The 72,089-nt window shown below is 33.9% G+C and overlaps 4 protein-coding genes across 4 annotated transcripts; 3 read left to right on the top strand and 1 right to left on the bottom strand.

Moving 5' to 3' along the window:
- Nucleotides 1-22,308: 22,308 nt before the first annotated feature.
- On the bottom strand, nucleotides 22,309-24,850 carry LOC139845261 (protein STRICTOSIDINE SYNTHASE-LIKE 13). The gene is made up of 4 exons (XM_071835511.1): nucleotides 24,480-24,850; nucleotides 23,717-24,001; nucleotides 22,966-23,133; nucleotides 22,309-22,708 (listed from the first exon to the last, which is right to left on the bottom strand). The coding sequence occupies exons 1-4, from the start codon at nucleotides 24,848-24,850 to the stop codon at nucleotides 22,309-22,311; spliced, it is 1,224 nt and encodes a 407-aa protein (XP_071691612.1).
- A 4,798-nt stretch (nucleotides 24,851-29,648) lies between these two features.
- LOC139843344 (B-box zinc finger protein 24-like) lies at nucleotides 29,649-32,547 on the top strand. The gene is made up of 3 exons (XM_071833422.1): nucleotides 29,649-30,037; nucleotides 31,347-31,667; nucleotides 31,988-32,547. Exons 1-3 carry the CDS (start codon nucleotides 29,855-29,857, stop codon nucleotides 32,198-32,200), a joined length of 717 nt encoding a protein of 238 aa, XP_071689523.1. The 5' UTR covers nucleotides 29,649-29,854; the 3' UTR covers nucleotides 32,201-32,547.
- Nucleotides 32,548-49,533: 16,986 nt separating this feature from the next.
- On the top strand, nucleotides 49,534-52,182 carry LOC139841442 (uncharacterized). Its single transcript, XM_071831660.1, has 6 exons — nucleotides 49,534-49,708; nucleotides 49,831-49,922; nucleotides 50,043-50,095; nucleotides 50,280-51,300; nucleotides 51,385-51,619; nucleotides 51,800-52,182. Exons 1-6 carry the CDS (start codon nucleotides 49,534-49,536, stop codon nucleotides 52,180-52,182), a joined length of 1,959 nt encoding a protein of 652 aa, XP_071687761.1.
- A 22-nt stretch (nucleotides 52,183-52,204) lies between these two features.
- LOC139841441 (uncharacterized) lies at nucleotides 52,205-53,868 on the top strand. Its single transcript, XM_071831659.1, has 4 exons — nucleotides 52,205-52,315; nucleotides 52,597-52,871; nucleotides 53,199-53,341; nucleotides 53,441-53,868. The coding sequence occupies exons 1-4, from the start codon at nucleotides 52,205-52,207 to the stop codon at nucleotides 53,866-53,868; spliced, it is 957 nt and encodes a 318-aa protein (XP_071687760.1).
- The last annotated feature ends 18,221 nt before the right edge of the window (nucleotides 53,869-72,089 follow it).

Here is a 72,089-nt window from a genome sequence, read left to right as displayed (position 1 = left end):
ATTTACAACAGTTAAAGAGTACAATTCAGTTAGCCATCTATTTCAGTTTATTTTTTTTATATTATTCTGTCCTTGCTAAAATACTCTTGTCGACCATGAATTACTGTAAGCCAGCTAATATATCAGGTCATTGTCTATCTGTTGTGATGGTTAATTCGTACAAATAATATTCCATCTTCACAGTAAATTCCAAAATCTGTTAGGAGTCTTAGTCTGCTTTAGTTATATTATTTTTTTTTTTATTTTTCTTCTCTGTATGAAGTTCCTATCGACATATAACCCAGTTCAGTACTTATGATGCTACAAAAGAAACCCTTCAATTTATTTTCACTCTCAAACACCACCACAATATCACCTTAATCCTCTTTCATATTCAACGAAAACAATCACCACTTCTATGATTCACGAATTATTTTATTCTAATTGAAATCACCCCTTATGATCACCAAAAAACGTACTAAGGTATATTGTCCCTGCTTACTCGATACTTTGTTTTTCGACTACTACCACATGAGTTGTTGTTAGACGAAGACCCATAAACCATGAACCACCTTGATCACCATAAACAAATCGCCATTGCTGCAAACTTCTTTTTGTTTTGTACTTCTGTTCGGGTGAACCATAGACCAACCCAAAGACCAAACCCATTTGCAAACTACTTCCATTCTTTGGTTCCCTTCCTTCTCTCTCTTCGTCCCTCTCTCTTCTCTACAACTCACAACCGTTTCTGCCGCAACCGCTTACTTCTTTTGTTGTTTCAATCAAAGTAACGTTACATCTATTTTTTTCTCTTATTTCCTTTTCCTGCTGTTAACGTACGAACTATTTCTGCTACCATCCAGTTTTTGTTACGGTATTTAAGTGGTGAGAATAGAGAGTTCAATGATTTAACCAATGAGAATTGATGATGAAAGTGTCGGTGTTAATACAGAAAGAGGAAATAGAATATATAAAGCACTTTATTGAATATACATGGGAACAAACATAGTGGCCGACTAACTGTCCCAACTCCCACATACATTCTTATCCCTTCACTATTGTATTCATTTAATCATACTATTGAATCGTCACTTGGGCTGCGTTTTAGTCTCTAACGTGTTAGTTATTAAACGGGCTGTGATCCAAATGCACTTGGGCCGAAACTAACACCACACCATCTTCATTAACCCACAAGACCCACCTCGTTTTTCTGTTATTCCTTGTTGATTATTTGATCAAGGATACTACTACAACTTCCTTCGGTTCCTGTGCGGCGATAATGGTGATGTTATATAATGAAGCCTGTAAAATGATTATAATAAAATAATTAATGATGATGAAGACTTCTTTCTGTTTCCCACTGCTACTACCTTCTATTTCGATCAAGCATAGATAATGATGATCGTGTTCTGTGATGATTGATAAAGACGATGAATACGATTATGGTGATAGTCGAGGTGAATAATGATGATATAGAAGATGATAATAGATGATGAGTACGATTAGGATATTTGATAAAGAATGATTATGATTATGATTATAATAATCATAATGTTTGATGATGATGATAATAACTGAGTATGACGATGATGAAGTTATATAATGATGGGAATGATTTACAAGATGAAAATAAAGGATGATGAGGAAGATGGAAGCTGTTAGAATACGGGTTACATATTTATACAAGGGCATTTAAAACAGAAAAATTGAATTGGCTAATTGGTGAGGAGAGTTTGTGGGTTAATAGGAGGTCGCGGGTTCGAGTCCCGGCTCGGGCGTTTTATTGTTATTTTTAGCCTTTGAAGGTAGTTCCTATTATCAATTCATTATTATTGTTATGATCAAGATTATTATTATTATTATTATGGTTATTACTATTAATTATTGATATTTTTACTAGTATTATAATTATTATTAGTATTATACTAATTATTATTATCACCATAGTTATAAGTATTATGACTATTATGATTATTATTATTATTAATATTAATGTTAATATTAGTTATTATTATTATTATCATTATTACTAATATAATTATCGTCACTAGTATTATTATTATGTAATATTATTAATGTATTATCATTTTCATTATTATTAAGTAATATTAATATTATCAAACGTACGATTTTAGTATTATTATAAATATTATGATTATGATTAATATTGGTAACATTATTATAAAAATGATACAATTTATTAGTACTTTCATAAATAATAGTATTATTATCATTTTATATTTAGTAGAGCTATTATATTTAACATAAGTATATTATTAATGTTATTATCATTATTTTTATCTTTACTAATATTAACTTAGTATAATAAAAACTACTGTTTTGATAAACAAATGAAACATATATATATACATAAATATATTTAACACATACGACATAACAAAGTATTTATATATATATATATATATATATATATATATAAAACGAATATATGAGACATAAATATATAATTAACATAAAAATGACATAATTAAGAAATTATATATATAAACTTATTCGGTTACGATTATGAATATTGATAAATATACAAATGATATAGGTTCGTGAATCCGAGGCCAACCATATACTTGTTCAATGTCGTCATATGTATTTTTACTACAAAATACATTAGGTGAGTTTTATTTGCCCTTTTTTTTTTACTCTTTATGTTTTTGGGCTGAGAATACATGCAAATGCTTTATTAACTGTTTTACAATATTTATATGCGTGAGTTTTCATTAATCCCTTTTTAAATGCTTTTGCAATATATATTTTTGGGACTGAGAATACATGCGCTGCTTTTATAAATGCTTTACAAAATAGACACAAGTAATCGAAACTACATTCTATGGTTGGATTATCCAATCGAATATGCCCTTTTTATTAAGTCTGGTAATCTAAGAATTAGGGAACAGACACCCTAATTGACGCGAACTCTAAAGATAGATCTATCGGGCCCAACAAGCCCCATCCAAAGTACCGGATGCTTTAGTACTTCGAAATTTATATCATGTCCGAAGGAGGATCCCGGAATGATGGGGATATTCTTATATACTTATTGTGAATGTCGGTTACCAGGTGTTCAATCCATATGAATGATATTTTGTCTCTATGCATGGGACGTTTATTTATGAGAACTGGAAATGAAAATCTTGTGGTCTATTAAAATGATGGAAATGATTATTTATGTTAAACTAATGAACTCACCAACCTTTTGGTTGACACTTGAAAGCATGTTTATTCTCAGGTACGAAAGAAATCTTCCGCCGTGCATTTGATCATTTTAAAGATATTACTTGGAGTCATTCATGACATATTTCAAAAGACGTTGCATTCGAGTCGTTGAGTTTATCAAGATCATTATTAAGTCAATTATAGTTGGATATATTATGAAATGGTATGCATGTCTGTCAACTTTAGATGTAATGAAAGATTGTCTTTTCAAAACGAATGCAATGTTTGTAAAATGTATCATATAGAGGTCAAGTACCTCGCGATGTTATCAACTATTGTGAATCGTTTATAATCGATATGGACTTCGTCCGGATGGATTAGGACGGGTCCTTTCACACCTGACGTTGCGTTGTCCAACTCCAATTACTAACACCGAGCCTCCAAAGACTTGACCCATACGGGGTCTACTCCTGGTGTCACACGCCAACCGACTACACGCAGTCACACAAATCTAAAGAATGTTACGGCTCAACGCTCATGACTTCTGGCGACACTGAGGCTTACACCTTTCTAGCTTCGTCATAACCATTAAACCTGTTACCTACACACATAAAGATAGTTAACCTCCATGACACTACTCGCACACGAACGGGGTTAACGGGAATGCCTCTCGGACGGCATACCGCGTGCACTCCCAAATTCATAGAAGAAAAGAGTGGCCGTCAAGAGCGCACAACACTTGCCCCATAAACACCAAACCGCCACCGAAATCGAACCGTCAATTAACATGTATACAAATACATCATAATATGTTATTATCGTTAAACGTACCACCATACTCTGGTTACGGCCTAATTGGTTTCACCATAAAGCGCAACACAACAATTGGGACTACGCCCTACACGGTCTCATCACTATACGCTCGGTTAAGCTCTCGCGGCTACACCAAATCAAAACACAACAATATCGATAAGACGTTTACACGTCACGTACTCTTACATGGTGATATAACACCCAGTGCATACTAAACCAATAACACGCACACACAAGCAACTAGTTGTTAACTCACATACGAGCAACAATACACACACAATCTACAAAGCCTACGGGTCTCACTCGAACGAGCTTAACGACCCCAAAACCACAACGCAATAAGCCTAGACAACAGAAGACTCAAGCAACAGAGTCAAGGCACAACACGCCGACCTACCCAACCAATCTCCTCATCGATCATAGTCCACGATCTCTCGTGAATTCATTTCACCATAAAACCGCCGCTCACTTTCTTCCGTTGGCATCAATTAAACAACAACCTAACGCTAACATAACTCGTACCTCGTATATCAAGAACACCGCTACCCGTAGGGTAGACCTTTCCAACCAGTGGGTTCACTCGACCCGTTGCACCCGAAATTTACGACCAACGACACACCTATTCTTACCTTTCGGAAAGAGAGTGAACAAAGTTATCATAACAATTGCGTTACTCACATCCTTGCCATCAAACAACGTCCTTGACTTGTTCCCGTCAAGTCCGTGTGCGCATCCCCGAAAATCTTGCACATCCATCTCGTTAAGGAGATGAAATTTACCAGTCTAGTATCTCACGATTCGTACATCACCTCACACTGTTCCATTAGTCCGATGCTACCAATCTCATGACTAATTGACTTCAGTCATATCCAACCTATGAACCTTACGGTTCTCCAACTTGCGACACCAAAACGAACATGCGTTATTAACTAACTCTAAAGCCCAATTTTATAGGTTGGTAAAACCAAACACCTCACTCCACCCTAGGAATGCTTAGAAACTTAAGTCCCTCATCCGTCAACCCAAATATCAATATAGGGTAATTCCATTAGGAATGCTACCCCTAACAATATCCCGTATTTACACGAATGCGTTCACCCCCAAGTCGCATTCTCATGAGTCAATGACTCAAGCGCTACCCTAGTGCACTATCGTTAATAGCACCAACATACCGAATCTTCACCAAGTTCACTTTAGCCTAATTAGATCCCGAAGCAAAGTTTAAGTCTCTAATACATACACGAATCCATCGGCAAACAACAAACAATAATAAGGCATATTTGTACCAAGGACGAAAATACCTGAAACACCATCTTTGGACCCTTGCGCTTCACTGATCATCAGATAGTCACGCTCTAACCTTCTAACTTGATCAACAAATGATTCGCAACACTCTGACTTTTGGTGTCCCTTCTTTTGGCAAATAAAGCACTTGATCGCGCTTAAAGGTACACTCGTGCAATCCCGTGCCCAATGACCTCGTCCTCCACACCTAAAGCACGTAGGCCCATAACCTCTCTTACTCTTCTTCTTCACTTTTTTAACACCCTCGGGCGTACTTCTCACCCTTTTACTAGGAGTACCTCTTGATTCTAACTTTCTCTTACCCAAAGAGTGATCAGTAAATTTTGAAGCATGAGATTCAATCCCCATAGTTGCTCCTTCGTCACTGTCACCTTGAGGTTTAGGAAACCTCTTTTCTAACTCTTCCTTCACGACCTTAGGCACTCGGTCTCGAACCATCTCGGTCACTATTCCCTCGAACGACTCTTGGAGGACTTGCTTAACCTTTTCAGCAAAAATCAAAATATAGCGTTTGAACTCCGCCTCAATCCTTAATGTTAACTCATCCTTCCCCTCATGAATAGGCGCATCCGTTCTGATTCCATCTTCCGTCTTCATTCTAAAGAACGCACATCAATTTAGCAACGAACGAGTACAATCATACGTACAATCACGTCTCATCTTGCTCGGCAATCGTCTTACATCACTTGTCAAATACGATTTGTACCCGTAAAAATGGTAGCTAATCATTATTACGCGTACACGCCGTATCCACTCGTTAGTACCACAACCGCTTCGCTTGATGATATGACCCAACACAACACACAATATATTAATAACATCCGCATATGAATATAAACGTTAGTCCACCCATAACTAGGACACTAACCGAGTCCCCGTTCCGACCCGTAATCCTACAAGTCCTGCATAACGCACACACAAAAAGTCTAAGTCTAGGCGCCTATCTAAAGTCACCTAAATCCCTTAGACCATGCTCTGATACCACTTGTAACAACCCAAACCAACCCACGACCAAACCACGTGAAAATACAAAATAAATTTTTTTTTGATGTACAGTGAAGTGGCGCGGCGCGCCATTCAGGCCTGTCCGGAAAGTTTCAAATGCGAAAAAGATCGACTAGTTCCCGAAATTTTTAGACGACACGCTTTTAACCACACATTTAAATATGTAAAACTATCACGATTCAAACATAAAAATGATGTTTTACAAGCGGGGCCCACACGACCCAAAATACAAGTTTAATACAATTTATGAGTTTCGACCACCAAAAAGTTTAAGTACCAAACTACACTATGAGCATGGCGTTTGGGATTAAACTACCCACATCTCGGTCAAACTCCCAAAAGTCAACATATCCAAAAGCGTCCCCTAACGAGGCGGGATCTCTAATCCAAGGTAATGCCCTTACCCTTGTCCACAACCGAACCTATAAAAAGTAAACAACGAGAGGGTAAGCAAAGCTTAGTGAATGCAATAATTATATGAATACATATATAATTATACCTACTTGCATACACTTACACAATACCGCAAACATGCTAGCAAACACAATAGCTTATCGTCAAAATTACAAACTATCATTCTCCAATACCACGAGCTAGCATAACAACCGCATATAAATATAACTCGAACAATATAATATGCTTACAACACAAATAACCATGGTTAACCAATCGTACAAGGGAACGGCGCTCGCGAAAACGTCATTGGTGTTCATAACATCCGTTAGGGCACTTAACACCTCGCACCACTAACCCCTAGGGTGGCACCTTAACACCTCGGTACTTCACTCCGAGTGGCATCTTAACACCTCGATGCTTCACTCATATTTTACGGAGTGGTGTCTTAACACATCGACACTACACTCCTAGGTGGCATCTTAACACCTCGATGCTACACCCGAGTGGCATCTTAACACCTCGATGCTACACACTTCACGTGAAACGTGGTGTCTTAACACCTCGACACTACACATTTCACGCTACAACAAATAGATACATTATATACCTACGCATATAATTATTCCACTCAACTCAAAACTCTTGTGGAAAGTTACCCGAGCTTGCAAGACCTCAATGTAACGCACCTATCATATTATACATATTATCAAACGTAAACTCAAGTTGGTCAACCGATCCTTTCACTATTCCAAAGCCATTTTGACCCAAGGTGCAAATTTCAACCCATTTGAACCCTTAACCCTAATTTTGGGTCAACACACACCAAAACCCTAATCATTAACCAATATGGGTTTAAAACACTTTTAAATCACAAAGTTAACTCATTTTCACTCATGCAAGGCCACTTAGGTCATTAAAGACCCATTTGACCCATTTCAAGGTCAACACACCCATTTGGGTCATCCATACCCAATTAACACCCATTTACATATCATTAAAGTATTCTAGTACTTTAACTAACCAATTTAAGCTTATAAACATAGTTTAATACTTGAAAACCCTAATTAGTCATCTTTGAGTCTACAAGACCCAAATTTACCCAAAACCCCCAAATTTACTAGCAATTGGGTTTTGTGTGCATCACTAACCCAAACCCTAACCCTTAATACAATTAAAGTAAGAAATTGGGTTTTATAACTTACCAACACAATCACCACGTAGCTAGCGACTAGATGAACGGCTTTAAAACTCGCACTAAGACCCGATTCAACCTCCTTCTTCCTTTAATGGAGCTTTCTCACTCTAGAAATGCACTCTCTCTCAAGAATCGAATTGAAGATGATAAGGTGGTTGTGAAAGGAGTAAATGAGCTCCCAAAACTGATCTAAGGCATTTAATTCGGCCCTTAAGTGATTTTACCAAATTGCCCTCAAAATATCTAATTTAAAAAGAAGAGGAATCTGTCAGCCCGTAGTGGCGCGGCGAGCCATAGGGCCGCGCGACGCGCCAAATGCCCAGTTCAGCTTCTTTTGCTTTTTAATTATATACAAAAAAACCCCACACCTTCAATACTTATAAATACACATATGTACAAAGAAAAATACACGGGTCTTACAACTTTCTACCATAGAGTGCCTCAAACGGCCATCTCAATACTAGAATGATAACTGTTGTTGGAGGAAAATTCTGCTAACGGTAGGTGTCGATCCCAATTGTTTCTGAAATCAATAACACATGCTCGTAGCATGTCTTCAAGCGTTTGTATCGTTCTTTCACTATGCCCATCAGTTTGTGGATGATAGGCAGTACTCATGTCTAGACGAGTCCTCAATGCTTGTTGCAACGTCTGCCAGAACCTTGAAAAAAATCTAGCATCCCTATCAGAGATAATAGAGACGGGTATTCCATGTCTGGAGACAACCTCCTTCAAATACAATCGCACCAATTTCTCCATTTTGTCATCTTCTCTCATTGGCAGGAAGTGTGCTGACTTGGTGAGACGATCAACTATTACCCAAATAGTATCATAACCACTTGCAGTCCTTGGTAATTTAGTAATGAAATCCATGGTAATGTTTTCCCATTTCCATTCTTGGATTTCAGGTTGTTGTAGTAGACCTGATGGTTTCTGATGTTCAGCTTTGACCTTAGAACAAGTCAAATATTCTCCTACATATTTAGCAATATCGGCTTTCATACCCGGCCACCAAAAGTGTTTCTTGAGATCTTTATACATCTTCCCCGCTCCGGGATGTATTGAATATCTGGTTTTATGTGCTTCCTTAAGTACCATTTCTCTCACATCTCCAAAACTTGGTACCCAAATTCTATCAGCCCTATATCGGGTTCCGTCTTCCCAAATATTAAGATGTTGCTCTGATCCTTTGGGTATCTCATTCTTCAACTTTCCTTCTTTTACAACCCCCTGTTGCACCTCCTTTATTTGAGTAGTAAGGTTAGTACGAATAATTATATTCATAGCTTTTACCCGTATAGGTTCTATGTCCTTTCTACTCAAAGCGTCGGCAACCACATTCGCCTTCCCCGGGTGGTATCGAATCTCAAAATCATAATCATTCAACAGTTCAATCCACCTGCGTTGTCTCATATTCAGTTGCTTCTGATTAAATATATGTTGGAGACTTTTGTGGTCGGTATATATAATACTTTTGACCTCATATAAATAATGCCTCCAAGTCTTTAATGCAAAAACAACAGCACCCAATTTCAAATCATGAGTCGTATAATTTTGCTCGTGAATCTTCAATTGTCTAGATGCATAAGCAATCACCTTCGTTCGTTGCATTAATACACAACCGAGACCTTGCTTTGATGCGTCACAATAAATCACAAAATCATCATTCCCTTCAGGCAATGACAATATAGGTGTCGTAGTTAGCTTTTTCTTCAATAACTGAAACGCCTTCTCTTGTTCATCCTTACATTCAAATTTCTTCCCTTTATGCGTTAATGCAGTCAAGGGTTTTGCTATTTTGGAGAAATCTTGGATGAATCTTCTGTAGTAACCAGCCAATCCTAAAAATTGACGTATATGCTTCGGAGTTTTTGGGGTTTCCCACTTTTCAACGGTTTCGATCTTTGCCGAGTCTACCTGGATACCTTCTTTGTTTACTATGTGACCGAGGAATTGAACTTCTTCCAACCAAAATGCACACTTTGAAAACTTAGCGTACAGTTTTTCTTTCCTCAATACTTCTAGCACTTTTCTCAAATGTTCTTCGTGCTCTTGATCATTCTTTGAGTAAATAAGTATGTCATCGATGAAAACAATGACAAACTTGTCAAGATATGGCCCACACACTCGGTTCATAAGGTCCATGAACACAGCTGGTGCGTTAGTCAATCCAAACGGCATAACCATAAACTCGTAATGACCATAATGCGTCCTAAAAGCAGTTTTTGGAATATCATCCTCATTTACTCACATTTGATGATATCCAGAACGTAAATCGTAAACTGATGAGCCTTGTAGTTGATTAAATAAGTCCTCAATTCTCGGCAGTGGATAACGGTTTTTGATGGTAAGTTTATTCAACTCTCTGTAGTCAATACACAACCTAAATGTACCATCCTTCTTCTTGACAAACAAAACAGGAGCTCCCCATGGTGATGTGCTTGGTCGAATGAAACCACGTTCTAATAGTTCTTGCAGTTGGCTTTGCAGTTCTTTCATCTCGCTGGGTGCGAGTCTGTAAGGAGCATGAGCTATTGGTGCAGCTCCTGGTACAAGATCTATTTGAAATTCAACAGATCGATGTGGAGGTAGTCCCGGTAATTCTTTCGGAAATACATCAGGAAATTCTTTTGCGACGGGAACATCATTGATGCTCTTTTCTTCAGTTTGTACTTTCTCGACATGTACTAGAACAGCATAGCAACCTTTTCTTATTAGTTTTTGTGCCTTCAAATTACTAATAAGATGTAACTTCGTGTTGCCCTTTTCTTCGTACACCATTAAGGGTTCTCCTTCTTCTCGTACAATGCGAATTGCATTTTTGTAACATACGATCTCTACTTTCATCTCCTTCAGCCAGTCCATGCCAACTATTACATCAAAACTCCCTAACTCTACTGGTATCAAATCAATCTTAAATATTTCGCTACCCAGTTTAATTTCTCGATTCGGGCATATATAATCTGCTGAAATTAATTTACCGTTTGCTAATTCGAGTAAAAATTTACTATCCAACGGCGTCAATGGACAACTTAATTTAGCACAAAAATCTCTACTCTTATAGCTTCTATCCGCACCCGAATCAAATAAAACGTAAGCAGATTTATTGTCAATAAGAAACGTACCCGTAACAAGCACCGGGTCTTCCTGTGCCTCTGCCGCATTAATATTGAAAACTCTTCCGCGGCCTTGTCCATTCGTGTTCTCCTGGTTCAGGCAATTTCTAATAATGTGGCCCGGTTTTCCACATTTATAACAAACTACATTGGCATAACTTGCTCCGACACTACTTGCTCCGCCATTACTCGTTCCTACACCATTTGTTCCTTTCGTTCTGTTAACCCCTGGTCCGTAGACCTCACACTTCGCCGAGCTATGACCATTTCTTTTACACTTGTTGCAAAATTTGGTGCAGAACCCCGAGTGATACTTTTCACACCTTTGGCATAGCTGCTTCTGATTGTTGTTGTTGTTGCAGTTGTTATTGTTGTTGGGATGATTGTTGTTGTTGTTGTTGTTGTGCCGTTTATTGTAGTTGCGATTGATGTTGCGATTGTTGGGATAGTTGTTGTTGTATTGGTGACTCTTATCACCGTTTTCCTCCCACTTTCTTTTGACTAGCTTCACGTTGGCCTCTTCGGCCACCTGTTCTTGAATTCTTCCCTCAATCTGGTTTACTAGTTTGTGAGCCATTCTACATGCCTTTTGTATGGAGGCAGGATCGTGTGAACTTATATCTTCTTGGATTCTCTCTGGTAACCCTTTCACAAACGCGTCGATCTTCTCTTCCTCATCTTCGAACGCTCTCGGACACAATAGGCACAATTCTGTGAATTGTCTTTCGTACGAAGTAATATCGAATCCCTGTGTTCGTAACCCTCTAAGTTCTGACTTGAGCTTATTGACCTCGGTTCTGGGACGGTACTTCTCGTTCATCAAGTGCTTGAATGCTGACCACGGTAGCGCGTAAGTAGCATCTTGTCCCACTTGCTCTAGATAGGTATTCCACCATGTTAACGCAATACCTATGAAGGTATGCGTAGCGTACTTCACTTTGTCTCCTTCAGCACACTTACTTATGGCAAACACCGATTCAACTTTCTCGGTCCACCATTTCAATCCGATTGGTCCTTCGGTCCCATCAAATTCTGAAGGTTTACAGGCAGTGAATTCCTTGTAGGAGCATCCTACACGATTTCTTGCGCCGTTAGCTGTATTGCTAGATTCAGAGTTATTGTTGGTATGTAGCGCGGCCTGTACTGCGGCTATGTTTGAAGCAAGAAAGGCACGAAATTCCTCTTCGCTCATATTCAAGGTATGTCGAGTAGTCGGTGCCATTTCCTTCAAAATAGTCAAATGAAACAAGTTAATCATACAGAATATTAAGAGTGGTCAATAGTATCTCGTAGCATAATATGAACTCATTTATAAAAGCTTTTTCTTCATATTAGCATTTTATAAGTTTAAATTCAGGTACTACCTACCCGTTAAGTTCATACTTAGTAGCTAATATACAATTCAACTACTACAATTCCATATAAAAAATTGATTATAATAATATATCACATACAAATATTCTTCAAACTTACAACTTCGCTATATTACATATAAAATGAAATATAGTACACTCTGATACAGGACAGTTTTGAAGATGAATCTAGTTAATACGCGAGTTGTTCAGCAAAGGAAATAAAGACACGTAATTCATAAGTCCAGAAACAAGTCATGCATTCTGGTTTTACTAAGACGACTTCCCATCCTTGGTCTTGTGGAAAATAACCGTTATGACCATTGGCTAGGCAGAATGTTGTAATGTTGTCAAAAGGATGAGGGTTTCGTAATGTCCAACAGCCACGTAATAATCTAAAAACCTTGTTTCTCACCCCAACTACTGAATCCGTCACTTGTGGGAAAGTTTTATTTAAAAGCTGCAATCCGATGTTCTTTTTCTCACTTTGGTAAGAAGCGAACATCACTAACCCGTAAGCATAACATGCTTCTTTATGTTGCATGTTAGAAGCTCTTTCTAATTCACGAAATCCTATGTTGGGATATGTGGAGTCAAAATAGGTTCTTAACCCGTAGCGTAAAATTGCATTTGGGTTCCCTGCATTTAACGCTTTAAAGAAAACACGGCGTAACTTAAAGTCTCCCCAATGTGATATACCCCACCTATCAAAGGAAAGCCTTTTATAAACTAAGGCATTTCTGGAAAGTCTTTCAAATGTTTGACAAGTTAATTTCACCAAAACTAAATGTGCTGATGAATTCTGACCGACTCTAGACAAGATTTCCTCAATCATATCCTCTGGTAGGTCTTCTAAAATATTCGGTTGTCTACCCTTAACGTCCATTTTGTTTTTATACTGTAAAATAGACAAGGATTAGATTCATAATAACAAACAATACAAGCAATTTTTACATAGAACATAAAAGTACAAGCACACTACAATACATTTATTACACAACATGCTCACACCCCTCTAATCTGAATCACTGGTTTCTTCTTCTTCTTCGGACTTGGTTCTTTTTCCTAATCTTCTAGGGATATATGATGTTCCTTTAATACGAGTCGTCGTTTTCCACATTGGTTTAGAAAAACCTGGTGATTTAGAGGTTCCTGGGTTATTGTCACGATATTGAAAATACGGGTGTTGACGGTAAATATAAAGTTTATCGGGGTCGGAATCAGATTTCTCTATTTTGATGCCTTTTCCCTTATTATTTTCTTTTGCCTCATTAAATTGGGTCGGGGTAATTTCTATAACATCATCGGAATCCTCATCAGGATCCGATTCATCGAAAAATTGGTAATTTTCCCAATATTTTGCTTCCTTAGCGGAAACACCATTGACCATTATTAACTTTGGTCCATTGGTTGAGGATTTTCTTTTATTTGACCGGTTTTCTGTGGTTCCTACTATTCCCCCCCTCCGGAACCTCTTCTTCTTCCGGTTCCTCTTCTTCTGGTTCCTCTTCTTTCGGTTCCTCTTCTTCCGGTTCCGTTTCCTCTTCTTCCGGTTCTTCGGGAACTTGTGAATCTTGCCAATATATATTCGACTCTTCGTTATTATTAGATGAGTCAATGGGATTTGTGCTAGAGGTAGACATCTATCACACAATATCAAACATGTTAAGAGATTAATATATTACATAATATTTACATGTTAATAATATATAGTTTCCAACAAAAATGTTAAGCAATCATTTTTAAAGAAAACACGGTCGAATTCCAGACTCACTAATGCATCGTAACAAACTCGATAAGACACACTAATGCAAATTTTCTGGTTCTCTAAGACCAACGCTCGGATACAAACTGAAATGTCCCGTTCATATTGATTATAAACGTTCCATATTAATTGATTTCGTTGCGAGGTTTTGACCTCTATATGAGAGGTTTTTCAAAGACTGCATTCATTTTTAAAACAACCATAACCTTTATTTTATCAATAAAGGTTTTAAAAACATTACGTAGATTATCAAATAATGATAATCTAAAATATACTGTTTACACACGACCATTACATAATGGTTCACAATAGAAATAAATTACATCGACATATGTTTCTTGAATGCAGTTTTTACACAATATCATACAAACATGGACTCCAAATCTTGTCATTATTTTAGTATGCAACAGCGGAAGCTCTTAGTATTCACCTGAGAATAAACATGCTTTAAACGTCAACAAAAATGTTGGTGAGTTATAGGTTTAACCTATATATATCAAATCGTAACAATAGACCACAAGATTTCATATTTCAATACACATCCCATACATAGTGATAAAAATCATTCATATGGTGAACACCTGGTAACCGACATTAACAAGATGCATATATAAGAATATCCCCATCATTCCGGGACACCCTTCGGATATGATATAAATTTCGAAGTACTAAAGCATCCGGTACTTTGGATGGGGTTTGTTAGGCCCAATAGATCTATCTTTAGGATTCGTGTCAATTAGGGTGTCTGTTCCCTAATTCTTAGATTACCAGACTTAATAAAAAGGGGCATATTCGATTTTGATAATTCAACCATAGAATGTAGTTTTACGTACTTGTGTCTATTTTCTAAATCATTTATAAAACCTGCATGTATTCTCATCCCAAAAATATTAGATTTTAAAAGTGGGACTATAACTCACTTTCACAGATATTTCCTTCCTCGGAAATAAGATTTGGCCACGGATCGATTCACGAACCTATACAAATATGTACATATATATCAAAGTATGATCAAAATATAATTACAACCATTTTTATTATGTTTTAAAGATTTGAGTGTATTAAGTCAGCTATCCTCGTTAGTAACCTACAACTAGTTGTCCACAGTTAGATGTACAGAAATAAATCGATATATATATTATCTTAAATCAACCCACGACCCAGTGTATACACGTCTCCGGCTAGATCACAACTCAAAGTATATATATTTTTGGAATCAACCTCAACCCTGTATAGCTAACTCCAACATTACTGCATATAGAGTGTCTATGGTTGTTCCAAATAATATATATACATGGGTCGATATGATATGTCAAAACATTTGCATACGTGTCTATGGTATCCCAAGATTACATAATATATTAGAATACATGTATAATACAATATAAGTTAGCTAGTATATGATTTGTATAGATTTGTTAAACATTTCCCGTAGCTAAAAAGATCAAAAATATCCAATCTTGTTTTACCCATAACTTCTTCATTTTAAATCCGTTTTGAGTGAATCAAATTGCTATGGTTTCATATTGAGCTCTAATTTAAGAATCCAAACAGAAAAAGTATAGGTTTATAGTCGGAAATTTAAGTTGCATGTCAATTACTAAAGAGGTAGTCATTTCCGTCGAAAGAACGACATCTTGATGACCATTTTGAAAAACATACTTTCACTTTGAGTTTAACCATGATTTTTGGATATAGTTTCATGTTCATATGAAAAATCATTTTCCCAGAAGAACAACTGTTAAATCAAAGTTTATCATAGTTTTTAATTATCCAAACCAAAACAGCCCCCGGTTTCACTACGACGGCGTATATCCGATTTTATGGTGTTCATCGTGTTTCCAGGTTTTAAATCATTAAGTTAGAATATCATATAGATATAGAACATGTGTTTAGTTGATTTTAAAAGTCAAGTTAGAAGGATTAACTTTTGTTTGCGAACAAGTTTAGAATTAACTAAACTATGTTCTAGTGATTACAAGTTTAAAACTTCGAATAAGATAGCTTTATATGTATGAATCGAATGATGTTATGAACATCATTACTACCTCAAGTTTTCTGAATAAAACTACTGGAAATGAGAAAAATGGATCTATCTTCAAAGGATCCTTGGATGGCTTGAAAGTTCTTGAAGCAGAATCATGACACGAAAACAGTTCAAGTAAGATTTTCACTCGAAATAAGATTGTTATAGTTGTAGAAATTGAATCAAAGTTTGAATATGAATATTACCTTGAATTAGAAAGATAACCTACTGTAAATAACAAAGGTTCCATGATCTTATATGATTACTTGGAATGGATTAGAAAGCTTGAAAGTAGACTTGCAAACTTGGAAGTATTCTTGATTTTTATGAAACTATACTTATGGAATTTATGAAGAACACTTAGAACTTGAGGATGGAACTTGAGAGAGATCAATTAGATGAAGAAAATTGAAGAATGAAAGTGTTTGTAGGTGTTTTTGGTCGTTGGTATATGGATTAGATATAAAGGATATGTAATTTTGTTCTCATGTAAATAAGTCATGAATGATTACTAATATTTTTGTAATTTTATGAGATATTTCATGCTAGTTGCCAAATGATGGTTCCCACATGTGTTAGGTGACTCACATGGGCTACTAAGAGCTGATCATTGGAGTGTATATACCAATAGTACATACATCTAAAAGCTGTGTATTGTACGAGTACGAATACGGGTGCATACGAGTAGAATTGTTGATGAAACTGAACGAGGATGTAATTGTAAGCATTTTTGTTAAGTAGAAGTACTTTGATATGTGTCTTGAAGTCTTTCAAAAGTGTAAGAATACATATCAAAACACAACATGTATATACATTCTAATGAAGTCGTTAAGTCTTCGTTAGTCGTTACATGTAAGTGTTGTTTTGAAACCTTTAAGTTAACGATCTCAATTAATGTTGTTAACCCAATGTTTATTATATCAAATGAGATGTTAAATTATTATATTATCATGATATTATGATGTATGAATATCTCTTAATATGATATATATACATTAAAATATCGTTACAACGATAATCGTTACATATAAGTCTCGTTTCGTAATTCTTGAGTTAGTAGTCTTGTTTTTACATATGTAGTTCATTGTTAACACACTTAATGATATATTTAAATATCATTTTATCATGTTAAATATAGTGTATCAATATCTTAATATGATACATATGTATTTAGTAGACGTTATCATAACGATAATCGTTATATATATCATTTCGAGTTTCTTAACTTAATAATCTCATTTCTTATGTATATCACACATTGTTATTATACTTAGTGAGATACATACTCATCATAATCTCATGTAAACCATATATATATGTCTATATATACCACAACATGTAGTTTTTACAAATTTGTAACGTTCGTGAATCGCCGGTCAACTTGGGTGATCAATTGTCTATATGAAACTTATTTCATTTAATCAAGTCTTAACAAGTTTGATTGCTTAACATGTTGGAAACATTTAGTCATGTAAATATCAATCTCAATTAATATATATAAACATGAAAAAGTTTGGGTCACTACATATCTATCCAAGGAGTGCCTCGCAATCATCCTGCACTACGTTATCTTAAATCATGGTGAACCACGTCTTCTCTGTCCTTAGCTGTTGCATGCTAGCTAGCTTATTTTAATTATATTGCTTTAATATCTTAATTACAATTATACAAACTATTCAACCCAACTATTGCCTTTACACAATTTGATATTCTTGATAAAAGTGGTGTCTAGAATAAACCGGTTGGACTTGGTTGTTGGATTTTCCGAACAGTCGCCAATTTATTGGGACCAAAAGGATCCTACCTCTCCACACAAGGTGTACCTGGCCACTAATCTTGGATACTAAATTGTGTATAAACCCAATCTTAATTACTAAATTATCTAGATAAGCTCCGTTTCAAATTCGACCGCTCAAGGAACGACCCTAGGTCATATTTGCCCTTGCTAACCCATAGGAAGGAATAATAGATTTAGGCCCAGCATATATAAATTAAATAATTAACTTCTTCCCTTGGTATCCTGAATTGACGTTTTGCGACCTAACGACACCGCATAAATAAAATCGTCCGATTCTGGCATATCATAGTCAAACATTTTTCGGTCAAAAATCGGACAGTGGGTTTCTGCGGTCGACCCACGGCTCACCTTGTTTCAAAGAACAAAGGTACAGGGTATCCACAGTCTGGCCTACGGTCGACCGTAGACCGACCGTGATCCTTCAGTGTGTTTTCAAATGACTCTTTTGACTTATCGGTTTTGTGTATTGGTCGTTTGCTAGAGATAGTGTAGGCTTATGAACGTGTGTTGTTCTATACCTTGTTGTAAGCACGCGAGAGTTGGTGTCATCATCAAAACAAAGTGTTTAATATTTGAATATTAATATTGGATTACTAACCAACACCAGGCATTTAAACATTGAAGGAAAATAGATCCCAAGACTTTCAAGAACCGAACGAATCAACGTATACCTTCCTCATATAGACAACATGTTTGCCATCTAACTCACTAAACGCTTCTTAAATCTCTCAGGCAAAACTTTCTAATGACCAATACGATTCATACTCACACCAATAGAAAAACCCAAATACGTAAAAGGAAGCTCATCACGGGCATATCAGGAAACCACAGCAAAATCGTCAAGCTCGTTATCTTGAACCCCGATACCAAAAATTTGCGACTTAGAGATGTTTATTCCTAAACCCGAAATCATGAAAAAATCATTAAACACTTGCAAAGTGTTAGTTAAACTCTCATTGTGTCGAAAAAGTATATTCTTGACATGCTTGCTGAAATAGGAATGCTCGATTGCAAACCGGCTGAAACTCCAATGATTCCGAATCAAAGATTGTACATCGAGGAAAAAGATGAACCAGTCGATCGAGAATAATATCAAAAGATCGTAGGTAAGTTCATATACCTTGCAGTATGAGTAGTAAGTCAATTCATGCACTAACATCAACTTCACCACATAGAAGCAGTACGGGAATCATCAGATACTTGAAAGGAACAACATGACACGGAATTCTATTCAAACCAAATGGATATTTGAAATTCCAAATCCTTAAGAATGCATGATGAAGGTGGGGAAGAAGGAAGCAGAAGATCTACGTCCAGATTCTTTACCCTGGTTGGAGGAAATCTAGTTACTTGGAGAAGCAAAAAACAAAAAGTAGTTGCTCTTACAAGCGCTGAAGAGAAATTCAGAGGGATAGCTAAAGGGGTTCAAGAAGCGTTGTGGATACACAAACTACTAACACAAGTCAGATTTCCACCAGAAGAAACCAGCAGAATAATATGTGACAATGAAGCATGAATTTAATATTTTAGAAAACCCTGTTCAAGATGACTGGACAAAACATGTGGAAATAGATAGACACTTCATCAAAGAGAAACTTGACACAGAGATCATCTCACTACCATTTGTAAGATCGGAAGACCAGTTAGTAGACATCCTCACTAAATCAGTGAACGGGGGACTCTTTAAAGAAGTTCTCGCCAAGTTATACATTGGAAATCCCACCGTTCAACTTGAGAGACACTGTTAAGATAATAGTCAAGAAATATACATGTGGAGAAGGTTCTGAAATACATTGGATTATAAGGTAACCTTCATCATTTCCATCTCATCAAACAGCTTGCAGATCAATTTGTATTATTTCCATAATTATGTAGAAGCTCCTTACCATACTAAGAGTCAAATGTATTGTATAAATAGATGCATAAGATGTAAGCAATGTACCAATTTAATATTTACATACGATTAATACAATTTAGTTCATTCAAGATTGAGCAACCGATGCAACCGGTGAAATATGCACCTTATCCTTTTGTTTATCCAAATAAGGATTCAATCAGGAAACTGACCATTAAAATTAGACGGTACTGTATTGCTCTTCTGACTCTGACTTCCCTTGCATACAAACGAACATTGTACACCCAAATGAAAGATAACAATCGAGCAAAATTCTCAGGATTATTGACGTTCGCATACCTTACAAACCCAAATCTTTGCCTAGTTTTCGATCACTTGAAGGCAACATACGAACTCACCACATCACCATATGGTTCGCATAAAAGTCGAAGATCTTCTTTATTTACCCTAGAAGATTAGTCACAAAAAACGAAGTCGTATTCTTAGGTTTGCTAAACGGATTCGGGATATGACGTCAGTCATTAATATTGTTTCGAACATTAAAATAGCCAACCATCCTTATCCTTTTTTATATCTAGTGTTCCCTCCCATGATCCCCGCCCTATATTGGACCGAAAATCATCTCAGATTGACAAAAAAAATGAAATGCCGCCGTGAGCTTAGAGAGAGCGTTATTAGTTAAATTCAAAATATGATAAGTGGATTTATTTGTCCTAATTTGTTAGTCATTTTTCAATTTAAATTATCCCATTGATTATCCATTAACTACAATGAAAATTAAATTTGATCAAAATTTACCATAATCAGGGCCGGTCAAACTTTGGTCAAAAATTTTGCATGCCCCGGGCGAAATGATTATAAAATGCCCCCAACAGTTACGCAAACATATATCTTTATGAGATTTAAACTATGTGTATTAATCATTTTTTCGAAATGATGCCCCTAACCGCGTGATGCCCCGGGCCGTCGCCCGCTTCGCCCATAGCCTTAGCCGGCCCTGACCATAATATACACAAATTAAAATTGGTTTACAAAAGTGAAAAGAATTTTAAATTCTAATAAACCATTTCTTATATGTGACACAGTGAAAGTAGACACTTACGTTTAAATTTGAATTTGAATATTAGTTATACGAGAGCTAAAAATAGTGAAAATTGTAACGAAGAGAGTAAATAAAGTATTCATTATATATTGAACTTTCTCTATCAATGTTTATCAGAAGGGGAGATGATTTTTTATATATTCTATATTCTTTGAAAATTTCTAAATACTTAACCACTAGGTCACTTCTTGAAGTTGTTATTACTGATTTACTGAGATTTTACAATAAACTTTGTTTTGTCTTCAAGGCTCTAATGCCGAAGTTGAAAATCCACATCTTCTGATTTCGATCATTACATGTTAATAACGTCTGTATAGATAAATCTAGGCATCCACAAGGTAATGGATTAACGATACTGATGTGACTTACGACTGCATTGTTGTAGGTACAAGTAGAGGGGTTCACATTATGTATATATTCGTAGAAAGAAAATCATATTGGAATGTGTGAGTTGTCTTTTTAATAAATATGAAGGGAATGAAAGCCTAGGGGTCAAAAATGAAAATATCGTTACAATGAAACCAGAAAACGTTGAAGGGTTCTTAATGTATTTATTTGGTCTGTAGGGACTAAGTTGTAAATTCCTCTAATTAAGTTTGTTAGTCGTTAAGATTCCGTTGTAACCGTAATTATATACCTATACCTTTTAATAGTACTATTTATTTTTCCACTTTTTCCAAACTTAGCCCCTTAACTTTTATTCACATACAAATCGAACCCCCCACTTTATACGTATATTTTTTTCAAAACTTCACAAGTTTAACCCCTAACTTTTATTAAAATAAAATCGAACCCCACTTTACTAACTTTTTTTTTTACTAATATTCAATTTTCACAAACTTAACTCCATAACTTTTATTAAAATACAAATCGAACCCCCACTTTATACGTAAAGTTTTTTCAAATTTCACAAACTTAACCCACTAACTTTTATTAAAATACAAATCGAACCCCCACTTTACTAACTTTTTTTTTTTATAAATAAAACCCGAACGCTAAAAGCGGCAACTTTCACAAAAGGAACAACCCTTCAATGTTATGTCGAAATTTTTTTTTTTTTACAAAATAGATCAAGACTTTTTTTTTAACTCGCATTCAAAACGGAGCCCCCGGCGCGAAGCGAGGGCTCCACAACTAGTTATGTTAAAAACGTTTCCTCTACGGTGTATCATTTCAATTGAAATTGAATAAGAATGAAAATGTTTTCTCTCAAATTGTTTTTTGTGTTCGTTAGCTCGTAATTCACCATTATCAAAGTTTTTTTAATAAATAGATAAATTTCAACAACAACAACAACAAAAAAAAAAAAAAAAAAAAAATCCGTTAAATCTCAAATGTGATCAAACATTAACATCGCATACATTTAAAGAAATACAAAACAACAAAAGCATCTAAATGACTTATTACAATCGACAACTAACTAACTCTCATCAAGGGTATGGCAGAGTTGCAATGTGATTATGAGCTACAGTGCCAATCCACAACATCCCTTTAGCTTCCCTAACTTCACTTACTAGTTTCATCACAACACCTTGTTTGTCTTCAAGTACATCCAAAATTTTTCCTTGTTCATCGAAAAGGGATATAACCGAGTACATTTTCATCCCCATAAACCGAGCCAAGTATCTCATTCGAAATGGTAACCGAAAATACACACTTCTCATCCAAGGGTTGTTTGTCAAGGTTTCTTGAGCTTTTGTCCTACAACAATCAATAGCTACCCAAAATTGACCCTTTTCGTTTATCCTTATATTATCTGGAAACCCTGGTAAGTTTGCCACTAGCTCGACTTTACCCTTCTTGTCGCCCTCTATCCACAATTTCATAAGTCTGAAAAGGCCAAGAAACGCGTCAATGCATATGTGATAAATAAACTTACATATTTTAACCAAACTAGTTAGCAGTGGTGGATCCAGAAATATTTTTTCGACGTAGTCAAAAAAATTGTATAGATTTGCTAGTTAGCAAAAACTTGAGATTTTAATACACTAGGGTCACATATAAATATATCAAATAACATTGATGGTTATGGGCGATAACCCAGGCTGACCTATAGTGGCTCTGCCCCTACTAGTTAGACGATTTACCTGCAGTTTGTAGTCTCGGTGAATAAAAGAAATGATTGATCCTTAGATAATTGAACTCCATTTGGGAAGGCTAAACCATCTAATACAACATGGGTTGACTTTGTAGGAGGGTCATATCTAAGAAGCCTCCCAGTTGCCTCTCCTTCCAACATTATAAAGAAGTGGTTCCTAAAATCACACCAAATTAATTAACATCATATTAATACAAAGCATTGTTTTATATACTGATAAGACTTATATAGAGCCTTAAATGAGAACACTCTTAAACTTCTAAATATCATAGAGTTAATTACATGGGTGATCCATGTGATTTGCCCACATTGCACCATCATAATTAGTTATTTTAGGTAGAAGAAGAACCGAGCGCGCAACAACCTCCGAGATTTTAGGATTGTGGATAGGTTTGTCAAAACTAGTTGGTAGCTGAGTTGTTAGCTGATAGCTGATAGCTGATAGCTGATAGCTGTTAATTTTTATTATTGTTGTTTATTTTTTATTTTTAACAAAGTAGCTGGAACTGTTAAAATAAAAAGTAAAATTACAAAAAGCTAGGAGTTTTTTTCTCAAACGCTAGTTCAAGTAGCTTTTAGCTTTTTCCCACTCTCTAAAAGCTTTAAGCTCGTTTAACTATACAAAACTTTTTATTAGATATGAGTTTGTTCATAAAAGCTAAAAGCTTCAAAAAGCGGTGCCAAACATAGTATATGCAAAAAAATCATGTGATTATCTCTAAAAAGTTTACAGAACTCACACTCTATTGTACTTTCTGCTGGTGTCTGTGAAGAAGATTGAGCCATTGCTATGAATGTCAAGGTCATTTGCAAACAGAATTGGCTTCCCATCGATTTCAGTGGCTAATGGTCTGGCTAATCCACCATCAGGTCCAACCACCATAAGTCCGTAATACGCATCAGCTATGTACAAATTTCCACTACTTTTGTCGAATCTTAGTCCAAGCGGTCGCCCACACGTCTCCTCCATTTTCCATTGCTTGTATGTTGTCGAGTCTTTTCCTGTCGCACATAACTTTTCCGACCTGTCATTAAGAATGTTTTGATACTTAAAAAGATTTATAGTTACTATGTTAATATTTTAATGTTTTGTAGAAAAAGTACTAATATTTAAGCATATGTAAATTGACAAAACTGCCACTTTAACTTCTTTAAAATTGCGTTATATATATATTTTTTTTTGGGGGATTGCTAACTACAACTCTTAAAGATATCATTAACACACTTTAAACATCATTAACACACTTTAAACAGTTGTACATTCATGTAACTGCCACCAATAAATTAATAGGTAACCGCTATGTACAATTGTTTAAAGCGCGTTAATAAAACCCCTAAGGGCCGTTGTTAGCAAAATCCTCGTTTGAGTTACATTGTTTTTTTCCAGTTCGGCTCATTAAGAGTTTTAACAGAGTTCATACATTTACATGCTGTCCTCAAAAACTGATTAAACAGAGTAAACCACCCAAGGATGTAGAGTTATCCACGAGTAACAAAAATTACCATTTTTGCGAAACAAGAGCGAATGTCACCCATCCTCGATCTTCACCTGACCATTTTACAATCCTACCATCAGCTAAGCCACTATACGGCCCATTTCCTAACGGGTCAAACTCCAATGACTCAGGTCCATAGACCTGATCAACAAACTCCAAGTTTCCATCTCCTAACCGGCTAAGATTATCACCTGGCCAACTCTCCATCACTTTGTCATACGGTGCAATATCATGTCTTACGGGTCTAAAATCATGTCCACCAACTGGGCTCATTTCAAATGGATCCATGATTAGTAACCCTATTGCAATAGCAATCAAAAGAATTAAATGCTGTTGTAGCCGATTGTCTTCGTATTCTGTTCGTTTTTTCTCCTCCATAATAAGTAAATAAAGCGTAAACGTTTATCTGTTCGAGGGAGAAGAATGTTCGAGGGAGAAGAAAAGATTAGAACAAAGGAAGTTATATGAGTTTGTAAATGGTATTAAAGCATGGTTATGACGTAGGGTGTCTACATGCAATTGTTGTGTAATTATAAATTGGTTGAGTTTAGGTTAGCATTTGTTAGACATGAGTTGTGCATTTTGTACTTATTGTGATCTCCATGATCATGTAATGTGATTCACCTATGTCACTTTAACTTACTATTTTTTTTTATATCTTACATGACTTCATGCTTTCAATCTTTATAATCTTAACGTTTTCTGCATTTCTAATTTTATCAGGTCAGGCGAAGAGCGTGGCACATGGAGGTAACAAATTGGTCAAATTTACTTGTGAACGAGTCGATTTTTGAAATGTTTTATCCAAGCCTTCAAATTAGTTAAGTTTTAAATACAGTGGCTAATTGTGATTAGACTCGGAATGAATGAGTTGAAAGTGTGAAATGGGTTAGAAGTTTGCAAAGTGGAGTTTTAATGCATAAACCTTGCAAGTTACTTCACCTTGAATAACTAAGTATTTACATGCTTAGTTATATAAGACGGTACAATTTTTGTTTGGATCAATCCAATTAAATCAACTCCACTTGTTTCATCCATGACAAGTACGGAATTAAAGTGAAGAAATCTAGAAGAAAGTGTCAGGTACAAGGTAGAAGGGGCCGAGAAGGAGAAGTTTGGAGAATTCATTAAGGATGCTTGATTTGGTTCTTGTTTAGTTCGATTTTGTGATAAAGATATAGACGGTTGTTAATCGGACGTTTTTCGTTCGATTGATCACCCTCTTTTCTTGTTTTTGTTTGTTTGTGCGAGCTTCGTTTGTTTTGTGTTAGGTTTTGGCTAGGTTATCTTTTGTTGTATGTTTTATGGGTCTTCAATTTTTGTTGAAGTACTCATTTGTTAATTCAAGTTCTTCGTTTTTTCGCTAAAAAAAAAATGACAAGTACGGAATTTCTAGTAAATCTCTATTCACCCAAGTAACTTTTTTTTCGCACAGAAACCTTACCCCAAAAGATTCTTTTTTTTCTGCGAAAAACGAAAACTCATATAGAAACGAGGTCGTTTTTAAAAAAAAAAACGCCCTCAACAGAGAATACAAAATAAACGGGGGACACAGAAGCTCGCGCCTAGAAAGCATCTAAAACAAAAACTATCTATAAATGAGCCTCCGCTAACAACCCGACAAAAAAAACTTCAAACAAACAATTTTAAACCGATCTAACACAATAGTGCATGATCCAAACCAAGCGAACTAAAAAGAAAACAACAAACATAAAAATAAAATAAACGAAGGATCACGAGACACACCAAGTTTTCAATCTCCCCAAAAGATAATATAAGATGCTATGCTTTACTTAATTAAAACAAATTTTTTTTGGCAATTATTGAACATTGCCTTGTACAAACCGAACAGGTAATCAGAAACAACTAATGAAAGGAAGAGTAAAGCATAAAGTAAAATGCTAACTACTGTAATTTTGTACTCTTATTAGACTACTAGTATCAGGCTCCGTGGTTGTCTGGTTGAGCTTCTTTGGAGCTCCATTGCAACGACGCCAATACTAGCAACATGTCATTAGAGCTTCCTTGAAGGACCTTGGTTCAATATGTCGTTGAATAGCATGTTTGATCAACGAGTATATAACTTTTATTTGTTGTACATTATGCATTATGAATGGTATATATTGTATTAATTAATTAATTAATTAATTAATTAATTAATTAATTTATGTGGTTCAATTTTATAATAAATGAGAATGTCATGAATACTAGTGTAAAGTGATGAGTTAGTGATATAAAGAAAATGTTTAGGTGTCACTAATGTGGCTCACTGTGGTTGTGAAGAAACATGTAATGAATATGAGAAGTATTAGTGCCACAATAATTCTTCAAGTATTCACAATTGACATTATTTAGGCCGCTTACGTCAAAGGAAAAGAGATTCCCCTTGATCTGTTGAATAATATGCTTCTTTCTAAAATAGATTTCTCTTGAAATATGAAAATCACAAATTGGTTTGCGATTTTCATTTTGCGAATTAAGGGTATTTTTTTCTCCTTAAAAAAAACACTGAAGAGGCATATTGGTATTTTTAAGAAAGGGTATTTTGAATGAGAAATGATTCTCACACATCACTTTTTGATCTATGTACACTTAATTATCTATTTTATCCTTAATTATACATATCTAATAATATAAATTCAACCCCCTAAAGGCATAACTGTAAGTTTATGAGACAAAATATATAGGATAATTGCCCAAAATACACTTTTTTTTTTTTTAGTTTTCCTCCAAAATACACTTTTTTTTTTAAAAAAAATTGTCTTTTTACACCATTGGGTAGACCAAAGTGTTGGTCGACCACCATATACCTTGGTCGACCACCTCATTTTTCAAGGTGGTCGACCAAGCTTCATTGAGTTCCCGGTCTACTACCGTGTAAACATGGTCGACTACCTCTCATTTTTTCATGGTCGACTACCCCAACAAGAAACAACGCGGGCGACCCAATACATGGTCGACTACCAATTAAAAGTTCAATTAAGAAGATACGTTTGAGAGTGTTTTCACTCTGGGTGGAGAAATGACTTGTCTTTATTCTCGGATAGGGGAATGATTGTCTACATCTCACCTCCCCCATACACCACTTATGTGGTATTGGGTTTTGTTGTTGTTGTTGTTGGAATTAAGAAGATACGTTTAAAACGTGGTCGATTACCAATTAATGCTGACCTTGGTGGCTTCAAGTACGGATACCAAAAGAAAAAATAATAATAAAGAACGTGGATGTTCCGGCTGTCGTTTTTTATTGACTGAGAAAAACAAAACCAATACGGAATATTGCAGTAATATATCAACAAGGTTAAAAGGAAAACAACCTTTTCTTTCTTTTCGCAAGATTCAAGAATTTAGTTTATTAATATTATTATTGGGCAGTATTCAAGCATATATTACTTGTTGGCAGTATTCAAGCAACCTTAACCTTTTCTTTTAATTGGTAGTCGACCATATATTGGGTCGCCGGCATTGTTTTTTGTTGGAGTAGTCGACCATGAAAAAATGAGAGGTCGACCATGTTTACACAGCATTCGACTCGGAAACTCAATGAATCTTGGTGAGGTAGTCGACCAAGGTATATGGTGGTCGACCAACACTTTGGTCTACCCAATGGTGTAAAAAGACAATTTTTTTTTACAAAAAGTGTATTTTGAAATAAAACTTTAAAAAAGTGTATTCGGGCGAATTTCCCAAATATATATGAATAAAGTGGTGTGCTATATATTAATGTAATTAAGCCCATAAGCTCATAAGCCCACAAGCCAATGTATTAGACCTAAAATATTGTTGCCGTATAATATGCAAAAATGCTAAAAGTGAAACATTCCATCATCATAGGACACATTGAGCACAGTTCGTGTTACATGGTCAATATTTAACACTTCATTGCAGGAGGGGAAAAAAAACTCCATAACTCTTTGTTGACTGTTTCACGCGTTATGCCCTAAAAACAGAAGTAATGTTAGCTAAGTTTTTTTTTTTTTTTTTTTTAACAGCGGTTACTCGGTTAGGAGTCACTGACGTTGTCGAACTCGATGTCGGCACCCACCTGATCATTTCTTTGGTACGAATCATTACATCCCTACCGCCCTTCAGGAGGAAAACCCCAAGACGAATATATACGGGCATCGAGTGTTGTAAAACCCCTTCGAGTGATGCCCGAACGCAAGACGTCCGTAATTTCCGAGCTCAATAAAATAAGCGGGTAACAATAATGGAAATTTTATATCGAGTGAGAGTCGAACCTCTTACCTCCCATATAGGAAGGCAGATCACTACCACTACGTGTTTCTAAGCTCTAAACTAACTCAACGGCCCACTAAAGGAAGTATTTATACATTCTGAGAATCATAATCAATATCTTACAAACTCCTTCCTACTACTCGGCCGAAGGCCGACCTCAAACTTGCAACTTGGTTTCGGTAATAAGTATACCCATATTCTAAATTATCCCAAGATAGTAGTAGTTGGGTCTTCATATTCTTTTTTGGGAAAGCGAGGAAACCCGCCTATGAACGAGCATATTGGCTCCCCATAGAAGATAAAACCTCGGGTAATCAAGCCCCCCGAGTGCGAGACCTGGTACCGGGTGAATTGCGCATAATGTGCACCCTCTAGTCACGCTCCATTTTTGAACAATTTGACATAGCCATGAATTGAACAGGATGATGTGCTTCATTGAGCAACTCGGTGGCCACTCAGGCAAGTCTACGTGGTTAACGGTCTTCATATTCTTACAACAGGGTCTAGAATCAAACCTCATTAGCACTATATCTTGATGTGACCAGAGAAAATGGTTAATAACGATCACTAGATAACTCGATTTTGCATATAGTTGAGTATAAATACTATGCTAGACTGGAAAAGTTTACTTTATCTATTACCTGTTTATAATATGATTTGTATATTCTAGTGGAAATACATACTCCGTATATGAGTGCAAAACCCTCCCTTAACAATTAATAGTAACTATAATCAATTCAATAAAGGTTTTTTCTTTAGTTGGATGCTAGTTGCACATCAATGACACCGTTAAGACTGTACAAAGTCACTTTCCTCCCACTACCACATTATTACAACTTGCAAAATACATGTACAGAAATGAATACAACCTTACATCCACACATATATTATTTACATATATAAATTTAAATACAACCAAAATAATCAACAACCACTGCAATTCTAACTTATTCCTACCCACACAAACTCACACAACTGGACCCATTTCACTGCTCCGTTGTCTTCATTTCTATCTTGCATTTCGATCTGCAAAAATATCTATGTTCTTATCTTCTCACCTCTGTTTCCTTATTTTCTTTGGTTTTTTTTTTTTTTTAACAATTATTTGTGGTTTGATATTGGATAATTAATTGGTGTTGAAAAATGAAGATACAGTGTGATGTGTGTGAGAAAGCACCTGCGACTTTGATTTGTTGTGCTGATGAAGCTGCTTTGTGTGCAAGATGTGATGTTGAAGTGCATGCAGCTAATAAGCTTGCTAGCAAGCATCAAAGACTGTTGCTACAAACTTTGTCTAATAAGCTTCCACCTTGTGATATTTGCCAAGTAATTTCTCCATTTTTTTTTTATTATTATTTTTTAAATTTATTTTATTGATTTATTTAATTAATATTTGAATACATATATATTATATTTGTTTGTTTGGTTTGCTTCAGAGTAACTGATCATTTATGCTTTTATTATTATCTTGATAATAATAATAATAATAATAATAATAATATCATATCATAATATAATATAAATCATACTACGTACTCCGTATATAATACAGTATATGAAATATGAAACTCATTTGTAAATCAGATTGATATATGATAATTATACTTCATCTGTCCCGAAATAGGAATCCGAAATAAGAAATACTAGTGAAATTACCCGTGGAACCACGGGTTTATTTAAATGAAACAGCTTGATGATATATTTTAGGTATTAAGTAAATTTAAACGCTAAAGTTCTTTAGTTTAATGACCCGACAGATTTCGACTAAGAAACTTCTCGTTGTTTTTACAAACACATTAATGTACTTAACTTGATCGGAATATATGAACTACATTTATTCTCTCACTATCATTTCAAATTTTCATAACAATTACTATTTTCCTTTTCATAAAGGTCTACATTAGAACCTTTTATTGAGACGTGTATTTCGCATACATATATAACGTAATTAATTTCGTAAAGAGAACTCATATTTAAATTTGAATAATAATATAATAATAATTAATAATTAATGAGAGTGAATTTTTTGCCCCAAAAACATGAAATAAATAAATAAGTAGATTTAATTTAATTAGTCATTAATTAATTATTTAGATTAATGACATCACCTTAAGAGCTTAGATTTTTTCTTTTTTTTTTTGGTTTTTTCTTAACAAAAAAATTATCCTAATAATAACATCATTATTTTAGTATTTTAATATTAACTATAGAAGTGTACTTTATGAATTCTTGTTGTATATAAGATAAATGTAATAAACGTCAGTTTTGCCCTTATATTCAAACAAGTTTGACGGAATTTATCTTGAAAGTAATAAATGGAGGTAAATTTGTTAGTCTAATGATAATAGTTTTTTTACAAGAGATACTTATTTTGCGACCTATGTGAATACTAAGGTAATTAAACAGTATAGAGTACCATACTTATTTTACAAGAGATACTTATTTTGCGACCTATGTGAACATTTTTGTTGGGACGGATAGAGTACCATATTTTATATTATTGGTTATATTATAGTTTCCAAAGTAATTAAACAAGTTAAAATTGAATAAAAGCTAGTAGTATTTACCATCCTTTCAGTTCAATTGAAGCAACAAGGTTTTAGTATATTAACCAATCAATAACTCTTGATTGCAGGAGAAAACAGCATTCATTTTCTGTGTAGAGGATCGAGCCTTGTTCTGTCGTGACTGTGACGAACCAATTCATTCGGCTGGTAGCCTTGCAGCCAACCACCAGCGTTTCTTAGCCACCGGGATCCGAGTGGCTCTTAGCTCAAGTACTCCACAAGAGCCTGAGAAGACCAACCAAGAGCCACCACCACCATCCACTAAGAACGTTGTCGCCCCACAAGTCGTTCCAATGAAACCACCGACGCACCAAATTTCTGGATACAATTCACCCTCGTGGGCTGTTGATGACCTCCTACAGTTTCCAGATTTTGAATCCTCTGATAAGGTGACAATACTATCCAAAATACCACTTATCTAATATATAACTATGTTGTGGTTTTAAAAGTTCTTATGAAAGTTCAACTTTTTGTCACCTACGTGGCTACATCGAGTCTTTACAAAACTCTTTCAACTTTCAGTTGCTACAACGCTCTTTTATGCCCTGTTTTTTATAACTATGTTACGGATTAAGATGTTTTATGTATCAAAAGAAACTATAATGCTCCAAAACTAACCAATAGGTACAATAGCCTCTCTTGCAATTTTCTAATATAAAGTCACATAACAATGTTAAAGTTATTAAAAATGTATGTGTTTGGTGTGCAGAAAGAACAACTCGAATTTGGAGAACTCGAGTGGTTGAGCGACTATGGTGTGTTTGGTGATGAAGCTGCCGAAGTTCCTCAACTTCCAGCGTCAATTAACAACGCCTCATACAAACAAACTAAGTTCTACGCACCGCAAATCAAGAAACCAAGATACGAAATACCACATTATGAGGATGACGATGAGCACTTCACCGTCCCTGATCTTGGTTAGATGTACTTAGCTCTAAGCTACGCCTCTACATTATCAATATCATTATCAATATTATTCTTATTCTAATAGGAAAAAAGTATTGTTTGGTCCTCGTATTGTTAGATAAATGTGTTTTGCTCATTGCGCTAATATACGTGTGCTTGTAACGTACCTTATGGATCAGCCGAAATGTTTACTTACAATGAATGTTTGGTTAGAAATAATTAAGAGATGAGTTATAGAAACAAAATGTATAATGTTAGTAGTTGAAGAGTGAAGATGTATCTTTATCAAGAATATGAGGGCCAAATATGTATTTTTATGTGTGCAAAACAATGCAATGTTGCTTATATTATTCCCATTCCCTATACATTGGGTGTGTAACTCTTATGTTGTGTATTGAAGTTAAAAAGTTAGTATGTTAGTTTGTTAATAACTAGCTACAAACAATAAACTGATGCTTGTATTTACAGAAATCATACTAGTGAGCACTAGCAGCAAGTCGATTACAGAGATGATTTCGTGCAACTGATAATTGATAGTTTCAATTTCAATTCCCGTCTGCCTTTGATAATTGACGTGTTCGCGTCAGACCACACCCAATACTCATAGCCATAGCTACTATTCGAGTTTGGACATGGTTCCTGATGTGGGAGGTCAGGGTTCGACTCTCACTAAAATTTCTCTTATTGTTACCCGCCCATTTTCATGGGTCGTTGCGGACTTCTTGCGTTCGGGCTTCATCCACGGTGGTTTTACCACATGCGATGTCCGTATGGATTTGTCGTTGGGTTGGGCGGTATGACTGTAATGATTCGTACCAAGAAAATAATCGGGTGGGTGGATGTCGACATCACATTCAACCCCATCAGTGACTTAAAAAAAAACATTTATCTTCAACTTCAAAAAAAAAAAAAAAAAAAAAAAAAAAAGCACATTATTTGAAACTCAAGTTTGTTATGTGTTGAGGCCTGAGGGTAGTTGATTCTTCACTTTCTCGAACATACTTGCGTCTCATACCTTCTAAGCTTCGCCTTAAAACAGGACATCGTTATTTTCTAGATCCAATTTCATCATTTATATAATATAATTATAATTATAATTATATATCTGATATCTGATTAAGTCATATTGATTCTGATATTTAGGGTTATATACTTAAAACCCCCAATGTGTCAAATGTCTATCATGGTAACATGTAAGAATAACAATATAGTACGTATATTACTTTCTTACTAGTTAATAGAAATAACAGTTAGAATTATGATACAATCGTTATCTAATCGAAAGTTGCATTCATTAAAATCCCAACTAATACGACCTGGCCTACTCGGGTCGGACTACCTTAAAATCCCGACTAGTCACAGCTGACCTTTACAATCATGTTTGTATATACTCGTTGGCTGGACATACGCACATTTGTGCCCACAATGGAATTAGTTTTGAGGGCCTTAATACAAGGGCACTAGATTTTTGATTTCATATTATTCCTTTTTTTTTTAAGTCAAAACTTGGGTTTAGGTGAAATAAGTAATTTTTAGAAGATGTTGAAATGATAATTATTTCACATGCACCTGTTTCATTGAGCACTGCAATTAAGTTGCATTTCTGCGAAAATAATTAGTTCAATTTGAAAAAAATGGTATTTGATGCATATGTTGCAGATATTATGACATTGTGCACGGAAATGAGACCAGAAATAATGATAGATTATGGTGGAAAGTTGCGTGAACTAAGAGAACAACTATGTGTATTTCTCAAACTTAGCCAAGAAGTATAAGTATTACGAAAATTTATATGCAGCTAGAATTTGTTTGAAATTTTGTGTAATTGAGGTATTCAAGAGTCTTTTATATTTCTAAATTTGCAGGTCATGGTATATGATGTATTTGATACATGCAGTGGGCTTTCTGATCTTGATCTTAATAAAATTAACAATAAACAAAGAACTACAACTGCATTTTGTTGACCTTGAACAGGATACACTAAAGGTCAAAGGGTAATTATCATCCAGACCTACTATATCAAATTTTAGTTAGTTCTTTTTTTACTTACTTTTTCTACATCAGTTACTTTAGATGATAGCTGAGATTGAAACGGGTCCTGTGGGAGCATAGTTTATCACTGTAGAAGCTGTTTTCATCGGTCTTTTGTGATGGTGAAACGACAAATGATGTTTCTAAGTGTAGGAACGCTTTTGGACAAGTAACGCTGAATCATTTGATATTCAGATTCATGTTACTAATCAGCCATCTAACGTCATCGATCTCAGTCATTTTATGCAAAACACATTTGTCAATTGTCACTGTACTAGCTCCAAATGGGTAAGTCTCTACCTTGAACATGCAAGGTTTAGGTGGTGTATTGACGTGCGTTTTGGACATGTTTGTGCTATAGTAGTTACTTAATTACTACCTAAAAACAACTTTGAATGTTTCTTTGACTACATTTAATCACGCACAACTAGAGTATTTCCCTTTTGTGTGTGTGTATTTTGTGAATATTACACGCTGCTTACTGTCGAATATAATTGGTTAAGGAAATGCACAATGTCTCACATCTGAAGCTTATAGAAAGAAATATATGCATATAAGCTTAGATAAACCTTCATCTATCACTAATTGGTTTTAAAGTACCGTATAATTCTAGAGCTTATATGTTATATATGTTTATGGACGATCCTATACTGTGGAACTCAACTGAAAATAACTGCATATGTGTAGGTGGCTTCTTGGTTACCCAGTGAGGTTTTTTTTTTCTTTTTTCTTTTTTGGCAATGACCATATAGAAGATGCTGATCTATAATCTTTCCACCAAGTCCCTACATCCTTGGCACGTCTTCATTAATGAGACCTCCCTCCCTCTACAAGAAGAAAAAACTCATAGGAAAAATGCTCCTCTCCTCGGTCTCCGTGCAGATCTGTTTTCCACTTTTCTTCTCCGGCGTGTTCCGATCTTAAAATTTCCAGCAACTTTTGATGGATTTCTTCACTCATCCTTGGTATCCACCTTCCTTTTCTGCTTTTTCTTTCTATTTTTTTTTTCTTTTTTAATCTTTGCATTCGAAAATTCTTTTAAATCCTTCTAACCAGTAGCTTTTTTCAATCTAAGTTTGCTAACACCTTTACATATCTTTTTTTACGCTGTTGAATCTCTTATTCTCTATCTTTTTGATCTTTTATCAACCCCAACTTTAATTATCTATTAACTTGAGAATTGAGCCCTACGGTTCATTCTCTTCCCGGTGCTTTTTCCGGACATTTTCCGGGCGATCTTCTTCGATTCTTCCTTATTTCTTCGTCTCTTTTCGTTTCTTACTATGGCTGCTGTTGACTCTCTCAATTTGGGGGACTCTATCTTCGTTGGGAGACTTAATAGGGTTTCTTACAATCTTCTTAAAGATGAATTTTCCAAAATCGGGCCGATTAAGGAAATTAAATCTTGGTCTTTTAGGCGGTTTGCTTTCGTCTCCTTCGTACAACCGGATCACGCAACAATGGCGATTGATGTGATGAATGGTTCGTCGGTTTTTGGGTCTCCTATCTATGTCGGTAGGCCTTGCAGACGAGGTATTGGTCCTTCTAGTCGTGGTCTGTCTTCTCGGTCTCCTGTTTCACTTGCTCCGAATCGGCTTGTTGCCGATGGTTTGGAAAGGAGCGTGCTATGTGTCGATTCGTCTTCTTTGAGGGAAGACAATTTGAAAACCTTCTTGCTTAATTGTGAAGCTACGATTTCAAATTTCGAAAGAATCGGGCCGTATGCAGAGGTGGTAGAATGTGGTGATTTGGTCTCATATTCAAATGTGCTTGCTAAGGGTCATGAGTCTAGCTTTGATTTGGTGATTCCGTTTTCTCCAAAGGCTGAGGCCTTTTTCAGGTATGTCTGGGTCGAGTTAAGGGGTTTTCCAGCGAAATTTTCGTCATTAGACAATGTCAGAGATATAGCTAATAGGGTTGGGACGGTGGTGAGAGTGGCGAATGCTTCGCCGAAGTCGTTAGGTTTTGGCTCTGTTTTTGTTTTTGTTGAAACCTGTCAGTTTAAGCATATTCACGAGCTTGTGCCTATGTCTTTGATTGCTGATACTGTGATAGATGGACACATTTGGGTTAATGAAGTCTCTGAGATTTCAGTTGTTGATAGAATTCAGGCTGCTAATGTGTCGAATGGTTTTGTGCGAGATGTTAATGATTTGGTTGTGAAGAGTGTGAGGACAGGAGGGAGTAGTGGGGGCGAAACTGGTCATCTGGGTGTTAATGAGTTCGGTGGTGAGGTTGTGGGCGCAGGTAGGGAGGAAGGATTGGATGGGGTGGAGATGATGGGATTGGTTTTTATCTCCGGTCATTAATGGTTCCAAGGTTGGTGTAAACGGTTCTAACGATGTGAATTCTGGAGGCGGTTTAGACACACCTTCGTCGGTTACGTACTCTTTAGATCAGGTTCAAGTGGCTTTAGAATCTCATGGTTTTCGAAAACGTAAGCGGGTTCGTAATTCGGGCCCAGGTTCTTTTGAGAGTGGTGGGATCTTAGGGAGTGGTTTTAAGGGGAATGATGTTAGGGAGACGGGTTTCATTCCGGTTAGTGTAGGTTTTGAAATTGGACAGTCGAGTAACACAAGGGACGAGGTGACAACGGGTCGAGTGGAGAGTCTGTTTGGTATGGATTGTGGCGGGTTTGGGAAGGCTAACGTTCATGATGACGGGCTTGGATGTGGGTCCGGGTTGGGTACTGTTTCTGGGAATGTGAATGGGCCTGGAGATGGGCTTGGGCTGAGACATGAGGCGGATTCTGACGACCCGAAAATTTCCGACCAAATTTAAACTTTAATCTTTATATGTTTCCGACACGATAAGCAAAGTTTGTTAAGTTGAATCTCAAGAATTTTAAACTGTGTCCATACATTCATTTAAACCTCGACCAAGTTCTAACGATTCACGAGCCATTAAACGAATATGATTATATATGTATGTGTATATATATATTATAACTTAAAACGTAAATAAAATATTAGATTTAATACTTTACATGATTGTATCTGTTTCAAAATGTTTATCGATGGAATTAGAAGATAAGATCAAATGATTGAATTGCCAGATACATTGAATTATGATTACAAGTCTTTTTTGGGAGGTCCACTATGATTTGAGAAAATCTATTCCTTTTAAACATATTCGAAAAATGGTAAAATGATTTAAAAGTAAGAACAAAAGTGTCATTAACAAGGATTAGACAAAAGTTAGTGGTAGACTAAAGCTAATAAGAATGAATTTGTTATAGGTGTACGAAAACGCGTTTCGATATAATAGAACTTGTTTATTTAAAAATATCTTTGATTAAATAAACCTAGGTTGGAATATTGGTTGTTATATATAAATAACGTGCAACGTGTATTTAAAACGTGTTCATTAAATATATATGTTCTCAAAATTAGTTTGGTACACGATAGTAACTCTTGATTAGTGATGCGAATAATATTTAAAAGTTAGTACATAAATGAATTGTATCTATTTAAACGTTCAAATGAAAACATTACGAGTTATAATATTTTTCTAAACGATTTTAAAAACGAACTTTGAAATATATTTAGTATTGAAAGACTAGATATTAAATCATTAGGTAAATATTTCAAACATACATATTATATATAAATTTACAAATTCTAAATAATATATATATATATATATATATATATATATATATATATATATATATATATATATATATATATATATATATATATATATATATTTTTTAACTTAGTCATAAAACGTCATGATTTAAAATAATATATTTCGATAAACAACGAGTCACTGATTTATAGAAGCAAATGACCACAACGCTCAATTTTATAAGTTACATTTTTTTATAAAGTAATTTATTGACGAATAAGTCAAATTATTATTAAGGGTACACGTCGCGTAACGTAAAAGTATAGTTTTCTAAACGTGCGAAAGTGCGTTCGAAAAACCGAAAGTGGTATATGAGTCGAGTGACAACGTACGAGTCATTTGAACAAAAATTACATTTTTACTACGTACGTAAATATAATATAATATTTAATTAATTCTAAAGATTAAATATAAAATATATTAAATAATATATAAATTTACATATCTTGCGTTAATGTGTAATGTAACGAGTGTCGGCAGGTTTTATTGGTCGAATGGGGGCTGCTAAGAGGAGCCATGCGATCGCATGTCCCTAAGGCACACTAACCATGCGATCGCATGGTGATGGAAGTCAGGCTAACTCTTTATAGTTTGAACGAATTCATTTTGCACACACACATATTACTCTATATCTCTCTATCTAAGATATTAATCCGTATGTATTTATTTATTTTATTTATTATTATTAATAAAGATTATTATTATTAATCCAAAAAAATTATGAGTAGTAGTATTATTATTATTATGTATTATACATAAAATACTACGACAAGAGGTACACGCGAGCTATTACAACATGGGTTTTATGAGTGGGATAGGGCTAAGGAAATTATGGGTTACAACTATGGAGGTTATGAGAATGGTTCATGGGTATGCTCGTGAGGTCAAATTGGAATTTATCATCTCCGTTGTGTCTACGTACCTTTCCTGCAATATTGAATCTCAATATTGATACGTGAGCACTCATAACTTAATTTTTTTATATTATTAGTGTATCCCTGACTAGTACTCGAGTATATAGGATTATGCATGCTTGTACTTTTGATATTGCCCTTAGATAGGTTATGTTGAATCTTGAATTAGTTACATATGCGATTGAAATAAGGTATAAGATATGCATGTCGTTGGAAAGCTAACGAAAAATTAAAAACTTTTCATTTAGATATCGAATGGTTTCGATGAACGGATTAGAAGTTATAGTCAATTGATTTTTTGTATTATTATTAAAAAAATGATTATTATTATCGTCGTTATAGTTTTATCTTATTATTATTATTATTATTATTATTATTATTATTATTATTATTATTATTATTATTATTATTATTATTATTATTATTATTATTATTATTATTATTATTATTATTATCTTTATCAATAAAAGGATTTATCATTAAAAATTGTTATTTTTATTATTATTACTATGGTTATTATCGTTAAAGTTATAATTATTATTATTATTATTATTATTATTATTATTATTATTATTATTATTATTATTATTATTATTATTAATATATATATCATTATTTAAAAATGGTTATTGTTATTGTTATTATTATTAATATATTATCATTAAAATAATTATTAGTATTATCGTTAACAATGTCATAGTAATTATTATTATTAGTATTATTGTAATTAAAACTAATATTAGTAACACCTAATTATTTTGATTACTATTATTATCATTATTATGCACACGATATAAAAGACGATTAAAAACTATTAAACGAAACGATTAGGAAATAATGAGTAAGAGTATCATGATGAAATTAAAATATTGTAAGACATTGATATAGATAAAATTATTGTTTTTCATTATTTTTATCACTATTATTATAGATAAAATATCATTTTTACAAAAATTATTATTTTTAAGAGGGATATCATTGTTAATCAAAATTTTTATTATTATTATGAATTAGAATTATCGTTTTATCATAATATCATTTTAGTAAATATAAAAATTAATATTTTTGTTAATAAGATAATAATGATTATTATTACAAAACAATACAACTTTTACTTATTATTATTATCAATGTTATTATATCAAATAAATATGTAACACAAATAATATAATTACCTTAATAAAACCTATCATAACATTTTATGATATTAAATAAACTTTATAAAAATTTTTTTACTTAAGATATATAAAGGTATATTTCTATATAAACTTTTATTTATTAACAAATGAATTATATTATTTACTCTACTAAAATCTTTTAAAAATATTTAAAAATATAGCATGACGATATTTAAAATATATTTTAATCATGTATAAATTTTGGAAATCATTTTGAGTCAAATTGACTTTGGTTGACTTTTGCATATTAGTCTCGAACATTAGGATTGTGGTACACTATGATCTGACCTAATTGTTAGACAAATATTGACCAACATTTAAATATATATATATATAATTAATTTAGGTTCGTGATTTCGAGGCCAACCTTGCACTTGTTCAATGACGTTATATGTATTTTTACTACGAAATACAATAGGTGAGTTTCATTTGTCTTTTTACCCTTTATATTTTTGGGTTGAGGATACATGCGCAATTTTTATAAATGTTTTACGAAATAGACACAAGTAATTGAAACTACATTATATGGGTGAATGATCGAAGCCGAATATGCCCCTTTTTGCTTGGTAACCTAAGAATTAGGGAACATCACTAATTTTGAGATTTAGTGCACGCCTAATTGACGCGAATCCTAAAGATAGATCTATTGGGCCTAACGAACCCCATCCAAAGTACCAGATGCTTTAGTACTTCGAATTCGTTTTTATCATGTCCGAAGGATTTCCCGGAATGATAGGGGATATTCTTATATGCATCTTGTTAATTTCGGTTACCAGGTGTTCACCATATGAATGATTTTTGTCTCTATGCATGGGACGTATATTATGAGAACTGGAAATGAAATTCTTGTGGTTTATTAAAATGATGAAAATGAATGATTATGATAAACTAATGAACTCACCAACCTTTTGGTTGACACTTTAAAGCATGTTTATTCTCAGGTGTTAAAGAAATCTTCAGCTGTGCATTTGCTCATTTTAAAGATATTACTTGGAGTCATTCATGGCATATTTCAAAAGATGTTGCATTCAATTCATTGAGTTCAGTAGAGATTATTATTAAGTAAATGACAGATTAGGTCATTTATAGTTGGACATTATGAAATGGATGCATGCCTGATAATTTTCGATGTAAAGAGAGTTTATCTTTTAAAAACGAATACAATGTCTGAAAAATGTATCATATAGAGGTCAAATACCTCGCGATGTAATCAACTATTGTGAATCATTTATAATGTATATGAACGGGTCCTTTCAGTTGGTATCAGAGCGGTGGTCTTAGTGAACCAGATCTGCATTAGTGTGTCTAACTGATAAGTCGTTAGGATGCATTAGTGAGTCTGGACTTCGACCTTGTCTGCATGTCAAAAGTTTTGCTTATCATTTCTAGTCGGAAATCATCTGCTTATCATCCTTAGGAAATTACCTGCTTATTATTATTAGTCTAGACACGTCTTGCTACATTAATTACATGAGTAGTGTATAGACAAAATTCATATCTTAGCGTATCTGCTAAATCATATCTTATCGTATCTGTTACTTTAAACTTTGCCTGACATATCCCGCAAATTCTTCCGTAATCTACGAAATCTTTTGTTCTATATCTATGGATATTCTATGTAATTAGAATACCATCCGATAACCGAAAATCATTTCATATCGAAAAATCCTTATTCAATCGTACGAAATGGAATTCATCATTAATTCAAGTTCCTCGGATTCCGAAATGGAATCCCACTCAAGTTCCGAAAGCAGTGTGACCGGAATGGATCAACCAATCAGTCATCACCTATTCTGGATGAATTGGGGATGGGTTCGTAGCCTCCTCAATCATTGGAAACAAGAAGAAGGCGATCTTTCCATCCACCACATTGCCCTCTTGGCGAAGAACCTGAAGCACTTACCGGCGAAACTGTTCGAGACACCATTTTCTCTCTCATTTCCAGGGTATCTCGTCACGATTATATACTACATCAAATTCTAGATAAAATTTATCCGCTCGTCCGAACTGACAATCACTCGGTGTAATAGAAGAAGTCAACGAGCTTCGCGCTCGGGTAGTGGCTTTGGAGAATATGGTGCAGAGATTACAAACACCAGCAGCATAACCAGTACCACCATCATCAACGCCAACAGTACCATTGCCACCTTCAACCACAACCGAGTTGTAAACCTCAACTTCACAATCTGTCCCACGAGCATCAACGTCATACGCACCATAGATACCAAGGAGTACCAACAACAATAACTGACGAAATATTAATTCATAACTTCATTGGAGAAACATTCCACGGCGATTATGTAATCTCTAAAGTCTTAGAGATTATCTAATCTAGCCCTATCCATAAATAAGTTATGCGAACCAAAATGATAGAAGGAAGAGCAGAAACCCTGACAAAAATGGTGTGTGATTAACAAGCTAAACTTGTTTTACCAACCGCATCAACAGTACCGTCAGCGTCACCAGCATCGTCAGTACAGTCAACATCAGAATCAACAACACCTATAACATCACAAACTCCGTCAGTTCAAAAATCACTGTGGACATCATTACGAATCAATAACGTGTATATTGTATAAACGAGTTATAAAGAATTAAATCATTCCCTCTGAAAAAATTATATGTATATTTTATATATATATGTTTTGAAATAAAAATAAATCTTTCCGTGCTAAGCTATTGTGTGTGAATCTTAACTACTCGGTTAATTCATATTACAAATATGCAATAATGTACGTCCTTCGCCCGCAACTTAACCATCGTTAACTACAATCTCTGTCTCAATTTAACAAATTCCAATTCATAATAAATCAAGTATATATTTGATTTTACACTTTCATCATCAAAAATTTTCAAATAACATCATTCGTACTTTGCGAAGTTCACAAGAATTTAACGAAAAACAACATCACGCCTCAACAAATAACGAAGTATTGATTCATAATTTCATCATTACTGAAGAAATACTTATGTAATCTCTAAAGCCTTCAAGGTATTATTTAATTCTAGTTCCAACTGTAAATCGAATGAGTTTAATTTAGTATTAACTCATTAAAATCTATGTTACATCTGAGGAGAATATATACATATATATTTTCATAAAGACTGTAATAAAATTCTTGTGTACAAAAAATTAATTGTGAAATTTTTTTTTAACGGGTAGGTAATACCCAAGAGATATATATATTCACAATTAATATGTTACATTCTTCGAATCTGATTAAGCAATTTATCAACTATACTTCCTACTTTCACAATAATATACATTCTCTCATAACAATCAAAACAACCATACTCACCTAATTACATATTCTGATTTTGAAACCTCAGAATTCAATTCGAGATATAACCGGTACCATCACTTTTAGATTCCTACATCTTTCAAAGCTATATTTTGACTTCAAAACTGTGTTAGAACATCAAATGTATATTAACGATTACAATCTGTGTTCAAACCCTTCAAAAATTTCTAAAGACACTTCAAATAATGAGCAATCGAGATGATGATTCAACCACATATTACCCACAGTTATGTACTTAAAAAGCTCTCGAAACCAAAGTCATAATTCAACACATATCTGTGTCAGATCCTTTGACATTTATTAGCAAAAAGTTCTTTGCAATTCCTTTTCAAAGTAGCAAATTCTATCACAGCTCCAGCAAGACAATTTCGATTTTTCATTCGGAGTAGCCTTATCATAATATATATGTTGCCCTTTCGCCATTGTTACCGGGGAACCTTTCATATTCCACCACATTAGCAATAAACTTACCAACAACTTCACTGATCTTGGGCATTCCGAAGAATCATTTTATTTATCAAAACCTCATCATTTACTCATTTGCATCTTGTAACGAGAATTGTTATACGAATCATCGGGAATTAGCAATCAGTATTTTGATATCTCGCAGCATGTCTACGCCAACAGTTATATATAATGTCTATCTCCTGGACTTACATACTTGAATGTGAAGTTCTGAAAAACATCCTGAACTGCAGAATAGTTCTCGAAATGTTGATGAAGCAGCAAAAACTATAAAACGACCTTAACAGTAAAAAGTTTGATGATGATGAATAGTATACTGGCAAAGCGCAGAAAAAGAGAAGTTTTGGAACTGAAAAACGGATTGAGCAAAGTATGAAGGAGGTTGTGGACAAATCACAAAGACTGAACCTGCCTTCAAGGAATCTAAATGATTCAATATCTGCTAAAGCCATTAACGAATACCTTGCTCCAGACTCTAAACCCTTGCGAAAAATATTCTTCATCATCCTCTGATATTAGAAATTCTAAGATATCATCGTATCTTTCATTATGAATATCCTCCATATTTCTGAAGATATTTCCATAATTATTCTTATCTGAAATCATTTATCTCTTCGCACTATCTGTGTTACATCATAAAAGAAACTATTTTAGTTTCTAAATTTTGAAACCCTCAAGTTTAAATTATGAATGTTTTTGAAGTAGTGTTGGGAACTGAAGCATGAATTAGTATAATATAATGACACTTGATCAACGTGATTATATTACAGTAATTCATGCTGAGTTTCTAAATGGAACGTGATGATTCACAGATCATAACGTCATCATGTGCTATGTCACATGACTCTTGTATTCTCTTTAACCTCTAAAAATGTCAAGAAAATATTTCTTGATGATTCGGTCTTTTCCAGGGTATTCTGGTAATTTGACAAATCAAGATCTTTCCATTACCATTTCCTTCTTAGAACATTAACAATGTTCATTCCGAAATTTATATCTGCGAATTCTGGACCATTACAAGCGGTGCTTAATCGCAAGAAGAAGAAACGAAAGGACAAAATTCTGAAATAGAAATTAGGGTATAAATCGCAGCAAATAAAAGAGAGCATTAACTGGAGATGACAATGATTATGGGAGACAGAAGTAGAGACATCGAAATATAAGAGAAGATATAAAATCCAACAACCACCCAGAAATTATAAACCGTATATATCGATGCAAATAGCAATATAAAGACACAGGAGAACTAAAAACACTATAAAACCAAGTGTATAGTAGAAGTAAATAGATTCTTCTGGTGTTAGATAAAAAAGAAGAATGACCGATATGAAGGTTAGGAATATATCAAGAAGCAGAACTGGATGGAGCATATTGATGAATGCTTTAAAGTATGAGTTAGAAATAATGGAAGGTGTGAGTTAAAAGGAAACAAAGGAGGTGAATTTATAGTAAATATCTGACAAAGAAATCAAAACAGATGATCGCATTTAAAACAGATCCTAATTCCCTTGATTATCGAAGAATCAAATCCTATTACGAAGATTTTCTCCAAATCTCTTGAACTTGGAAATCAATCCTATATATGTCAAAAGATATGACGAATCTATACCTACTCATTTCACTCTTTTGGTGATAGCTTCACTCGTACTCTTCACAAAATCAAAAGGTTTTTATCCATATTACTCAATGATGATAAAACCCAAATTTTCAGCTTATATGTGTCATGAAAACATATTTATTGTCAGCCATGACCATCCCAATCAAATTTCGGGACAAAATTTCTTTAACGGGTAGGTATTGTGATGACTCGGGAATTTCCGACCAAATTTAAACTTTAATCTTTATATGTTTCCGACACGATAAGAAAAGTTTGTTAAGTTGAATCTCAAGAATTTTAAAATGTGTCCATACATTCATTTAAACCTAGACCAAGTTCCAACGATTCACGAGCCATTAAACGAATATGATTATATATGTATGTGTATATATATATATTATAACTTAAAACGTAAACAAAATATTAGATTTAATACTTTACATGATTGTATCTGTTTCAAAATGTTTATCGATAGAATTAGAAGATAAGATCAAATGATTGAATTACCAGATACATTGAATTATGATTACAAGTCTTTGTTGGGAGGTCCACTATGATTTGAGAAAATCTATTCCTTTTAAACATATTCGGAAAATGGTAAATGATTTAAAAGTAAGAACAAAAGTGTCATTAACAAGTATTAGACAAAAGTTAGTGGTAGACTAAAGCTAATAAGAATGAATTTGTTATAGGTGTACGAAAACGCGTTTCGATATAATAGAACTTGTTTATTTAAAAATATCTTTGATTAAATAAACCTAGGTTGGAATATTGGTTGTTATATATAAATAATGTGCAACGTGTATTTAAAACGTGTTCATTAAATATATATGTTCTCAAAATTAGTTTGGTACACGATAGTAACTCTTGATTAGTGATGCGAATAATATTTAAAAGTTAGTACATAAATGAATTATATCTATTTAAAATTTCAAAGGAAAACATTACGAGTTATAATATTTTTCTAAACGATTTTAAAAACGAACTTTCAAATATATTTAGTTTTGAAAGACTAGATATTAAATCATTAGGTAAATATTTCAAACATACATATTATATATAAATTTACAAATTCTAAATAATATATATATATATATATATATATATATATATATATATATATTAACTTAGTTATAAAACGTCATGATTTAAAATAATATATTCTAATAAACACAGAGTCACTGATTTATAGAAGCAAATGACCACAACGTTCAATTTTATAAGTTACATTTTTTTATAAAGTAATTTATTGACGAATAAGTCAAATTATTATTAAGGGTACACGTCGCGTAACGTAAAAGTCTAGTTTTCTAAACGTGCGAAAGTGCGTTCGAAAAACCAAAAGTGATACATGATTCGAGTGACAACGTACGAGTCATTTGAACAAAAATTACATTTTTACTATGCACGTAAATATAATATAATATTTAATTAATTCTAAAGATTAAATATAATATATATTAAATAATATATAAATTTACATATCTTGTGTTAATGTGTAATGTAACGAGTGTCGGCAGGTTTTATTGGTCGATTGGGGGCTGCCAAGAGGAGCCATTCGATTGCATGGCCCTAAGGCACACTAACCATGCGATCGCATGGTGATGGAAGTCAGGCCAACTCTTTATAGTTCGAACGAATTCATTTTGCACACACACATATCACTCTATATCTCTCTATCTAAGATATTACTCTGTATGTATTTATTTATTTTATTTATTATTATTAATAAAGATTATTATTATTAATCTAAAAATATTATGAGTATTATTATTATTATTATTATTATTATTATTATTATTATTATTATTATTATTATTTTTATTATTATTATTATTATTATTATTATTATTATTATTATTATTATTATTATTATGTATTATACATAAAATACTACGACAAGAAGTGCGCGCGAGCTATTACAACATGGGTTTTATGAGTGGGATAGGGCTAAGGAAATTATGGGTTACAACTATGGAGATTATGGGAATGGTTCATGGGTATGCTCATGAGGTCAAATTGGTATTTATCGTCTCCGTTGTGTCTACGTACCTTTCCTGTAATATTGAATCTCAATATTGATACGTGAGCACTCATAACTTAATTTTTTATTATTATTAGTGTATCCCTGACTAGTGCTCGAGTATATAGGATTATGCATGCTTGTACTTTTGATATTGCCCTTAGATAGGTTATGTTGAATCTTGAATTAGTTACCTATGCGATTGAAATAAGGTATAAGATATGCATGTCGTTGGAAAGCTAACGAAAAATTAAGAACTTTTCATTTAGATATCGAATGGTTTCGATGAATGGATTAGAAGTTATAGTCAATTGAATTTTTGTATTATTATTAAAAAAATGATTATTATTATCGTCGTTATTATCGTCGTTATAGTTTTATCTTATTATTATTATTATTATTATTATTATTATTATTATTATTATTATTATCATTATTATTATTATTATTATTATTATTATTATTATTATTATTATTATTATTATTATCTTTATCAATAAAAGGATTTATCATTAAAAATTGTTATTTTTATTATTATTACTATCGTTATTATCGTTAAAGTTATTATTATTATTATTATTATTATAATTATTATTATCATTATTAATATATATATCATTATTTAAAAATGGTTATTGTTATTGTTATTATTATTATTATATTATCATTAAAATAATTATTAGTATTATCGTTACCAATGTCATAGTAATTATCATTATTAGTATTATTGTAATTAAAACTAATATTAGTAATACCTAATTATTTTGATTACTATTATTATCATTATTATGCACACGATATAATAGACGATTAAAAACTATTAAACGAAACGATTAGGAAATAATGAGTAAGAGTATCATGATGAAATTAAAATATTGTAAGACATTGATATAGATAAAATTATCGTTTTTCATTATTTTTTATCAATATTATTATTAAAAGTATTATTAATATTAAAAATATCATTTTTACAAAAATTATTATTTTTAAGAGGGATATCGTTGTTAATCAAAAATTTTATTATTATTATGAATTAGAATTATCGTTTTATCATAATATCATTTTAGTAAGTATAAAAATTAATATTTTTGTTAATAAGATAATAATGATTATTATTACAAAACCATACAACTTTTAATTATTATTATTATTATCAATGTTATTATATCAAATAAATATGTAACACAAATAATATAATTACCTTAATAAAACCTATCATAATATTTTATGATATTAAATGAACTTTATAAAAATTTTTTACTTAAGATATATAAAGGTATATTTCAATATAAAATTTTATTTATTAACAAATGAATTATATTATTTACTCTAATAAAATCTTTTAAGAATATAGCACGACGATATTTAAAATATATTTTAATCTTGTATAAATTTTGAAAATCATTTTGAGTCAAATTGACTTTGGTTGACTTTTGCATATTAGTCTCGAGCATTAGGATTGTGGTACACTATGATCTGACCTAATTGTTAGACAAATATTGACCAACATTTAAATATATATATAATTAATTTAGATTCGTGAATCCGAGGCCAACCTTGCACTTGTTCAATGATGTTATATGTATTTTTACTACGAAATACAATAGGTGAGTTTCATTTGCCTTTTTACCCTTTATATTTTTGGGCTGAGAATACATGCGCAATTTTTATAAATGTTTTACGAAATAGACACAAGTAATTGAAACTACATTATATGGGTGAATGATCGAAGCCGAATATGCCCCTTTTTGCTTGGTAACCTTAGAATTAGGGAATATCACTAATTTTGAGAATTAGTGCACATCAAGTAATTGTGGTCTATTAAAATGATGAAAATGAATGATTATGATAAACTAATGAACTCACCAACCTTTTGGTTGACACTTTAAAGCATGTTTATTCTCAGGTGTTAAAGAAATCTTCAGCTGTGCATTTGCTCATTTTAAAGATATTACTTGGAGTCATTCATGGCATATTTCAAAAGACGTTGCATTTAAGTCATTGAGTTCAGTCGAGATTATTATTAAGTAAATGACAGATTAGGTCATTTATAGTTGGATATTATTAAATGGTATGCATGCCTGTTAATTTTCGATGTAAAGAGAGTTTATCTTTTAAAAATGAATACAATGTCTGAAAAATGTATCATATAGAGGTCAAATACCTCGCGATGTAATCAACTATTGTGAATTGTTTATAATGTATATGAATGGATCCTTTCACGGATAGTGGGTTGGACAAAGGAGGAGGGTCGGGTGGAAAGTTTAGTTTCTTTGAAGAGGCGGTGAAGGATTTGGAAGGTTTGGTTCGGGTGGAAGGAAAGTTGATCGGGTCGAAGACGCTTCCAAAGGTTAATGAGAAAACAAAGGCGCGGTCAAGGAAAGGTAAAGGGGTGGTCGTTCGTAGATCCAAGTTTGATGGTTAATTTGTTTCGTTCGTTGATTCGTTTGGTTTTTTGTCTCCTTTTGTTATTTAGTTAGTTTGTGTTTTTGTTGAGGTTTTGTAGTTTGGTTGGCCTCGATGCCTTTGTTTGTAATCTTGTTCCGAGGCTTCATTTTTTTGATGAAGCTTCGTGGTTATATAAAAGTTACGGTTTTGGTTTTTTTGCCAAAAAAAAAAAAAAAAAAAACTCATAGGAATTAATGAGTTCACTTATTCATTAATTTCTTGGTACGCCTTCATTTGGGATTGTATTTTACTTGAAACAAAATCGTACAGCCGAACCAAACCCAACTGCTACAAATTAGAATCAGCATTGTTCCAGCTCTTCGGTAAGTTGCCACACTCCTTTTGTTAATATTAACCATGATGCATCGATTGCTTTGAGTTTAGAGCATAATGATGATATTTTTGGCATTGGTGAGTTAATTGGTTACAACTTGAAAGGTTTTAAGAATTTTTCGAAACGTGAAAACGGCTATTTTTGTTTTTAATGAAGATTATGTCTATTAACAGTTGCGGATCTTTGATGGTTGATAAAAGAAAATGGGTTAAGGATTTATGTATTTCGTTGAATGTTCAATTCTTGGCCATTCAAGAATCGAAGATGTCTCGGTTGCATATGTCTCGTCTCCGTACTTTCTGGGGGAATCATAATTTTGACTTTGCTTTAAGTTTGGCTCGTGGGTATTCGGGTGGTATTATTTCGCTTTGGGATCCGAATGTTTTTATTCGAAGCGATATTTGGTGTGATGATAACTTTGTTATTGTCAAGGGTACTTGGTTACAGGTGAATTTAGATGTGTTTATGGTCAATGTTTACGCTCCTCAAGCTTTGGCGGATAAAGTTCTTCTTTGGGCGAAAATTTCGAATTTTATTGATGCTCATCCGGGTGAGTATATTCTCATGGGCGATTGGAATTCGGTTAGAAGTATTGATGAAAGTTGTGGCTCTATTTTTTGTACTCATGATGCCAGAGCTTTTAAAGATTTTATAGATCATAATGCTTTTTATGATATGCCTTTAGGTGGGCTTCAATTCACGTGGTGTAATAAACCGGGTAACAAATTTAGTAAAATTGATCGTTTTTTTGTTACTAATAACGTGTTTAATGTTGTCGATGATTTGAAAGGTTTGGTCTTGCCCCGGGGATACTCAGATCACTCTCCTATTCTTTTGTTTCAAGACAAAGTAGACTTTGGGCCGACTTACTTTAAGATATTTGATTCTTGGTTTTCTCGTCCTGATTTCGAGTTAACGGTTCGTAAGGCTTGGGACATTATTAGTATTGAGGCTAATATGGATATTGTGGCTAAATTCAGATTATTGAAAGGACATCTTAAAAGTTGGATCCACTCTTCCAGGTCTACGGAAGCTAAACGTTTGAAAGAGTTAAAGGATAATATCATTGAGTTAGATGCTATCATTGATTCGGGTAATGCTAGCAGCAATGAAGTTAATCTGAGAAATTCCTTGGCTTTCGAAAAAGACGATATTTCTAAGATGTTTGATCTCGACATGCTCCAAAAAGCTTCTGTTAAATGGGACGTCGAGGGAGACGAAAACTCCAATTTTTTTCACTGTTCGCTCAAACACAAATGATGTTGCCAACAAATTCAGGGTGTTCTTGTAGACGGGGTTTGGTTCAATGATCCGAATGTGATTAAATCCAAGTTCTTTGATCATTTTGAAGCTAAGTTCATTGATCATGGGTCTGATGTGAGCTCCGGTCATGTTACTCCTCATGCACAGATTTCTGTTGCTGATGTGAATGAGATTGATAAAGATGTTGATGATGAGGAGATTAAAAATGCGGTTTGGAATTGTGGTAGTTCTAAGGCACCGGGCCCGGATGGTATTTCGTTTCAATTTTTAAAACATTTTTGGGATTTATTCAAGTTTGATTATTTACAGGGATATTAGAAGTTTCTTCTCTTCTTGTAATATGCCCCGAGGAGCAAATTCGGCATTTTTTCCTTTATCCCAAAGGTGCTTAATCTGATGCTTATTAATGACTTTCGCCCTATTTTGTTAGTCGGTTGTTTTTATAAAGTGGTCACAAAAATATTGACTAATCGGCTTCAACGTGTTATCGATAAGATTATTAGTCCGGTTCAATCGGCTTTTATTGCAGGTCGTCAGATTCTTGATGGCCCTCTTATGTTGAGCGAAATTTTATCTTGGTATAAATATAAAAATAAGAAGATGCTTCTGTTTAAAGTTGATTTTGAGAAAGCTTATGATTCGGTTAACTGGGAGTACCTCTTATTTATGCTTTCGTCTCTCGGTTTCAGTGAGAAGTGGTGTTCTTGGATTAAGGGATGTCTTTTTTCAGCTAGGACTTCGGTCTTAATTAATGGCAGCCCGACTCGTGAATTTATGCTGAAAAAGGGGTTTGAGACAGGGGGATCCACTTAGCCCTTTCTTGTTCATCATTGTCATGGAAGGCCTCAATCTCGCTTTTCATCGCACAATGGAAATCGGTTTTATCCGTGGGTTCAAAGTTGGGATGGATAACATTCATTTATCTCATTTTATCTACGCTGATGATGTTATTATTTTTTCTGATTGGAGTGCTCTTGAATTGAATCATATTCTTCTTATTTTGGAGATTTTTATAGAGTTTCTGGGCTGAAATTAAATGTCAGGAAGTCCCATGTTTTTGGTATTGGTGTGCCTGATCATGAAGTAGTTTCTCTCGCCAATGTTACGGGGGCTGTAGGTTCGTTTCCTACATCCTACCTTGGTATCCCGATAGGCTCGAGCATGAAAAATATTTCTAATTAGGATTCTTTATGTGACAAGTTGCGGTCTAAACTCTCATCTTGGAAGGCGAGTCTAATCTCATCGGGAGGTAGATTGACTTTGGTTAAATCGGTTATGGGAAGTCTTGGGATATACCTTATGTCTTTGTTCAAATGTCCTGAGACCGTTCTTAAAAGACTTGAATCGATCCGGGCTATATTCTTTTGGGGCGGAAGCAACTCGGTGAAAAAGATGTCGTGGTTAAAGTGGGACAAAGTTCTAGCTTCATTTGATAAAGGTGGGCTTAATGTCGGGAGTTTAAAAGCTTTTAACTTAGCTCTTCTTTTCAAATGGAGGTGGCGGTACCTGACGAAACCAAATGATATGTGGGTGACTATTATTAAATCCATTCATGGTAACGTTTTTGAGAAGACTAAGTACGCTAGTAATAGTTCTTGGAACAACATTGTTGCTAGTTGTTCAAAGTGTTTATTTGATGACTTGTTACCTATAGACACAATCAAAATGGTCGTAGGTAATGGTTGATCGATTCGTTTTTGGCTCGATTTTTGGTGCGGTAATTCGACTATCTCTTCTCGTCTCAACAGGCTTTTTCACTTAGATTCTGACCCAAATGGTTCTATAGCGGACTAAGTCGATAATGATAATTGGCGTTTTAATTGGACTAGGGATATTGTAGGCGGCCGGATTGAACAATATCTTAAAGTTTTACTCGAAGAGATAGGATGTCCTATTTTACGCGATCGGCCTGATTCTTGGGTCTGCAATCTTAGCGATGATGGGTCTTACATGGTGAAAGATGCTAGGGAATGTATTGACCGACGACGTCTTCCTTCATCTCAAGTCGAAACGGTTTGGTTCAAATTTGTCCCGTGAAAAGTTAATGTTTTCTTATGGCATTTTCGTTTAGACTGCATTCTAGTTCGCTGGAACCTTTCCGCTAAAGGTATAGATATTGACTCTATTGTTTATCCGAATTGTAACAATGGAGTCGAGACCCGGGATCACTTGTTTTTCGATTGTGATGTGGCTCGTGATTTATGGCTTAGAATTCGGATTTGGCTCGGTTGTGGTTTGCCTCATTTTTCCTCTTGGGATTTGTTTGTGGTTTGGCTAGAGGGTGTTCGATTAACGGTTTCTTCAAAGAATCGGATCATTGCGGTCATGGTTACATCTTTGTGGGCTATATGGCGTTTCAGGAACGACGTTGTTTTTCAAGATTCTTTTTGTTCTAAAAATAGTTTATTTGATGTTATTAGACTTTTTTCTTTTCATTGGATTAAAAATAGAGGCCATTTAGTTTCTAACTGGAACTTTTGGTTGTCTATGCCCGTGTAATTATCTCTTAGCGTCTTGCTAGGGATCGCTTTTATTTCTATATATTCTTTGGCCGTTAAAAAAAAGCATACCGATTTAATCAATTAGTTATAAAGTGAAACGGACTATTTAGTTGCTTAGTCAACTGCTGTTAAAATATTAGTGCAATCTAATTAAATGGATTCTATTGTCACAAGATATATCTTGTAGAGATTGTGCATATCTCTTATATATCTTGTATTTAATTTAATACAGAGATTGTGTATATCTCTTATAGATCTTGTCTTTAATAAAGAGATTGTCCATGGGTATGTTTGGCAAAACTAGCTGCAAGCTGGTAGCTGGAAACTGTTAGCTAATAGCTGGAAGCTGATAGTTGAAAGCTGGAGTTTTTTAGAGATATTTAGGTGTTTGGCGAATTAGCTGGAGCTGTATAAAAAGCGGTAAAATGACAAAAATGGACACGGGAAAAAACACTTAATGCTAAATATCGTCATTTGAATTTAATAAAACATTGTCATTAACAAACACTTGAACTCAATAGTTAAAAGTTGTGAGCACATGTTAGTCTCTAATAATAACAAGTTAGAAAATATATAAATTTAACAAGCAAATTCAAATGGACGCACATGTACTAAAATTATAATTATATTTAATTAATATAATAATATTTAATATTAATATTATACATATAGTAATATATAATAATTAATATATTAATATGACATGTAAAAAAGGAGTCTTTTGGATATCCCTTAATCAGTTACGTAGTATTATATTGGATTGGATAAAACGTTAAAATGTGGGACGTACAAAATATGTTAATATTAATATAAGGATATTACAGTAATATCAACAACAAAAAGCTCTAGTGAATCTTAAACGCTACATTCTTTAGCGTTTCAAAAATTAGCTTTTTCATCCTCTAAAAAGTTACAAGCTTATGTAGCCAAACAAAGCTATTTTTTTTAGTTGGAGCTTTTTCTTAAAAACTAAAAGCTAGAGGCTCCTAAAAGCTCTTTGCCAAACATATGCCTCATATATCTTTTATTAAAGCTAGTTTGTCATTTACTCTTGTAATGTAGTATAAATACTAGACAAATTATCATGGTGAAATAATAAGAAAATTCAACCCAATACATATCTAGTTTTCAATTTGTTCATACGTTTTTGTTTACTTAACTTTCATTCTAGCAAGTTATTAATTCTTTTATGGTATCAGGAGCTTGGTTTTAAAATTAATCTTTGTGTGCAAATACTCAAAGTTACAAAGCTAAATTCTTGCTATCAAAAATGGAAGTCTCAAATGTAAACAACGGTGGTATGATCAACGGCATGGAAAGACTTGTAGGCAACAACTACAAGTATTGGAAGACGTGACGACCTGGAAATTTCCGAACAAATTTAAACTTTAACTTTATATCAGTAGATAAATATTTCAAACATATATATTACGTACAAATTTACAATTCTAAATAATATATATATATATATATATATATATATATATATATATATATATATATATATATATATATATATATATATATATATATATATATATATATATATATATATATATATATATATTTAACTTAGTCATAAAACGTCCTGATTTAAAATAATATATTTTGATAAACAACGAGCCACTGATTTATAGAAGCAAATGATCACAATACTCAATTTTATAAGTTACATTTATTATAAGGTAATTTATTGTTGAGTAAATCAAATTATTAATAAAGGTACACGTCGCGTAACGTAAAAGGCTAGTTTTCTAAACGTACGAAAGTGCGTTCGAAAAACCGAAAGTGGTACATGAGTCGAGTGACAACGTACGAGTCATTTGAACAAAAATTACATTTTTACTAATAATATAATATTTAGTTAATTCTAAAGATTAAATATATTATATATTAAATAATATATATATATATTATAAACATAAAGTGTCGGCAGAGTTTTTGATTGATTTTGAGCCAGCAAGGTAAGCCATGCGATCACATGGCTATACCTCTCAAGCCCCATGCGATCGCATGGAGAGGGTAGGTGGGCAAGAAACCTCTTTAAATATCGATTTTGTCCGGATTAATTCACATTCAATCTCTCTATCTATATTGTACTCCGTAATATATTTATTTTATTTATATTATTATTATTATTATTAAGATTAATATTATTATTAATCTTATGGTTAGGAGTAATATTATTATTAGTATATACATAAAATACTACGACGAGGTCATGAGTGCATTAATTTCAAAACGGGTTTTATGAGTGGGATGAAGCTAAGGAAATTATGGGTTATAGCTATGGAGGTTATGGGTAATGTTCGGGGGTATGCTCATGAGGTCAAACTAGTGTTTATCACCTCCGTTGCATCTACGTACCTTTCCTGTAATATTGAATCTCAATATTGATATGTGAGTACTCGTAATTTAATTTTTATATATTAATAGTGTATCCCTGACTAGTGCTCGAGCATATAGGATTATGCATGCTCGTACTTTTGATATTGCCATTAGATAGGTTATGTTGAATCCTGAATTAGTTACATATGCGGTTGAGGTAAGGTATAAGATATGCATGACGTTGGAAAGCTAGCGAAAAATTATTAACTTTTCATTTAGAAATCGCGTGATTTCGATTAACGGATTAAAAGATATGGTCAACTGAATTATGGTTAACGTTAAATGAAATTGTGTTTGAAACTGTAAATTAATATTTAAACAACTTGTCTATGAGATTGATAAATTGAATTTTTAAATATTACTAATCGAGTAAATGAATTTTTATATAAGGCACGTCTCGTCTTGTTGAGCAATTGTCAAAGTTGACCGTCTTATCATGTTTTAAAGCTTTATAAACACTATAATCTGATTTTAAAAGTATTGGAAAACTATGTGAAATAATAAAATATTTTCGATTGCCATGATAATTCAAATATAATATAGCTCCTGAAATAGATAATATTTTGAGTTTGATAAACTATAAATTCGTTCAAATATTAAGACTTATACTATGTTAATAAACATGTATAGATTTAAAGATCATATTGGGTCAGGTTGACTTTTAAAATGACTTTTGTTAACTTTTTCATGTCGGTCTCGAGCATTAGGATTGTGATACACTATGACCAGACCTAATTTGTTAGACATGTATTGACCAACATATGTTCTCTAGGTTGAGATCTACGGTTATTTTACATTCCGAGTTTCGGTCACATTCCGGTGAATTACTTTATGTGCTGTTAAGGTGAGTTTCATTTGCTCCCTTTTTAATTGCTTTTGCAATCTATATTTTTAGGCTAAGAATACATGCAATTTATTTTAAACGCAATGGATACAAGTACATACTAAATTCTACACTGAGTTTAAACCGAAAATCCCTTAGCTTTGGTAACTAGTAACTGCTAGTTATAAGAACTGGTGGGCGCAAGTAGTAGTATATGGATCCATAGGGCTTGATATCCTCGTCCGAGCTAGAGCACTAGCCTTTTAACGGACGTATGCTATTTGAGAAGCGTATACGTTGGTTTGCGTGTATTATTAAGATGATTATACAAAGGGTATAAATTATATATACGTTAAGTTTAGTTACCAGGGTGCTCAATTTCGTAGAATATTTTGATAAACGTTTCTGGATGAAACAACTGAAAACTTGTGATTCACCTTTATATACAGATTATGCGCAACATTAAAACTATGAACTCACCAACCTTTGTGTTGACACTTTTAAGCATGTTTATTCTCAGGTTTCTAGAATTCTTCCACTGTTTGCTTATATGTGATACAAGCTATGTGCATGGAGTCATACATGCTTTATTCAAGAACACTTTGCATTCACAAAATCATCACCGTGTATCTTATTTTGACTGCATTGTCAACGAATGTATTATGGTAAACTATTATTTATGGTGATTGTCTATATGTAGAAATCATCAAACGTTGAAAACCTTAGAAATTGATATTCATTTATTGTGTACCTTTTGAAAAGAATGCAATGTTTACAAAATGTATCATATAGAGGTCAAAACCTCACTATGAAATCAATGAATGATGTATTCGTTTAAAGGGATTTGGAAGGATCGTCACAGTTGGTATCAGAGCTTGAGGTCATAGGGAACCAGAATTTGCATTAGTGTGTTTAACTGGTAATTGTTAGGATGCATTAGTGAGTCTGGACTATGACCGTATATGTTTTTACCGAGTTTTGCTTATTATTTCTTGTCAGAAATTACCTGTTATTATCTTAAGCCTAAGACACATTTTATTACATTGATTGCATAGATAGTATATGGACAAATTTCGTATCTTAAGCATATCTATTACAGTAAACTCTGTCTTACACTTTCCAAAAATTTCTCCGTAACTTATGGGATTTTGGTATTATATATACATATGTAAATTATGTATCGGATAATACCAAACTAAATTCTATAATCTATCTCATATCAAAATCAATTCCCTAATTATACAAGATGGATCACGTATCTAGTTCAAATTCCTTAAACTCCGACAGCTATTCCGATATGGATATTCACCTGAACTCCGAAGACAGTGTAACCGAAATGGATCAACCAATTAGCCATTATCTATTCTGTATGAATTGGGGATGGGTTCATAGTCTACTTAATCATTGGAGACAAGAAGAAGGCGATCCCTTCCATCCACCACATTGCCCTCTTGGCGAAGAACATGAAGAACTTATAGGCGAACCTGTTCGTAATACCATTTTCTCTCTCATTTCTAGAGTATCTCATCATGATTATATACTATCTCACATTCTAGATCTCATTCATCCGCTCGTCCGAACCGACAATCATCCCGGTGTAATAGAAGAAGTCAACAAGCTTCGCGCCCGGGTAGTGGCTTTGGAGAATATGGTGCAAAGGTTACAAGCACCAGCAGCAGCACCGGCAGCAACAGTACCACCATCAACAACACCAACAGTACCATCACCACCACCACCAACAACATCCACATCCCACACTTCAACATCACAATTTGTACCTTAAGCATCAACGTCATACTCACCATAGATACCAAGGAGTACCAACAACAATAACCGATGAAGTATTGATTCATAACTTCATTGGAGAAATATTCTGCAGCGATTATGTAATATCTAAAGTCTTAGAAATTATCTATTCCAGCCATAACCGTAAATCAGATGAGTGGACCGAAATGATAGAAGGAAGAGTAGAAACCCTGACCGGAATGGTGCACGATTTACAAGCTAGACTTGTTTTACCAGAAGCATCAACAGTACTGTCAGTATCACCAACACCGGTAAAACCTGTAGCACTATAAGTTTCGCCAATTCCGTAATCACCAACATCATCACAAATCAACAACGTGTATATTGTATTAACGAAATATGAAGTATTAAATCATTTCCCCTGAAGAAATTATATGTATATTTAATATATATGAATTTTGAAATCAAAATAAATCTTTTCGTACTAAGCTATTACGTGTGAATCTTAACTGGTAGGTACTACTCAGTTAGTTCATATTACTAATATGCAATGATGTACATCCTTCATTAATGACATAACCATCGTCAATTACAATCTCTGTTTCAAATTCAATGATGTAACGACCTGTCAAAATCAGTATTGACGCGGTACGTTAATCATTGATTCCACAGTGAGGTTTTGACCTCTATATGATACGTTTTGATAAAATATTGCATTCATTAAAATACGTGACTTTCTAAACATAAAAAGTCATAATCATGTGGGCGAGTGCTTAGATATAAGCAAAACCCCAAAATACATAAGTCTTTAATTTACAGGTTGACATCACAGTCCAATTATTTATTACACAACGCAGTTTTATTTAGAATGCAATAAAATTTATACAAAGCATGAGAGACTCCATGCAGGCAACAAGCATATCACAGCGGAAGCAGTCTAAGGACCTGAGAATAAAACATGATAAAAAGGTCAACACGAATGTTGGTGAGTTATAGGTTTAATTGCTCGAGTCATAAATATATAAAGATAGACCACAAGATTTCATCAAAAGTTTATCAATAGATTCTACGTAACATAGCACCCTGGTAACTAAACTTAACGCTATAATGTTAATTACCCTATTCGTTTTAATACACGCAAACCAACATGTCATAAACTCAAATAACATACATCCGTTAAAAGGCTAGCGCTCTAGCTCGGACGGGGATGTCAATCCCTATGGATCCATATACAATTATTCGCGCCCACCAGTCCATATCCTATGTACTGGCAGCTACTAGTTACCAAAGCTAAGGGATTTTCAGTTTAACTCAGTGTAGAATTTAGTATGTACTTGTGTCTTATTGCGTTTAAAATAAATTGGATGTATTCTCAGCCCAAATTTTTTTAGAGTATTTAAAAAGGGAGACTATAAACTCACGGTTCAATATTGAGGTTCAATATTGTAAGCAAATTGCGTAGACGTAATGATGGTAGACGACTGTATGGTTGTCCTTGGATTTAAGAACAATACCCCGAACAATACCCAATATTTCCTTAGTTTAAAACGGTTTGAAACCCGAATTAAAACACCCGCGTAATATTCCTTATTATTATTAAACTTAAATTAAAATTAAAATTATAATCATAATTATAAATATAAGTTACGAAAGAAAGAAAAGAGAAATGGTGTATGAAACTCGTCGAGCAAGCTGGCTTTTTATAGTACTTTTCCATTTACTGTAGCTCATGCGATCGCATGAGTTTTCAGTGTTTTTGCCATGCGATCGCATGGCCGCCTGATCCGCTTTTGTTTGCTAGTTCGTCGACATCAATAGTGTTTCTCTGTAGCAAATAGTGGTACTGTAGTAAATAGTGTTTACTGTAGCAAATAGTGTTTACTGTAGCAAATAGTGTTTACTGTAGCAAAGTTGTTTTCACTGTAGCAGTAGCAAAGTCGGTTTTACTGTAGCAAATAGTGTTTTACTGTAGCAAAGTCGGTTTCACTGTAGCAAATAGTGTTTTACTATAGCAAAGTCGTTTTTTACTTGTACATCTTATAATATATATATATACATACATATAATTGTTCATGAATCGACGAGAGTAGTCAAAGGTAATTGAATATATGAAACAGTTTCAAAAATTTTGAGACTCAATCTAACAGACTTTGTTTAACGTGTCAAAATAATAAATCGTAAAGAGAATTAGTTTAAATAAGTCGAAATTTTTCGGGTCATCACAAATGAAATCCTTTTCATAATAAACTAAGTGTATTATTCAATTACACGTTTGATTTTACACTTTCATTTTCGATGTACTCAAAACTTTCTAGAAAACATCATTCGTACCTTGCGAAGTTAGCAAGAGTTCCATAAGCACCAACATGATTCACTAAGGAAATATCAATAAAACTGGATAACGAAGTATTGATTACATTAGCGAAATACTCCGTGAAGATTATTAAATCTTTAATATTTTAGAGATTATTCATTTCTGATCCAGCTGAAAATCAAATGAGCTTAATATGATATTAACTTATTAAATCTGTATTACATCTGAAGAAAATATACATACTTATATTTTCATAAAGACTGTAATAAAATTCTCGGGTATAAAATATTACTTGTGAAACTTTTAACGGGTAGGTAATACTTCATCATCCTCTGATATTAGAAATTCTAAGATATCATCGTATCTTTCATTATAAATATCCTCCATAATTCTAAAGATATTTCCATAATTATTCTTATCTGAAATCATTTACCTCTTCGCGCTATCTGTATTACATCATAAAAGAAACTATTTTAGTTTCTAAATTCTGAAACTTTCGAGTTTCAAATAGGAATATTTTTGAAGTAGTGTTGAGAACTGAAGCATGAGTTAGTATAATATAATGACACTTGATCAACGTGATTATATTACAGTAATTCATGCTGAGTTTGTAAATGGAATGTAATGATTCACAGATCATAACATTGTCATGTACCATGTTACACGACTCTTGTATCCTATTTAATCTCTAAAATATCAAGAAAATATTTCTTGATGATTCGGTCTTTTTCAGGGTATTCTGGTAATTTAACAAATCAAAATCGTGCCATTATCATTTCCTTCCTAGAACATTAACAATGTTCATTCCGAAATTTATATATGCGAATTCTGGACCATTACAAGAGATGCCTAATCGCAAGAAGAAGAAACGAAGGGACAAGGCTCTGAAATAGAAATTGGAGTATAAATCGAAGCAAATAGGAGGGAGTATTAACTGTGGATGACAATGAATATAGAAGACAGAAGTAGGGACATTGAAATATAAGGGGAGATATAAAACCCGATAACAACGCATAAATTACAAACCGTGAATATCAATGTTTATCGCAACATAAAGACACGGGAGAATTAAAAGCACTATAACCCCAAGAGCAAAGTAGAAGTAAGCAGATTCCTCTGGTGGAAGTTGGAAAAGGAGAATGATTGTTGCGATAGTAAGGATAAGGACAAGGATCAGAACTGGATTAAGCATTTTCACAATATTTTGAATTTGAGAATTAAGTATAGGAATGGTAAAAGTGACAAACCGAAAGAAGTTAATTTATAGTGAAATATTTGATAGAGAAATCAAGGCAGATATCCGCATTTAATTAGAGAGATCCTAATTTCCTTATTCGCCGAAGAATCAAATCTTTTAGATTTAGAAGATTTTCTTTAAATCCTTTGAATTCCGGAATTCAACCAAGACAACGTCAAAAGTTAAGACAAAACTTTAATTCTCATTTCATTCCTTTTAGTGTTTTACTGTAGCAAATAGTTTTTTACTGTAGCAAATAGTGTTTACTGTAGCACTGTAGCAAAGTCGGGTTTACTGTAGCAAATAGTGTTTTACTGTAGCAAAGTCGGTTTCACTGTAGCAAATAGTGTTTACTGTAGCAAAGTCATTTTTTACTTGTACATCTTATAATATATATATACATACATATAATTGTTCATGAATCGACGAGAGTAGTCAAAGACTCAAAGGTAATTGAATATATGAAACAGTTCTAAAATTTTGAGACTCAATCTAACAGACTTTGTTTAACGTGTCAAAAAAATAAATCGTATAGAGAATTGGTTTAAATAAGTCAAAATTTTTCGGGTCATCACAGTACCTCCCCGTTAAAGAAAATTTCGTCCCGAAATTTTGAGTAGTACCTGTTTTATGAGCGATATCAGTGAACAAATATGGATACTTTTGCTTCATTTAATCTTCACGTTCCCAAGTAAACTCGGGTCCTCGTCTTGCGTTCCAACGAACTCTAACTATCGGTATATTGCTTTGTTTTAATTGTTTGACCTCACAGTCCATGATTTCAACAGGTTCTTCGATAAAATGGAGTTTATCATTGATTCGTATTTCACCAAGAGGAATTACGACATCCTCTTCAGCTAAACATTTCTTCAAATTTGACACGTGAAATGTGTCGTGAACAGTACTAAGTTCTTGCGGTAGTTTTAATCGATAAGCAACTGGTCCAATTCTTTCTGTGATTTCAAAGGGTCCTACGTACCTAGGACTTAACTTTCCTCGTTTACCGAATCGTACAACACCTTTCAGGGTGACACTTTCAACATGACTTTGTCGCCCACTTGAAATTCTAGCGATTTTCTTCTTACATCAGCATAACTCTTTTGGCGACTCATGGCTGTTTTCAATCGCTGTTGTATTTGAATGATCTTTTCGGTGGTTTCGTGAATAATTTCTGGTCCGGTAAGTTGTCTTTCTCCTACTTCACTCCAACAAATAGGATATCTGCACTTTCTACCGTAAAGTGCTTCAAATGGCGCTGCGTTGATGCTCGTATGATAGCTGTTATTGTATGAAAATTCTGCCAACAGTAAATGTCGATCCCAACTGGTTCCAAAGTCAATCACGCATGCCCGTAACATGTCTTCCAATGTTTGTATTATTCTTTCACTTTGACCATCTGTCTGTGGGTGATAAGCGGTGCTCATATCTAATCGAGTTCCTAATGCTTTTTGTAATGACTGCCAAAAACGTGATGTGAATCGGGTGTCGCGATCAGATATGATGGAGATAGGTACACCATGCCTGGAAACTACTTCCTTTAAATATAGACATGCTAATCTCTCCATACTGTCTGTCTCCTTTATTGGTAGAAAGTGAGATGATTTAGTTAGATGATCAACTATCACCCAAATACTATCATGACTACTTGCAGTCCTTGGCAATTTCGTAATGAAATCCATGGTTATTCTTTTCCATTTCCACTGTGGAATTTTTGGTTGTTGAAGTAATCCTGACGGCTTTTGGTGCTCATCTTTGACCTTTGTACACGTCAAACATTTTCTTACATAAGTAGCAATTTCTGTCTTCATATTAGGCCACCAATAGAACTTCTTGAGATCGTGGTACATTTTCCCGTTTCCTGGATGAATTGAGTACCTCGTTTTGTGTGCTTCATCCAGTACTAGTTACCTTAGGTTACCATGTTTTGGTACCCATATCCTACCAGGAAAATACAGGGTTCCATCGGCTTTTACTTCAAGTGGTTTTTCTAACCCTTTGCTCAATTCGCCCTTTTCATTTTCTTCTTTTAAGGCCTCTAACTATGCTACTTGAATTTGTTTTGTGAGATCAGTACGAATTGTAATATTCAAAGCTCGGACCCTAAGAGGTTTTACTCTTTCTTTCCGACTTAGGGCATCAGCTACAACATTAGCCTTTCCGGGGTGGTAACGGATTTCACAATCGTAATCGTTTAACAACTCTACCCAGCGACGTTGCCTCAGATTGAGTTGTTTTTGATCAAAAATATGCTGAAGACTCTTATGGTCGGTGTACACTGTACACTTGGTGCCATATAGATAGTGTCTCCATATTTTGAGTGCAAAAACTACTGCTCCAAGTTCCAAATCGTGCGTCGTATAGTTATTTTCATGAATTTTTAGTTGTCGTGAGGCATATGCGATAACTTTTGTGCGTTACATTAATACACATCCTAAACCTTGGCGCGAAGCGTCACAATAGATCACGAAATCATCATTTCCTTCCGGTAATGACAAAATGGGTGCAGACGTTAACTTCTTCTTTAATAACTGGAATGAGGATTCCTGTTCCGTGGACCAATTATACTTCTTTCCCTTTTGAGTCAATGCAGTTAAGGGTTGGCGATTTTAGAGAAATCTTGAATGAATCTTCGGTATAACCAGCAAGACCTAAGAATTGGCGGATTTGTGTTGGAGTCTTCGGTGTTTCCCATTTACTAATGGCTTCGATCTTGGCAGGGTCAACTTTAATTCTATGTTTACTGACAACATGGCCCAATAATTGTACTTCTTATAACCAGAAATCACACTTCGAAAATTTTGCGTACAGTTCTTCTTTCTTGAGTACCTCTAGTACCAGTCTTAAGTGTTGCTCTTGTTCTTCCTTGTTCTTCGAGTAAATCAATATGTCGTCGATAAAAATAATGACAAATTTGTCTAAATACGATCTGCAGATGCGATTCATTAGATCCATGAATACTGCTGGAGAATTAGTCAATCCAAAAGGCATGACTAAAAACTCATAGTGACCGTAACGGGTTCTGAACGCGGTTTTAGGAACATCTTCTTCCTTCACTCTCAGCTGATGATATCCGGAGCGTAGATCAATCTTAGAATAAACACTTGATCCTTGCAATTGATCAAACAAATTATCAATCCTCGATAATAGGTACCGATTCTTGATCGTTAATTTGTTTAATTCTCGGTAATCTATGTACATTCTCATAGATCCATCCTTCTTCTTGACAAACATAATAGGAGCACCCTAAGGTGAAAAGCTGGGACGAATAAATCCACGGTCCGATAATTCTTGCAACTGGTTTTGTAATTCTTGCATTTCTGAAGGTGCAAGTCTATATGGAGATCGGGCTACAGGTGCAGCTCCTGGTATGAGATCAATCTGGAATTCTACACATCTGTGTGGAGGTAGCCCCAGTAATTCTTCTGGAAATACTCCGGGATATTCTCTTACAATCGGCATGTCATCAATGCTTCTTTTTTCAGTATCGATCTTCTTTACGTGTGCCAGAATAGCATAATAAACTTTTCTGATAAGTTTTTGAGCCTTCATACAGCTGATAAGGTTCAGCTTCGAGTTGCTCTTCTCCCCATAAATCATTAATGACATTTCATCCTTTCGAGGGATGCGGATCGCTTTCTCAGTGCAAACAACTTCAGCTCTTGTTTTGGACATCCAGTCCATGCCAACAATTACGTCAAAACTTCCTAATTCTACGGGTATCAAATCGATTTTGAAGGTTTCACCAGCGAGATTTATTTCGCAACCATGGAAAATTTTATCGGCTTTTATTAGTTTACCATTAGCTAATTCGATAGTATATTTATCGTCTAGAGGCAATGATGCACATTTTAGTTTAAAACTAAAGTCTTTACACATATAACTTTTATCAGCACCCGTATCAAACATAATAGAAACTAGTTGATTATTAACGATAAACATACCCGTGATAAGATTAGGATCCTCACGTGCTTCACTGGCACTAACATTAAATGCCCTCCCACGTGCGGGTTCTTTGTTCTTCTCCTTATCAGGGCATTGATTTATAAAGTGACCAGGCTTCCCGCATCGAAAACATTTCTTAACATCGGTCGGTTTTGTCTTTACTTCAGAAACGGTGGCATAACAATCTTTCGCCACATGTCCTTTCTTGTTGCACTTATCACAAACCACTTGGCAATAACCTACATGATGTGTGTAACATCTTTTGCAGAACGGATGGGGTCCCTTATAGTTTGGACTTGCAGTTGCCCCATCTTGTTTACCTTTAAAAGTTTCTTATTTCTTCAGGTGAGTTCTTTTGCCCTTATAGTCTTCCCATTTCCTCTTTCCTTCAGTTGTCTTGATTTCGGTAATTGGTGCCTTAATCGAACTCTCTGTGATCTGGTCTATGAGTTGGTGTGCCATTGTCATGGCTTCCTGCATCGTATTCGGTTTGGACGATGTAACATTTCCTTTGATATTGATCAATAAACCGTCAATATACATTTCTATCTTTCGTTTCTCGTTTGGAACCAATTTGGGACACAACAAGGCTAGTTCCATGAAGCGCTTTTCATAGTTATTGAGATTCATGCCGAAAACCTTTAGATTACGTAAACTCAGATTCCATTTTTCTGATCTTGTTTCGAGGACAGTACTCCTCGATTAGCATCTTTTTCAGTTCTTCCCAAGAGATATCATATGCCGTATCTACTCCTTCTGCTTTAGCATAATTGTTCCACCAAGTAAGTGCATCGTCTTGCAACGTGCACGAAGCATACTTTGACTTGTCTCTGTTCGCACAATTACTGATTTTGAAAACGGACTCCATCTTTTCAAACCATCGGGTTAGACCGACTGATCCCTCGGTCCCACTAAACGTCTGTGGTTTGCATCTTTGAAAAGTTTTGTATGAGCATCCGTTAGGTGAGTTTGTGTTCACAGCTGCTGCTTTGGCTGCTGCTTCGGCTGCTGCTTTTGCTGCCTAGGCTGCAGAAATTCTTTCATTCACACGTTTCTCGACTAGTTCCTCGAACTCAGCATCCGACATTTGAGACATGTTTCTTCAATAAATACAACAGAGATAATTTAATCATATAGAATATTATAGGTAAAATGAGTTGTCAATAGTTAATCGTAGCATATTAATAATATGAACCAATTATTATAAAAGCCTTTTCTTCTTATTAGCATTTTATAATTATTTCTAGGGTATTACCTACCCGTTAATTTCATACATAATAGCTAGTACAAGGAATTAACTACTAAAATCCTAATAATATTCCACTATGAATAATTATAGCGAGTTACTACATTATTATGTAATAATAATAATAAGAAGTAGTAATAATACAAATAATCATTCCATGCATTTATTATTAATAAACCAAAATAATACAATACCATACAATACCGATATTTTACATATGCTTATTCTACATAACAAGATAGAGTAGCACACATAAGCAATAGAATAGCGCATGGAAGATTTATGGTTGCGAGGTCGTTTATTCAGAACTATCAGAAACTTCTTCCCATTTAGTTCTCTCTGCCAATTGTTTGTGTATGCATGGTCCGACAGACATTCTGGCAGTGTATTTAATTTTTGGTTGGGGTTTTGAGGTGCCCGGTGCCTCAGTGGGGTTACTATGGTAAGGGTGGTGACGAACCGAATGGTCCTGTTCCTTTTTAATAATTAAGGGCTTTTTATTATTGTGATTTTTTTTATTATCTATAGTAAGTTGGAATTTCTCCTTAGTGACTTCTTTTATTTCATTAGCGAAATCCTCCTCCTCACTGATCTCATCTGATGACGAGCTGTCTGAGTCATGTGTAGGAGAATATGATGACGAACTGTCTGAATTATGTGTACGAGAATATGTACCGGTGGTCATGAGCTGAAATCTGCCAGGCGTAATCGGCACAACCCGCCCATCGGCGGTGTATCTGGCCCAATGTCCATGTTCATTTAGAAATGGACGATCCTCGTTTACTCCAGGGATCATGGGTCCATGCCAACGATACTATGGCTCCGGAAAACTAGAGTTGGGTGGAGCTGGGACCTCCTCTGGGTTAACCTGGAGTTGAGATTCCCCGGCTAACACAATTTCTTCTTTAATAGGTATTGAAACGCCCTTTTCAGTTGTGGATAGAATAGCTTCAGTGTCTGATTCCGAGTCGTACAAAATGATAGGATTAGAAGAAGTAATCTATCACATAATTGAAACAACAATTACGTTAGTATATAAATATATCACATATAATATTTTTGACAAAATGATAAGCAAAAAATTGGTAAAAACAGATATGGTCATAGTCCAGACTCACTAATGCATCCTAACAATTACTAGTTAAACACACTAATGTAATTTCTGGTTCCCTATGACCTCAAGCTCGGATACCAACTGTAACGACCCGTCAAAATCACTATTGACGCGGCACGTTAATCATTGATTCCACAGTGAGGTTTTGACCTCTTTATGATACGTTTTGATAAAGTATTGCATTCATTAAAATACGTGACTTTCTAAATATAAAAAGTCATAATCATGTGGGCGAGTGCTTAGATATAAGCAAAACCCCAAAATACATAAGTCTTTAATTTACAGGTTGACATCATAGTCCAATTATTTATTACACAACGCAGTTTTATTTAGAATGCAATAAACTTTATACAAAGCATGAGAGACTCCATGCAGGCAACAAGCATATCACAGCGAAAGCAGTCTAAGGACCTGAGAATAAAACATGATAAAAAGGTCAACACGAATGTTGGTGAGTTATAGGTTTAATTGCTCGAGTCATAAATATATAAAGATAGACCACAAGATTTCATCAAAAGTTTATCAATAGATTCTACGTAACAGAGCACCCTGGTAACTAAACTTAACGCTATAATGATAATTACCCTATTCGTTTTAATACACGCAAACCAACATGTCATAAACTCAAATAACATACATCCGTTAAAAGGCTAGCGCTCTAGCTCGGACGGGGATGTCAAGCCCTATGGATCCATATACAATTATTCGAGCCCACCAGTCCATATCCTATGTACTGGCAGCTACTAGTTACCAAAGCTAAGGGATTTTCAGTTTAACTCAGTGTAGAATTTAGTATGTACTTGTGTCTTATTGTGTTTAAAATAAATTGCATGTATTCTCAGCCCAAAAATATTTAAAGTATTTAAAAAGGGAGACTATAAACTCACGGTTCAATATTGAGGTTCAATATTGTAGGCAAATTGCGTAGACGTAACGATGGTAGACGACTGTATGGTTGGCCTTAGATTTAAGAACAATACCCCGAACAATACCCAATATATCCTTAGTTTAAAACGGTTTGAAACCCGAATTAAAACACCCGCGTAATATTCCTTATTATTATTAAACTTAAATTAAAATTAAAATTATAATCATAATTATAAATATAAGTTACGGAAGAAAGAAAAGAGAAATGGTGTATGAAACTCGTCGAGCAAGCTGGCTTTTTATAGTACTTTTCCATTTACTGTAGCTCATGCGATCGCATGAGTTTTCAGTATTTTTGCCATGCAATCGCATGGCCGCCTGATCCGCTTTTGTTTGCTAGTTCGTCGACATCAAATAGTGTTTTACTGTAGCAAATAGTGGTACGGTAGCAATAGTGTGGTACTGTAGTAAATAGTGTTTACTGTAACAAATAGTGTTTTACTGTAGCAAAGTTGTTTTCACTGTAGCACTGTAGCAAAGTCGGGTTTACTGTAGCAAATAGTGTTTCACTGTAGCAAAGTCGTTTTTTACTTGTACATCTTATAATATATATATATATATATACATACATATAATTGTTCATGAATCGACGAGAGTAGTCAAAGGTAATTGAATATATGAAACAGTTCTAAAATTTTGAGACTCAATCTAACAGACTTTGTTTAACGTGTCAAAATAATAAATCGTATAGCGAATTGGTTTAAATAAGTCGAAATTTTTCGGGTCATCACAAATGAATTCCTTTTCATAATAAACTAAGTGTATTATTCAATTACACATTTGATTTTACACTTTCATTTTCGATGTACTCGAAACTTTCTAGAAAACATCATTCGTACCTTGCGAAGTTAGCAAGAGTTCCATAAGCACCAACATGATTCACTAAGGAAATATCAATAAAACTGGATAACAAAGTATTGATTACATTAGCAAAATACTCCGTGAAGATTATTAAATCTTTAATGTTTTAGAGATTATTCATTTCTGATCCAGCTGAAAATCAAATGAGCTTAATATGATATTAACTCATTAAATCTGTATTACATCTGAAGAAAATATACATACTTATATTTTCATAAAGACTGTAATAAAATTCTCGGGTACAAAATGTTACTTGTGAAACTTTTAACGGGTAGGTAATACTTCATCATCCTCTGATATTAGAAATTCTAAGATATCATCGTATCTTTCATTGCAAATATCCTCCATAATTCTAAAGATATTTCCATAATTATTCTTATAGAAAATCATTTACCTCTTCGCTCTATCTGTAATTTAACAAATCAAAATCGTGCCATTATCATTTCCTTCCTAGAACATTAACAATGTTCATTCCGAAATTTATATATGCGAATTCTGGACCATTACAAGAGATGCCTAATCGCAAGAAGAAGAAACGAATGGACAAAGCTCCGAAATAGAAATTGGAGTATAAATCGCAGCAAATAGGAGGGAGTATTAACTGTGGATGACAATGATAATAGAAGACAGAAGTAGGGACATTGAAATATAAGGGGAGATATAAAACCCGATAACAACGCATAAATTACAAACCGTGAATATCAATGTTTATCGCAACATAAAGACACGGGAGAATTAAAAGCACTATAACCCCAAGGGCAAAGTAGAAGTAAGCAGATTCCTCTAGTGGAAGTTGGAAAAGGAGAATGATTGTTGCGAGAGTAAGGATAAGGACAAGGATCAGAACTGGATTAAGCATTTTCACAATCTTTTGAATTTGAGAATTAAGTATAGGAATGGTAAAAGTGACAAACTGGAAGAAGTTAATTTATAGTGAAATATTTGATAGAGAAATCAAGGCAGATGTCCGCATTTAATTAGAGAGATCCTAATTTCCTTATTCGCCGAAGAATCAAATCTTTTAGATTTAGAAGATTTTCTTTAAATCCCTTGAATTCCGGAATTCAACCAAGACAACGTCAAAAGTTAAGACAAAACTTTAATTCTCATTTCATTTCTTTTAGGATAGATTCACTCGTACTCTTCAATTAATCGAATCGTTTTATCTATATTACTCAATAGTGATAAAACTCTATATACCAACTCATATTCATAAAAAAAACATTTTTATGATTAGCCATGACGACCACGATCAAATTTCGGGACGAAATTTCTTTAACGGGTAGGTATTGTGACGACCCGGAAATTTCCGAACAAATTTAAACTTTATCTTTATATCATTAGATAAATATTTCAAACATATATATTACGTACAAATTTACAATTCTAAATAAAAATATATATATATTTTAACTTAGTCATAAAACGTCCTGATTTAAAATAATATATTTTGATAAACAACGAACCACTGACTTATAGAAGCAAATGACCACAACGCTCAATTTTATAAGTTACATTTATTATAAGGTAATTTATTGTTGAGTAAATTAAATTATTAATAAAGGTACACGTCGCGTAACGTAAAAGGCTAGTTTTCTAAACGTACGAAAGTGCGTTCGAA

Source organism: Rutidosis leptorrhynchoides, chromosome 4 (assembly GCF_046630445.1).
Source record: "Rutidosis leptorrhynchoides isolate AG116_Rl617_1_P2 chromosome 4, CSIRO_AGI_Rlap_v1, whole genome shotgun sequence".
NCBI lineage: Eukaryota > Viridiplantae > Streptophyta > Magnoliopsida > Asterales > Asteraceae > Rutidosis > Rutidosis leptorrhynchoides.
The sequence above is the reverse complement of the archived record's forward strand: the minus strand, read 5'-3'. Positions and strand labels throughout refer to the sequence as shown.

Bases quoted from the DNA above. Each gene is read 5' to 3' on its own strand.
- LOC139841441 (XM_071831659.1), top strand. From the start codon at position 52,205: ATGGAAGGCCTCAATCTCGCTTTTCATCGCACAATGGAAATCGGTTTT. The intron at 52,316-52,596 runs GTTATTATTTTT...TCATCTTGGAAG, and splicing joins ATTTTATCTACGCTGATGAT to GCGAGTCTAATCTCATCGGG. The intron at 53,342-53,440 runs GTATTGACCGAC...ATTTTCGTTTAG, and splicing joins GGTGAAAGATGCTAGGGAAT to ACTGCATTCTAGTTCGCTGG.
- LOC139841442 (XM_071831660.1), top strand. From the start codon at position 49,534: ATGGATCCTTTCACGGATAGTGGGTTGGACAAAGGAGGAGGGTCGGGT. The intron at 50,096-50,279 runs GTAAGTTGCCAC...GTCTATTAACAG, and splicing joins AGCATTGTTCCAGCTCTTCG to TTGCGGATCTTTGATGGTTG. The intron at 51,620-51,799 runs GTATTTCGTTTC...CTATTTTGTTAG, and splicing joins TAAGGCACCGGGCCCGGATG to TCGGTTGTTTTTATAAAGTG.
- LOC139843344 (XM_071833422.1), top strand. From the start codon at position 29,855: ATGAAGATACAGTGTGATGTGTGTGAGAAAGCACCTGCGACTTTGATT. The intron at 30,038-31,346 runs GTAATTTCTCCA...TCTTGATTGCAG, and splicing joins CACCTTGTGATATTTGCCAA to GAGAAAACAGCATTCATTTT. The intron at 31,668-31,987 runs GTGACAATACTA...TTTGGTGTGCAG, and splicing joins ATTTTGAATCCTCTGATAAG to AAAGAACAACTCGAATTTGG.
- LOC139845261 (XM_071835511.1), bottom strand. From the start codon at position 24,850: ATGGAGGAGAAAAAACGAACAGAATACGAAGACAATCGGCTACAACAG. The intron at 24,002-24,479 runs GTAATTTTTGTT...TCTTAATGACAG, and splicing joins GCTCTTGTTTCGCAAAAATG to GTCGGAAAAGTTATGTGCGA. The intron at 22,709-22,965 runs GTAAATCGTCTA...TGGCCTTTTCAG, and splicing joins ACCGAGACTACAAACTGCAG to ACTTATGAAATTGTGGATAG.